At 43.9% G+C, this 72,089-nt stretch overlaps 1 long non-coding RNA gene across 1 annotated transcript; it reads right to left on the reverse strand.

Annotated features, from left to right (window-relative positions):
- Positions 1–25,059: 25,059 nt before the first annotated feature.
- Positions 25,060–30,225, reverse strand: LOC121274183. Its single transcript, XR_005942230.1, has 2 exons — positions 29,791–30,225; positions 25,060–28,067 (listed from the first exon to the last, which is right to left on the reverse strand). It is a non-coding gene; the product is annotated as an uncharacterized LOC121274183 (long non-coding RNA).
- Between the last annotated feature and the right edge of the window lie 41,864 nt (positions 30,226–72,089).

Below are 72,089 nucleotides of genomic sequence, written 5' to 3' on the forward strand. Positions count from 1 at the left end.
ATAATCTGTTTGTTCATATATTTTAAAAATAATAATTTGAACAATGTTGTAATTTTAACATCCCTGAGGTGATTCCACAGGGTATAAATTAAAGGGTTTGAGAAGGTAACACAGCGTTTAGGAAACAGAGATTATCAGCAGCACAAAGGGGCACATCAATTCAGACTGAAAGGATGGAATCAATTCATGTAGCTGAGAGAATATTCTACCCAATCCTTGCTGTTATTGGTGTTCCTGGTAAGTGACTATAACCATTGAAGTTATGTAAAAATCTGTGTGAACAGCTCTCTTTTTCAACTGTGACTGAAAAATATTACGTGTTGATCTGCTACTCATTGTTATAGACATCGAACAAATGTTATAATTTGCTTAGTTATAATGTCTTTAAATATCTCTGCAGCTTGCTTTTCTTTTATCGAGTAAAAATAACCCATTGTTTGTAGCTTATGGGTTCTCTGATCAATTAAGTCCTGGTGTTTAACGGAATGTCGTGTAATGTTAAATTAGACCTCAGAGAAGCCAGATTCTCTGAAGCAAGGTTTAGTGGAAGTCAGAGCAAAATCACTTTGAGTGCGCGTCACTAACAAGAGTGGGATACCTGACTCCAGTGAGCATATATTGTTGTGTCTATCTGTCACTGTCGACATGTACTGAGTGTAGATCCATGATCAGAGTGGAGTACCTGGCTCCAGTCACCACTTTTGTAATGACAGTATTTGTTAATGTCAAATTGTACTAAGTATGAGTCAGTAACTGACACCAGTTACCATTTATTACTGGGTATATCTGTCAGTGGAGAGCTGCATTGAATGTAGGCTAATAACTACAGTGGAATAGCTGGTCCAAGTGACAATGTATTACTGGTAGTGTTTATCGGTGGAGAATTGTGCTGAGTCTGGGTAAGTAACTGGAATGAAATAAATTGGTTCAATTTGGAATTTTTTTTTTATTGATGAGTGATCTCTCCATTACAGGGAGCTCTCTCTATGTTTTAACTTTTTAGTAGATTGGCTACAGGAAGCGTTTTGATGTTGGTTGAAGATACTTGTTAATAAGTGCATGAAGTTAAATGCGTGGATACTGCTCCTTTTTCTATTGAATTGTTCCAATAGAAATATATGTCAACCAGCTCCTGATATTTAAGCAATCAGGCAGCAGTCTTACAGTATTGCGATCCTCTTTATGTTTTTTTTCCCTATTAGGCACTGAGACACAGGAGCAGAAGTAGGTAATTCTACTATAGAGTCTGCTCCGCCATTCAATGAGACCATGGCTGATGTGGTAATCCTCAACGCCACATTTCTGCCTTTTCCTTATAACATTTGATTGCCGGACTGCTTAAAAATCTGTCTATGTCAGCCTTGAATATTTTTAACAAACCTACATCTACAGCCCTCTTCGGGAAATAATTAAATAGATTCACGAAACTCTGATGGAAAAAAAAAACTCCTCCTCATCTCCTTGTTAAATTGGCAAACCCTTACCCTGAGATGAAGCCCTCTGGTGCTAGACTCTCCTACAAGGGAAATGACCTATCAGCATCTAGCCTGTCCAGCCCCCTCAGAATCTCATATGTTCCAATAAGGAGGCTTCTCATTCTTCTAAACTCCAATGAGTATAGACACAACCTACTCAACCTCTACACAGAAGATAATCATTCCATGCCTGGGATCAACCTTGTCAAACTTCTGTGGACTTCTTCCACTGCCAGTATATCTTCCCTTAAATGAGGTAACCAAAATTGTTCACAGTACACTAAGTGAGGTTTTACTAATGTCTTGAATAGCTTTAGCTAGATGTCCCGACTTTATATACCATTCTATTTGAAATTAAGGTCAACATTTCCTTTTTCTTCCCAATATTCTGCTGAACTTGTATGTTAGCGTTTTGGTATTCTTGTATGCGCGCATCCAAATCCCTCTGTGCTGCAGCTTTCTGCAGGCTTTCTCCAATAAATAATATTCAGCTCTTCCGTTCTTCTTTCAAAAGTGCATAACCTCACAATTTCCCACTTTTTATGTGCCCTCTCACATAACATATCTACGTGCCAGCATAGATTCTTTGTGTCATCCTCGCCACATGCCTTCGCACATATTTTTGTGTCATCTGCAAATTTGGTGATAGTACATTCACTTCACTCATCTGATTCATTAATATATATTGTAAAAAAATGTGGTCCTTGCACTCCAGGAGTTACAGGTTTTCATCGTGAATATGCCACCTCTAACCCTCTCCCCATTATCCAAACGCTCTGTCTTTTATTAGTTAGCCTTATCCATGCTAATATACTACTTCCAATATCATGGACTCTTACCTTATTAAGCTCTTCCGTTCTTCTTTCAAAAGTGCATAACCTCACAATTATGTGTGGTACCTTACTGAACGCCTTTTTTGAAATCCAAATCTATTGCAATTACTGGTTCCCCTTTATCCAACCTGCTTGTTGCCTCCTCGAATAATTATACGAAATGTTTCGGGCATGATTTCCCCTCATGAAGCCATGCTGACTCTGCTTGATTATATTATGCATTTTTAAATTGATCAGCTACTGCATCCTTTATAATAGACTCTCCCATTTTCCCAATGATGGATTTTAAGCTAAATGACCGATAGTTACCTGATTTTTTGCTTGCCTCCCTTTTTGAAAAAGGGCATTACTTTGTCAAAGTTCCAATCTTCTGGAACTTTTCCAGAATCTAAAGGATCATGTAAGATACTACCAGTGCAACCATTATTTGTGTAGCTACTTTGTTTAATATGCTATAATGCAAACCATCACTTCCCAGGGATTTATCCATTTGAGCCTCATTATTTTCTCTGGTACAGTTTCCCTAGTAATAGTTCTTGTTTTATTTCTTCTATCCATTTTGTGCTCTGTTTATTTAGTATTTTTCAGAATGCCATTAGTCTCTTCTAGCATGAAGACTGATGCGACGTATTTATTCAACGCCTCTGCCATTTCCTTGTTCCCCATTATAATGTCCACAGCCTCATTCTCTAAGGGGCCAAGTTCACTTCGGCCTCACTCTTCCACTTTTATATTGTTAAATAAAACTCTCATTGTCCGTTTTTATCATACTTGCTAGTTTACCCTCTACGTTAATTTACTGCCATTTTGTTATATTTTTTCTCACCTTTATTGGTTTTTAAACTGTTCCTAACCCTCAGATTTACCTTTAATCGTGGCCACGTTGTATGTTTTATTGTTCCTTCAGTTTGTTCTATCCTTAACTTCCTGGGTTAATCATGGTTGATTGATCTCCTCCCCAGAACCCTTCTTCTCCACTGAAATAGATATTTGTTGTGAGTCATGATCTATTTTCTGTAACGTCTCTCATTGTTCATCAAACATCTTTTCTGTTAAACACCTCTCCCAGTCTACTGCAGCAAACTCTACCCTAATTCATTTGTAATTAGCTTTTTGTAAGTTTAGCATAGTTGTTTTGGATCCATTTTCACTCTCAAACTGAATGCGAAATCATAGCATATTGTCGTCTCTACTTCCTAGGGGATCATTTACTCTGAGATCATTTATTAAACCTATCTCATTACAGATTAACAGATCCAAAGCAGCCTGATTCCCTGTTGGATCAAGAGCATTTTTTTCTCAGAAACTGTGCCGGATACAGTGTATTAAATCTTGCTCATGGCTACCTCTGCTAATTTGATTTTCCCAAACTAAATGGAGATTAAGGTCATCCATGATTAATGCACTACACTTTTTACATGCCTTCATTATCTCCTGATATCTTCTCTGTCTGACCGTGTAGCTACTGTTAGGCACCATATAGACTATTCCCACCATTGTCTTCCTCTGCGGTTTTTCTTACCACCACACCATGTGCATTCTACATCATCCAATCCAAAATCATTTCTTGCTATCAGAATTATTCCACCTTGTGGTATTAAGCGAACCCACCATCCTTTTCTTCCTGCCCAACCTTTCGGAAATCACATGCCCCTGAACATTTATGTTACAGCTTTGATCTCCTTGTAACCGCATCTCTATAATGGCAAAAAGATCATGCCCATTAACCTGTATTTTGTCATTAATTAATTTATTTCATTTTCTGAATACTATGAGCATTATCGTAAAGAGGCACCAATTTTCACTTGTAAATATTTTTCTCCATTCACGCTATTCGCTGCAGGTTTTCTTTCTTTATGTTATTACACTCGGTCCCTTCCTGTCATATTCTACGTATCCTTATCTAAATTGTACTGCAATGCTGCCATATCTTTCTGCTTTGTAAGTCTACGTATCCCCTCTGCAGAATTCCCACCTGCTCTTTCATTTACAACGCTCTGTACAGCCCTTGTTATTCAATTCGCCAGGGCACCTGTCCCAGCATGGTTCAAGTGAAGCCCGTTCCTCCAGAACAGCTCCCTTCTACCCCTGTACTGGTGCCAGTGCCCCTTGAAATGAAACCCATTCTTCCCACACCAAACTTTCAGCCACCCATTTAACTATTGGATTTTATTTATCCTATGCCAGTTTGCCCGTGGATCTGCTAGTAATCCCAAGATTATTTCATTAGAGGTTCTGCTTTTTCATTTACCTCCTAACCATTCAATTTTTTTCAGCAGAATCTATTTTCTAGACCTCCCAATTTTGTTGGCACCAACTTGGACGAACAAAACCAGATTTCTACACTCCAATCTAAGTTCCTCTTCAGCCCTGAGGAGTTATACTTAACCCTGGCACCGGGCAGGCAAAACAGCCTTCGGGACTCTTGCTCACCGCTGAAGATAACAGTATCTCTCCTCACAATTATACTTTCTTCTACCATCCCAAATTGAATGGCTGCCAGTACCATGGCACTGTGATCAGTTGTCCCATCCTCATTGCAGAACCACCCTTGCCCATACAGCTTGCAAGAACCTTGTAACTGTTGTGCAGTTTCTGGGGCCAAGTCTCCTCGAATGCAACCCCCTGGGTCCCAATACCTGGTTCTGCTGCAGTCCCACCTCCTGTCCCTGATCACAGACCAAATTTGAATGACCTGATCTGAGGAGGGTGACCACCTCCTGAAGCGCCCACTTAACCTCCCCCTCCCTGATGTGGCGCTATGTCTGCAGCTCCGTCATCAGCTCCTTAACTCGTACTGAAGTTCCTCGAACTGCAAACGCTCAATACAGTTGTGTTCGCTCTGGAACCCTTTCATGACCAGCAGCAACCATGTGCCGCAGCAGCGACACATCACCCGTCCTGCCATCGCTATTAAAAATAATAAATTAATTCATTAATCTAGTATTCCTGCTCTTTACCCTTAACGAATCCCCCGATATTGACAATTTACTGTATTTTGTTAGACACTTGTATCGATCTTATACTTAAGAAGCCACTTTTAAATGTGAAAAACTAACGATAACATGTCTAAACAGATACTAAAGGCTTTACTTTTACTGTAAAACCTACAACTACCCACCAATCAGTTGCTCTCTGCGCTCTATTCCATCTCCTGCTCTTTAAATGTCTATCACCTCTCTCCCCGCACTCTTCATTGTTCAATCGTTAGTCGATGACACAAAGAATGGTTGCAGGGCAAGTGCCGAGAATGATATAAATAGCCTTGAGGGGACAGAGAGTGAATGGGCAAAAACTTGGCAGTTCGAATATTACGATGGAAAATGCAATGTTATGCACTTATTGACACGAAGAATAGATGAGCTGAATATTATTAAAATGGAGAAAGACTGCAGAAATCTGCAGCAGTGAGGGATTCTTGAATCCTCCATAAAATGGACATACAATTTCAGAACGTCGTAGGGAAGGCAACTGGAATGCTGGCCATTACTTCAAAGGGAATGGTGTATAAACATTTGGAAATCTTGCTAAAATTATACAATGCATTAGTTGGGCCATACCTGGAATACTCTGAACTGTTTTGGTCCTCTTATCTAAGGAAATATATATCAAAATTAGAGGCAGCCCAGAAAATGTTCACTCAATTGATTCTGGGTGTGGAGGGATTTTCTTATGTTAAAAGGTTGAGTTGGTTGGGTCTATCCTCATTGGAGTTTAGAAGAATGAGAAGCAAGCTTCTTGAAATGTAAAAAATTCTTAGGGTGTTTAACAGGGTAGGTGCTGAGAGGTTGTTTCCCCTTGTGGGGGAGGTTTGGACAAGAGGGCATAATCTAATAATTAGGGGTCGTCTATTTAACACAGGGATCAGGGAGAATTCCATCGCTCATATGGTAGTTAATCTGTGGATTATTAATGTGAGGTCTTTAAAGGCTGCGTCCTTAGACTTATTCAAGGCTGAGATAGAGAGATTTTTAACTAGTAAGCAAATCAAGGTTATGGGGAAAGGACGGAAAATGGACTTGAGGATTATCAGTTCAGCCACGATCTGGCGGAACAGGGTCGATGGGCTGAATGGTCTTCTTCTGTTCATTGGTCATGTGGCCTGTTGGTCTGATGCGCTCCCCTCTCTCTCTCTGCGTTAATTAATACTCTGTGGCCGGTCTCTCTGCGATCTGAACTGGCCTATGCCTATTCTCGCACTGTTTCTTTGATAATGTGCCACTGTTCCTCTCACTCTCTCACTGTTAATGGCAATGCTGCTTCTGTCACCCTCTCAATCTTCATGCCACCGCTGTTTATCTCACCCTCTGACTGTTGATAGCCATGCTGCTTCTCTCACTCTCACTGTTAATGGCCCGGCTGCTTCTCTCACTCTCACTGTTAATGGCCCGGCTGCTTCTCTCACTCTCACTGTTAATGGCCCGGCTGCTTCTCTCACTCTCACTGTTAATGGCCCGGCTGCTTTTCTCACTCTCACTGTTAATGGCCCGGCTGCTTCTCTCACTCTCACTGTTAATGGCCCGGCTGCTTCTCTCACTCTCACTGTTAATGGCCCGGCTGCTTCTCTCACTCTCACTGTTAATGGCCCGGCTGCTTCTCTCACTCTCACTGTTAATGGCCCGGCTGCTTCTCTCACTCTCACTGTTAATGGCCCGGCTGCTTCTCTCACTCTCACTGTTAATGGCCCGGCTGCTTCTCTCACTCTCACTGTTAATGGCCCGGCTGCTTCTCTCACTCTCACTGTTAATGGCCCGGCTGCTTCTCTCACTCTCACTGTTAATGGCCCGGCTGCTTCTCTCACTCTCACTGTTAATGGCCCGGCTGCTTCTCTCACTCTCACTGTTAATGGCCCGGCTGCTTCTCTCACTCTCACTGTTAATGGCCCGGCTGCTTCTCTCACTCTCACTGTTAATGGCCCGGCTGCTTCTCTCACTCTCACTGTTAATGGCCCGGCTGCTTCTCTCACTCTCACTGTTAATGGCCCGGCTGCTTCTCTCACTCTCACTGTTAATGGCCCGGCTGCTTCTCTCACTCTCACTGTTAATGGCCCGGCTGCTTCTCTCACTCTCACTGTTAATGGCCCGGCTGCTTCTCTCACTCTCACTGTTAATGGCCCGGCTGCTTCTCTCACTCTCACTGTTAATGGCCCGGCTGCTTCTCTCACTCTCACTGTTAATGGCCCGGCTGCTTTTCTCACTCTCACTGTTAATGGCCCGGCTGCTTCTCTCACTCTCACTGTTAATGGCCCGGCTGCTTCTCTCACTCTCACTGTTAATGGCCCGGCTGCTTCTCTCAATCTCTCATTGTTAATGGCCCGGCTGCTTCTCTCACTCTCACTGTTAATGGCCCGGCTGCTTCTCTCACTCTCACTGTTAATGGCCCGGCTGCTTTTCTCACTCTCACTGTTAATGGCCCGGCTGCTTTTCTCACTCTCACTGTTAATGGCCCGGCTGCTTCTCTCAATCTTTCATTGTTAATGCCCCGCTGCTTCTCTCATACTTTCTCACTGTTAATTGCCCCTCTGCTCCTGGTATTCTCTCACTGTTAATGTTTGGGCTGCACTTCTTAAACACTCTCACTGTTAATGGTTCATCTTCTCCTCTCGCAGTCTCTCACTGTTAATGGCCGCGCTGCTTCTCTCGCACACATAGAGCCGTAGGATCAGAGGGCCATAGAGTAATCCGTATCGTATCCCATCGTATCCGTGCCGGGCATCAAGTCACTATCTCCATTTTACCAGCATTTTCATGCACTTGGCACCTAGCCCTTTATGCTATGTAATTTCAAGTGCTCATCTGAAAACTTCTGAAATTTTGTGAGGGTCCCTGCCTCTACCATCCCCTCAGGCTGTGCGTTTCAGATTCTAACCACTGTTGCGTGTGTTTTCCCCTTCAAATCCCCTCCAAAGCTCCTGCCCTTCATCTTAAATCCACGCACCCTGCTGATTGACACCTCCACAGAGGGGAAAAGTTTCATCCTATCTACACTATTTAAGACCCTCATAATTTTGTACCCCTTTATAAGGTCCCCCTCAGCCTTCTCTGCTCTAAGGAACATAAACTTTGCCTATCCAGTCCCTCTTCATTGCTGAAACGCTCCAACCCAGGTAACATCCTGGTGAATCTCCTCTGCAACCTGTCCAGTGTAAACACATTCTTTCTGTGGAGTGGTGGTGATCACGGTCCACAGTTTCCAGCTGTGGCCCAGCCAGAGATTTAAACTATTCCAATACAACATCCCTGTTCTTATATTCTATGGTCAGATAATAAAACGAAGTCTCCTTATTTCTTAACCAACTTATCTACCTGTGCTGCCGCCTTCAGGGATCTATGGATTTGCCCACCAGGTTCCCTCTTATCCCCTGTACTTCCGAGGGTTGTACCATTCCTTGTGATCCTCTTGCCATGTTCACCCTCCGAAAAGGCATCAATTCACATTTCTCAGGATTCAATTGAATTTGTCACTGTTCTGACCATCTTACCAACCCATTTATATCATCCTGTCATCTAAGGCTTTCCTCATCATTATTGACGACACCATCAATTTTCGTTTCACCTGCCAACTTACTGACCATACCTCCTATATTCACGTCTAAGTTATTAATGCACACTACAAATAGCAAGAGTCCCGGCACCTATCCCTGCGGTATTCCACTCATCACAGGTCTCCAATCGCAAAAACAACTTTCGATTATCACCTTCTGCCTCCTGCCACAAAGCCAATTTTTGGAAACAATTTGTCAAATTGCCGTGGATCCAATGGGGTCATACCGTATTCACCATTCTCCCATGTGGGACCCTGTCAAAAGCCTTACTGAAGTCCACGTAGGCTACTGCGGCTGCACTAACCTCATCGACACAACTAGTCAACTCCTCGAAAAATTAAATCAAAATTGTTAAACATTATGTCTCCTGAAAAAGCCGCACTGACTATCAGTGATTAATCCCTGACTCTCCAAGTGGAGATTAATCCTGTCCCTCAACTTTGTTTCCAATAATTTCCAGGCCACTGATGTTAGACACAACGGCCTGTAATTACCTGCTTTATCCATACTATACTTAAAGAATAATGGTTCCACAGTCGATGTTCCCCAGCCCTCTGGCACACCTCCTGTGGCCAGTGAATTTGAAAATTAGTGTTAAAGCCCCTGCAATCTCCGCTTTTGCCCCACAAAACAGCCTGGGACACAATTCACCTGCCCCTGGGGGTTTACCTACATTTGTGCCCGTTAAAACCTCTAATACCTACCGTGTCTAAATGTTTATTTGTTGACGAATATCACCTTTCTGATTTCAACATCTATATCATTCTTCTCCATAATGAACACAGATGAAAAGTAAGCCCTTGAAGCCGTTTTTTTTTCCAATCTTCCATGGGTCATGGGCCTCACTGACGAGGACAGCATTTATTGCATATCCCTAATTGCCACTGCACAGAGGGCATTTAAGATTCAAACACATTTTTGGGATCCTGAAGCCACATGTAGGCCAGACCAGGTAAGGACAGCAGATAGAAGCTGATTGGATTTTAGTTCCATCGACGATGGTCATCTTCAGCCTTTTAATTCCAGACATTTGATTAAATTCACACCCACCACCCACCATATGGTGGGATTTGAATACAAATCCCCAAAGCATTGCCCTGTATTTCTGGATTACCCATCCAAGTGACAATACCACAATGCCATTGCTTCCCCTTTAGGCAGTCACCTCCCCTTTATCTCACTACATCCTCCGGCCCCATGCACAGATGGCCAAATTGGTCCCTAATGGACCGTACTCTCTCTCTGGTAACCCTCTTACCCTTAATATATTCATTAAAAACCGAGGGAATTTCCTTTACCTTGCCTGCCAGTGTTTATTACTTCCCCGACTTTGCCCTCCTAACTACTTTGTAAGTGCCCCCAAAAGGTTTTATAGTGCTCCAGGGCTTCAACTGTTTTCAGCCCCCTGTATCTGCCATAAGCCTCTCTATTTTATTCCTCATCCAATCCTCTATATCCTTTGATATCCAGGTCCCCTGTACTTGCCTGTCCTATCCCTCACTTTTACGGGAACATGTTGGCCTGAAATGTCACTTTTTCCTTTTTGAATGACTCCCACTGGCCTGATATAGACTTTCCTACAAGTAGCTGCTGCTAGTCCACCTTCGCCACTTTTCTTATCATATTGAAATCGTCCTTCTCCAAATTCAGGGCCTTTATTTATGGTCCATCGGCTCTCCATAACTACCTTAAATCTTATAGAGTAACGATCACTATTCCCGAGGTGCTCTGCCAATGTCATATCAACCACTTGCCTTTGGGTCTTTCCTTATGAGTAGGTCTGGTATTGCCCCTTCCCGTTTAGGACTTTCTACATGCTGACTCAAAATGTTCTCCTGCATGCACTGTAAGTATTCGGCCCCTCTAAGCCTCTCATGCTAAGACTATCCTGGTTAACATTTGGGAATTTGAAATCCACTGCCATTTTTCCCCTATTATTTGACACTTTCAGCAGATTTGTCTACATATATGCTCCTCTATCCTCGCTAACTGTTTGGAGGCCTAAACTGGACTCGCAGCAAAGTGATTGCATCACCCTGCACAAATCCCATTCTGCCCATATGGCATCATTTGAGTTCCCTTTGAAGATACCATCCTTCCTTAATGCAGTAAGTAACTCCATCATCAATAGTGCAATGCCACCTCATCTTTTACAGCACCACCCCTTATCCTGCCCCATGTCATGCATGAAGATTCTATAGACAGGAATATTGAGCTGCCAGTCCTGCCTTTTCTTTCGAACGTGTATCTTTGACAGCAACAACACCATTTTCCCATGTGTTACTCAAAGGCCTCTATTAATGTATGTCACTTGTAAGACTCTTTGTGTTAAAATAGATGCAATGCAGGATTGCATTCTTCCCTTGTGCCTTAACAAGTTCATGTTTACTCTGACTTCAAGATTGACTTGGTTTCTCCTTCATATCTGGTTGTGCATCACTCCCTACTGTAGCTTCACTCAGTATCCCATCTTCCTGCCAAATTAAATAAACACCACCAAACTCTTGCCCCGCCCCCATACCCCACCTCACCCCCACCCCCACTGAACTGCCCCAAACCTCACTTGTAAACTCCAGGCATGGATGTTGGTCCTGTTCCAGTTCCAGTGCAACGCGTCCGGCGTGCACAGGATTCAACCTTGGCAGAACCAGCCCCAGTTAGCCAGGAAACTAAATCCCTACCTCCTGAAACATTTTCTTTCAGCCGCACATTCATCCTCTCTATCCTCTTCTTCCTACACTCAATAGCACATGACACAGGGAGTAATCCGTACATTGCATCCTTTGAGATTTTTTTCTTTATAATTTGCTACCTAGCTGCTGAAATACTTGTTGCACGACCTCATCCCAATTTCTGCCTATGTCATTAGTACCATTGCGAATCAAGACCTCTGAGTATTTGCCCTCCCCATTCAGAATGTCCTGCAGCTGTTCTATGACATCATTGACGCTGGCAGCAGGGAGACAACACACAATCCTGGACTAACTTCGATGGTCACAGAAGCTCCTGTCTGCACCCCTCACTATTGAGTCACCTACCTCTATGGCATTAAAGGCTATGGGCATACTGCTGGAAAATGGGATTAGAATAGTTAGGCCCTTGTTTGACAGGCACAAACTCCATGGGCTGAAGGACCTTTCACTGCACTGTAGACATTTATAGCTCTATGGCTATTGGTCTTGCAGTCTTACTCCTTCCCCGCTTTGCAGCTGAGGCACCAGCAGTGCTGGGAAATTGCTTTTGGCTGAACATCCAGAGAAACCTTCACCCTCACCAATATCGAACATGGAAAAACGGTTTCAGAGTGAAATGCATTCTGCAGCTTTCCTGACTACCTGCCTGCCCCCCTTCTCACTCGTGGTTACCTGTTCCCTCTCTGACTGCACTTCCTTATGCTGCGGAGCGACCACGTCAAAAAATGTGCTATCCAAGTCACGCTTAGCCTCGTGGATGCACCACTGTGTCTCCAGCTGATGCTCAGCCTCTGAAACGCGTTGCTAAAGCTGCTGAGTCCGATGGCACATTCCGCAAATGTAGCCATCCAGACAGTAAGGAGCCTCTAGGAATTCCCACATGCTGCAGGCTGTATAACACACTGGACTGAGCTCCTTTGTACACTTTTTTGTTTGTGTTTAGTAAAAATGCGAATTCCTTCAAGTTAAGCCAATTAGAAAGCTAGTTTTTCCTTAAAAAGACAAATGGTGAGACCCTTACATTCTGTAATACCGTTTTAAAGTCGGTGAAAAAAATAGACAACCCCACTAATTACCAATCAGCTCCCTCCTTTGTCCTGACGTCACTCCTTTCAAAATGCAGCATCGCCGAGTGTCTTCTGGGCAAGAACCAGCTCCCTCACAGGGAAATTCCGCTCCGAGTTTTATGCCGCCGCTCTGCACCCTCACAAGTAATCCCTGCTCCGGTTCTTTATACAATCGCTCCGCTCCCGCTTTCTATAAAGCTGCTCTGCACCCTCCCATTTAAGGGCTGCTCTTTATCCAGCCGTTCCGCTCCATTGCAGGTAAACTCCGCTCCGCTATTTATCCAGCCGTTCCGCTCCCTTGCAGGTAAACTCCGCTCCGCTCTTTATCCAGCCGTTCCGCTCCCTTGCAGGTAAACTCCGCTCCGCTCTTTATCCAGCCGTTCCGCTCCCTTGCAGGTAAACTCCGCTCCGCTCTTTATCCAGCCGTTCCGCTCCATTGCAGGTAAACTCCGCTCCTGCTCTTTATCCAGCCGTTCCGCTCCATTGCAGTAAACTCCGCTCCGCTCTTTATCCAGCCGTTCCGCTCCCTTGCAGGTAAACTCCGCTCCGCTATTTATCCAGCCGTTCCGCTCCCTTGCAGGTAATCTCCGCTCCTGCTCTTTATCCAGCCGTTCCGCTCCCTTGCAGGTAAACTCCGCTCCGCTATTTATCCAGCCGTTCCGCTCCCTTGCAGGTAAACTCCGCTCCACCCTTTGTACAGATGCTTCACTCTGTTTTTTTTTGTTCTTTTACCGTTATTGTTTTTTTATTTCCCTCTATCCTTAAGTTACTAATTTAATAATAATGAACAAGTGATATTTACTCAGCTGCTGATTTAAATCTAAAAATAAAGACGAAAGCTGAAACACTCACCAGCCAACCACCTGCCTGCTTTCCTTTGACGTCACTCTTTGTTTGGTTTGATTGGCTGTTTGGGGGACCCTTTCTCTCTCTCTCTCTCTCTCTCTCTCTCCCCCGCTCTTTACTCTCTCTCTATCCGCGCTCTTTACACTCGTGGCCACTCTGGCTCCTGCCGCTGATAGTGTGGCCAATGTCTCTCTCCCCAGCACTTTATTCACTCTCTATCCGCGCTCTTTACACCCAACCGCTCTGGCTCCTGCTGCTGATAGCGAGGCCCCTGTGTCTCTCCCCCGCTTTTCATTCACTTTCTCTCCGTGGTCTTTTCACCCAGGACCGCTCTAGCTTCTGCCGCCGATAGCCGGGCGCCTGTCACTCTTCCCACCATCAAACATCCCCAATCCCCAGCCCCCCACCCTGCATTCACTATCTTTCCCCGCCGTTATTACCCGCCGCCACTCTCCCTCCCGCTGCTGATAGAGGGGCCCCTGTCTTCCTCCACCGATCTTATTCAGCCTCTCTTTTCACCCAGGGCCGGTCTCGCTCCTATCGCTGCTAGTGGACCCTCTTATTCTCTCACTGTTAAAGGCTCTGCTGCTTCTCGCTCTTTCTCACTGCTAATGTTCCCGCTTCTTCTCTCCCACTCTCTACATTCATCTTATTTCCATTCGTCTAGAAATGAATTTCAATGCTTTGGATTTTTTCTGGAACGAGTTAAACTGTGTTGCAGCTGGAACTGATATTTGAATTTGTTCCACTGAAACCCTAAACTCCCCGAACCATTCAGACACTAATTTTCCAAAGAATATTTGGGAAAATTATCGTCCCACATTATTGCAAATATAGTGAAATTTAGATATAGTGAATTTAATTTGCCGTTGAAATGTTCATTTTACATCTTTATGAATTATGATTAATGTGTTCAGGTATTTTTTCGTACGCTTCCGCTGGATTCACCTTACTCTCAATTTCGATTTGACTTTACATTTTGAAACTGTCTTTCAGTTTCACAATTTCCCATTGCTTATGTAAATTGCGAAGGGCAATGATCCCAGCGCTGATCCTTGTGGTATACACTTTCCCCAACATCCACCAGTCTGAGAAAATCTCTTTAAGCCTTGCTTCCTGTTTTCTATTATTGGAGCCAGCTTGCTGTCCATTCTGCTGCATGTCCCCAAAATGCACTTGTTCGGAGAATAACCATGAGTCTGTGTTGGTTTAGCATCCCGAAAGCCATTTGGAAATCAAAGAGCTTAGCATCTATCTAATCGAATTGACAATTTCTCATTTCTATTGAAATAATTCAATATAATAGGTGAAGAGTGATATTGGTTCTGGAATATATGCAAATTTATTTCATTCTGTGTTTCCAGATTACTTTTTCTCTGCCATTCTGCGTTTCATTGTTCCTTTCCCACCATTGATGTTATGTTGACCGGTCTATCGTTCTTCTGATTTGTTTTATTTTCTGTTTTAATAGCTAAAACTGAAAGATGCCTTTCCGTTCCTTGATGATGTTCTGATTATTCTTAATGAACAAAGAACGGTGCCTCTGACATATCTTTTTAAATTAACATATTAGGGTGGAATCAAGCCAAACCACATGTTTTATTCTCTCTTTAATCAGTTTATCATTAAATATATTGAAGTTCTTGGTTTCAATTTCTTCACCATTGTTTGAAAGTTTAGTTCCTCCCCACAGGTATCTTTCTACCTTCTTCGGGCTCTGAATTCCCATCCACTGGATCTGCTCCCACTGTCTCATAACATGAGTGACTTCCTTCTTTCTGAGATTGGAGCTGTGATCCAGAAGCCCAGTTCCATTTCTGTCCATGTCAGTTTGTCCCTCTCTGCTCCAAAGTCCAGTAAACATGAACTGTCCATAAACTCACTGTAGAAATGAGTTGGCCTGACAGACAGCATGAGGCCACTTTCCAGTCAGTTTGCATCCACCGCCTTCTGTATATCAGAGTCCCCCTTTTGGAAATGAATCAGCTTGTTTCATCGAAAGTAATCAGCATGTGCTCCAAACATGAATGTAATGTTATACTGAATTATTTCAGTCATTAACTAAAATAAATTGTAGATTCAGCAAATTCCAACTGATCAGATGTATGACTCATTACAGAGCAAGTGCAGTTAAGGGACAACAGCACAGTGGACCACCAGCTGGTTTAATTCGCTATGGGTTCCCACAAAAAACTCCTCTCTTTCTCATGTGCACTGGTCTGGGAATGAAAATTTTCACAGATTCCTCATCCTGATTCCTGTACACTGATCATGTTATAAACATTGGCGTGTGGGCTTGGGGGGTAAATATGCGGTTGATCCATACTGTTCTAGATATGTTGTCTTTGTTTGAATGCATGGACCATTCTTTGCCATAATCCTGTTTTGGTCCCTGGATATGTTTTAATGACTGTGTTGGTGTCATTCTGGTTTGTTGAAGACTGTTTCAGCCATTTGCCTCTTTTTGTTTCGTAAAAATTGATCAACCTTTCTTCTAATTTCCACCACCCTTCCTAATCGCAGGTTCTGTCTCTGATACTTCCCTTCGGTTTGTGAAGCCCTCTACCTCTTTTTCTGAGAATCAGTTATCCAACAATATCTGTTAAAATCACACTGACTCCCACAGCTCACTTGATGATACTTGCACCCTCACCACTTGCCTACAGGCTCTTTTCCAATATCTTCCATTTTCTCCACGTTTGGCCCATTTTCTCCACGTTCTGATGATGCTCCATGGAACCATAGAACCATAGAAAAATTACAGCACAAAAGGAGGGCATTCGGCCAATCTTGTCTATGCCATCCCGAGGACACACAGGTGCCCTTTCTAATGCCACCTTCCTGCACCCGGCACATAGCCCTGCAGCTTACAGCACTTAAGGTGCATATCCAGGTACTATCTGGAAGAGTTTACAGTTTCTGCCTCTACCACCAACTTGGGCAGCGAATTCCACCCACCCACTATCCTCTTCGTAAAAAAGTTCTTCCTCATGTCCTCTCTAAACCTTCTGGCACGTATCTTAAATCTATGTGCAATGTTTCTAGAATTCTCCACCAAGGGAAACAATTATAGCCTGTCCACTCTATCTATGCCCCTCATGATGTTGTACTCTTCAATCAAGTCACCTCTCAGCCTTCTTTCTTCTGAGGATAATAACCGCAACCTATCCCGTCTCTCTTCGTAGCTACAATTTTCAAACCCTGGCAACATTCTTGTAAACCTCCTCTGCACTCTCTACAGAGCTATTACTCCTTCCTGTAATGTGATGACCAGATCTGCACACAATACTCCAGTTGTGGCCTCACTAGTGTTTTATACAATTCCAACATTATATCCTTACTTTTTTATTCTATACCTCTGCCAATGAAGGAGAACAATCCATATGCCTTCTTTACAACCTTGTCTACTTGAACTGCTGCCTTCAGGGACCTGTGTACTTGTACGCCAAAATTCGTCAATTCATCTAAACCTCTCAGTATATTCCCATTTATTGTGTAATCCCTGTAACATTTTGCCCTCCCTAAATGTATGATCTCTCACTTCTCTATGTTAAAATCCATCTGCCACTTTAACGCCCACTCCACCATCCCATCTATATCGGTTTGGAGATTATTGCTGTCCTTTGCACTCTCCACTACTTGGCCAAGCTTTGTGTCAGCTGCAGATTTCCCAATCATGCCCCCCAAGTACAAGTCCAAATTGTTAATATGTAACACAAACAGCAAGGGTCCCAACACCGAGCCCTGTTGAACACCACTTGAGATAACTTTCCATTCACAAGGGCATCGGTCGACCATTAGCCCTTGTGTCCTGATACAAAGCCAACCTTTTATCCAGTTTGTCACATTACCATGAATCCCATGGGCTTTTACTTTCCTGACCTATCTGCCATGTGGGACATTCTCAAATTCCTTGCTAAAATCCATGTACACAACATTCACCTGCACTACCTTCATCAACCCTTCTTGTCATTACCTCAAAAAATTCAATCAAATTTGTGAAGCAAGACTTTCTTTAACAAAACCATGCTGACCATCCCTGACTAGTCCATGCCTTTCCACATGACGGTTAAAACTTTCTCACAGGATTGATCCTACCAATTTGATCACCACCGATTTCAGACTAACTGGCCTATAATTGTTTGGCATTTCCTTTTTAAACAATGGAACAACATTTGCATTTCTCCAGTCCTCTGGTCTCTCCCCTTTATCTAGTGAAGATTGGAAAATAATCCTCAGAGCATCTGCTACCTCCTCCCTTACTTTCTTCAGCCTGGGAAACAATCTATCTGGCCCTTGTAACTTATCTACTTTCGAGCATTTCAATCCTTCGAGTACTTCCTCTCTCTTTATGACTATCCCGCCCAATATCTCGCAAAGTTCCTCCTGGACTACTATATCTACATCCAGCCTTTCCTTTGCAAACACGGAGAGAAAATATTCATTCAAAATCCTTCCCACAGCCTCTGCATCTATACACGAGTTTCCATCTTCATCACTGATAGGTCCCACTTTTTCCTTAACTAACCTTTTAGCATTAATGTATTGGTAAAACATCTTTGGGTTATCTTTAACTTTACTTGGTAGTCTTTTCTCATGCCCTCTCTTTGATTTCCTTATTTCTTTTTTTTTACTTCTTCCCTGCACTTCCTATATTCGTCTAGGCTATCTACAGTGCTTAGTTCTTTGTGCCTATCGTACACTTTCGTTCTCTGTTTGATCTTCCCCTGCATTCCTCTAGATAAAAGTGGGTCTGGATTTAGCAGTGCCACTCATAATTTTGTAGGGGATATGTCTATATTGTACAATTAGGATCTCGCTTTATAGTGCTTCCCAATGGTTTTCCACTGTTTTATCCTCCAGTAGGACTCTCCAGTCCTCCTCAGCCAAGTCCCTTCCACACCAGTGCTCCTAAAATTTATCCATTATTCCTCAGCCCAGATTCCCTCCGCTGTGGTTATTGGCACCCTTACGTGTACATTCTATTTTCAGTTTTACTGCTTTCACCCCTTCTCCTTCAGAGAGGAACAATGATAAGGTTACTGTTTTCACACCTTGGACCCACCAGCCTACACATTCAACCAGGTACCCTCCAAATTTCTGCCACATCCAGCGAAGCTCACCAACTCCTGTCCCGTTCCGGCGCCTATATTGATAGATTTGTACATTGCTGAGGATATAAAATTATAATGTAGGTCTAATAAATTGAGCTGGCAACATATTTCATAATGTCTTCCCTCAGCAAATCCTCCAAACTCATGGATGGTAAATGATCATCAGGCATTTTAATTAAATGATTTATTTCGTTTCATCCCAACACAACAGAATTAAGTTTCAACTAATCTAATTCAATTACCAATTGCCACTTGTTTACTAATTTTTAAAAAAAGTTATTTTTACTTCATGAGGTGGTGGACTGTACAATTGGCAGCAATCTGTCTTTTTAATTCTGTTAGGACAAAATTGCATCTTTACAGTCTCAGCTAACTACAGTGATTATAACGTAAAAAGCAACAAATAATTTCCTAGTTGAAGCTACAGTACATCCGAATAAATGATATTGCATGAAATTTTGCTACCTCACCCTGCTTACAATCCTCAATCACACCCAGAATCTGCTCCATTTCACCTTCCTGTGTAAGTACAGGAAATCTAACCTGAGTCCCTTTACCTCACTCTGTTCCACTTTCCAAGTGCAGGTGAAATAGTGATTCACTTGAATTTCTCACAATTCAGTCACTCTATTCTTTGCTCAAAATGGAGTGTTGGAGAAAGGGAGAGGGAGGTGTTCTAATTCCAAGTTATTGATCTGTAACTGAGCAGTGCCTCATTCCCAGAAGGCAATTCGGATCCCGGGGTCATGGGGTGTGGGGGGTGGAGGGGCGTGGGGGTCGGGGGGTGGGGGCATTGAGGAAATCGGATCCTCATTTGGTGCACGGGTGGGTGGTGGCATCGGGTTCTGAACTTGATGGGACTGGTCTAATTCTGAGGGGTGGTTCTGATCCTGAAAGCGGAATGAAGATGAGGGAGGTCTGAAACTGTGCGGTGTGGTGTTTTGTGCCTGAGGGGTGTCTGATCCTTTGGGGATATTATTCCATGGATTGTTTCTGGCTCTGAAGGTGACTCTGATCCCAGGGAGAGCGACAGATCCTAAGGCCGTCTGATGCAGATGGTGGGCCGGGGTATCTGATACTGAGGGATACGATTCTGAGGAGTTGTGATAATGGAGAGCTTTATTTGTTATTCATTTATGGAATCAATTCGTCGTTGGCTAGGCCAGCATTTATTTCCCAACATTAATTTCCCCTTGAGAAGGCAATGGTGAGCTCCCTTCTTGAACCTCTGAAGACCATGTGGTGCAGGCACACCCACAGTGCTGTTTGGGAGCTAGTTGCATGAGTTAGATCCAGTGACAATGAAGGATTGGGCGATATATTTCCATTTCAGGATGTTGCGTGGCATTGATGGGAATTTAAGGTGGTTAAGTTCCCATGCGTCTGCTCCCTTTGTCCTTCTAGAAGGTAGTAATCATATGTTTTGAAAGGTGCCGTCTAAGGAGCCTTGGTGAGTTGCTGCAGTGTGTTTAACCTATGGGACACACTGCTGCCACAGTTCGTCAGTTGTGCAGGGAGCGAATGTTTGTGGATGGGGTGCCACTCAAAGGGAATGCATTGTTCTTGATAATGTCGATGTTTCTGGGTGTTGTTACAACTGCATTGATCCAGGCAATTGGAAAACTTACCGTCACATTCCTGACTTGTACCTTGTAGATGGTGGACATGCTTTGGGGAGTCAAGAGGTGAGTTACTCGCTGCAGTATTCCCAGCCAATCACCTGTTCTTTTAGCCACATTATTTCTATGACAAGTCCAGTTCAGATTTCATTCTGTCATTCTGATTTTCTCTAGCGCTCAGTTCTTAAATGTTGTGTTTACATTTGCTGCGCTCCAGTGTGTAATTTTAATCTCTAACACCACCACCCTCCCCCATCTTTCCTCAGATCCTTTTTTGGTCCTGAAATCCTGTCCTTACTGTCTAGGTCATAGACGAAGAATGTTAAATCATTAATTTCCAGGTTATTCTCCCTTCTCTCTCTGACAGTTAATTTACTGGGAATTGTGATCCTGTCCCGGGGAAAGTGCGGCCTCTCCACCTGCACCACTTGCTACCTGGTGGCCATGGCAATGGCAGATCTGCTGGTCATTATCACCGACCCCATATTGACCAAGATCAATAGTCATTATTTCCCAGTGTGTTTCCTGGACCTCACCTCTGTGTGTCGTGTTCGCATTATCATGCTGGGTGCAGCCATGGACTGTTCTGTTTGGTTCACGGTCACTTTCTCCTTTGATCGATTTGTGGCCATTCGTTGCCAGGATCTGAAAACAAAATATTGCACCGGGAAAACTGCAGCTGTGGTTCTGGCTTCAACTGGCATCCTGCTCTGTTTAAAAAACATCCCCTGGTACTTTACTGTTGACCCTGGAGCGATATTCGACAATGTACCATGGGGTTGTATGACAAAGCCAAGCTATTTTATTGACCCAGGATGGGTTGTATTTTCATGGTTTGATAAAATTTTAACTCCAATGCTCCCTTTCGGTTTAATTCTGTTCATCAATGCTCTGACAGTCAGACACATTTTAGTGACCAGTCGAGTCCGGAAGGGACTGAGGGCTCAGAGTAAGGGAGAGAATCGCAGTGACCCAGAGATGGAGAGCAGGAGGAAGTCTATGATTTTACTCTTCACCATATCCGGCACCTTCATCCTCCTGTGGTCAGTGTATGTTATAAAATTCTTTTATAATGATCTGAAAGAATCAATTTTCCTCACCGAAGCTCAATACATATTACAACAAGTCGGATATATGCTGCAAAGTTTAAGTTGCTGCACAAACACATTTATTTATGGGGTGACTCAGTCCAAATTCCGAGAACAGATCAAGAACGTGGTGAAATATCTGGTTACATCAATTATTCAATTAATTAAGAAAAGCAACTGACTGTCAGCTGCCTCAGCCAGTCAGGGAAATGCAGTCTTATGGCCCACAGTCACATGGGTCAGACGGGATGTCTTTCCAATGTGCCGACACTCTTCTCAAACATTCAGGGAGCGCCAACTGCTGACTGCAGAACAGTTCTGCAGAACTGTCATTCCACCCGCTGCCTGGCAACAGCTTCATCCAATCACGTTGCTGCAACAAGTGACTCAGATAGTTCAAACGGTCAGCGAGTTTCATCTGTGATGACAGAGGTATCAGCCCATCAGGGAGCTGAACACGCTCGCGGACATCACGCTTGCATCATCAGAGAATCAGTAAGCTCTGGCTGCTCACTGACCAATCATACATCTCAAGCCAATACCCACATTCTAGGGCGGAGTTTCGTCCCATCTTGGCGTTCAATATTTGACTGACAGCTCCTGAAACAACTGGAGAGCCCCGACAGTGTGACGGAAACTGCTGTGTCTGACTGCAGCGCTTCAGTTTCAGAGTGAAAGCTGTAATATCACATCGGAGAGATTGGACCGCCCTGGAATTTCCGTGAACGATGAAAATTCCGCTTTAAAATCCGACCTATAGCCGAGCGCGTTTCTCAGCTAGGCACAGCCTATCCCTGCTCACTTTGTGATTGGCAGCAGCGTAAGCTAATGGCCGAGTTGCTTGCAGATCATTGGCCAATCGAAATTCGGCCCTATTATTTGATTCACCAGCGTCACCATCTCCCCAACGTCAAGACGCTCGATCCTGGCGGGAGGTTGGGCAACGATCCAAAAAGCAGGGTGGCGCTAAGAATTATGACAGTACAGCTTTATTTCACTGATTCTAGTTAAAGCTGGAACCAAAGGGCAGAAATTCAGAAACTGAAATATGATGGACACCACAAAGTGGGAGGAGAAAATTAAATCACAGAATAAAGAACTGTAACAAGTTGAAGGCGGCCATTTGGCCCATCGAGTTTGCACCGACTCTCTGAATGAGCAACTCACCAAGTTCTATTCTCCCGTCTTCTCCGCATAAACCTGCACTTTCTTAATTTTCACATAACAGTCCAATTCTCTGATGAATGCTTCATTTCAACCAGCCACCACCACGCTCTCAATCACTGTGTTACAGATCCTAACAACTCGTTGCTTCAAAACAGTACAATTAATGTCATCATTGCTTCTTTTCCGAATTACTTAAATAGTGAGCCCCCTCACCCTGCGTGCTTTCATGGAAAGGAACCGTTTCCCCTTATTTAATAAGGATCACTCATGATTTTGAATGCCCCTATCAAGTCTCCTCTTGGCCGTCCCTTCTCCAAGGAAAACAATCTTAACTTAGATTCATAGGGGTTTTAAGCGGAGAAAAAGGCCATTCGGCCCATCCACTCTTCCCCAGTCAAACAAGTTCCTAACTATTCCAACCCCATTTTCCTGCATTATGCCCATAGCATTGGATGCCATGGCTTCGCAAATGCACATCCAAACACTTCCTAAATGTCATGAGGTTTTCTGCCTCTGCCAGCCTTTCAGACAGTGAGTTCCAGATTCCCACCATCCTCTGGGTGAAAAAAAAAATCTTCCTCATGTCCCCTCTAAAGCTTCTGCCCTTAACTTAAATTTATGCCCCCTGGTTTTTGATCCCTCGATCAAGGGGAATGAGCTCCTTTCTGTCTGCCCTATCTGTGCTCCTCATAATTTTATACACCTCAATCGTGTCCCCCTCAATCTCCTCTGCTCCTGGGAAAATAATCCCAGTCTATCCAAATTCTTCAGATAACTCGAACTCTCCAGCCTCAGAACATCCTGGTAAATCTCCTCTGCACTCTCTTTAATGGAATCACATCCTTCTTATAAAGCGGATTCCAGAACTGCACGCAACACTCAAGCTGTGGCCTAACCAGCGATTTATACCGTTACAGCATAACCACGCTGCTCTTATAATCTACTCCTTGGCTAATGAAGGCAAGTATCCATTATGCCTTCTTACGAAGCTTATCGACCTGTCATGCTACCTTTAGGGACCAGTGGACATGCACACCAAGGTCCCTCTGATCCTCGCTGCTTCCCAGGGTCCTACCATTCATCGTGTATTCCCGTGCCTTGTTCGTCCTGCCAAAGTGCATCATTTGAAACTTGTCTTGATTGAATTCCATTCACCACAGATCAGACCATCTGACCAGACCATCTATATCCTCCTTTAATCTAAGGCCATCCTCCTCGTTACTCATCACCTCACCAAATTTCATGTCATCCGCGAACATGCTGATCAACCCTACTACATTCAATTCTAAATTGTTTATACATGTCACAAACGGAATGGGACCCAACACTGATCCTTACCACTTCTCCAGTCTCAACCCTGAGACCATTCTTGTGAATCTTACCTGTACCCTAAACAATAAATTCATTTTCCTTGCCCGGAACTCGATGTAATATTTCAACAGGAGTCCGAACTAATGATTTATGCTACTTGAACTTAACCTCCTTGCACCTGTACTCTATTTTCAGATAAATGCAGATTTGCTTTAATTAATGAATTCTCAAACTGTTCTGCCACCTTTAATGGCTTGTCTCTCTGCTCATGCCTGCTTCAGAGATGTCTCCTTTATTTTATGTTGTCTCTACTCAAGTTATTGCTTCCAAAATTTGGCAGATGGATTTCAACATGGATAAGTGTGAGTTTATCAATTTGGGTCGGAAGAATACAAAGGCTACTTATTATATTAATTGAGAGAAACTGCAGAATGCATCAGTGCAGAGAGATATGGGTGTCCTCGTGCATGAATCATTAAAAAGTAGTATGCAGCTTCAGCATGTAGTAAGGAAGGCAAATGGAATTTTGGCATTTATTGCTGAAGTAATAGAATATAAAAATAGCGAAGTGTTGTCAAAACTTTTCAATGCATTAGTGAGACAGCACTTGCGTACTGTGCAGTTTTGGTCCCTTTACTTGAGGAAGGATGGACTTGCATTGTAGGCGGTTCAGAGGAGTTTCACTAGATTGATTCCAGATATGTGGGGCTTGTCATGTGAAGAGAGATTGAGCAGCTTAGGCCTATACTCGCTAGAGTTTAGAAGAATGAGAAGAGATCTAATTGAAGTATTGAAGATGCTAAAGTGGATGGACAATGTCGACATGGAGCGGATGTTTCCCCTTGTGGGGCATTCTAGAATGAGATACCATAGCTTTAGGCTAAGGGGTGGTGGATTTAAATCAGAGATGAGGAGGATTTACTTTTCTCAAAGGGTCGTGACTCTGTGTATTTCACTACCTCAGAGTGCAATGGATGCCGGGACGTTTAAACAAATTAAGAAGGAGATAGACAGATTTTTAATTAGTAACAGGATGGTAGGTTATGGGGAGTGGGCGGGAAATTGGAGTTGAGGGCGAAATGAGATCAGCCATGATCGTATTAAATTGCGGGGCAGGCTCGAGGGGCTGAATTGCCTACTGCTGTTCCTACTTCTTATGTTCTTATGTATAAATGAGTCATTTCGCATCTATCTGCATTGAACTTCATGTGCCACCTGCCTATCAATTCGTATATCATTCCATGCCCTTTTGAATACTATACCATCCTCCTCAGTTCAGAAATCTTCTGATGTATTTGCTTATCAGTTTCAATACAGAAGTACCTTTATTTTCTCAACATGTACTGTTTTCAGGACCAATACAACAACTAGCTTTAGATTTACATTCTGTTTATAATTTGTCATTACGAACTCACGACGTACAGTAAAATTACCCGTCTGTGTGTTGGCTATCAAATTAATTTTTACAAGTCAGATCAAACGTTACACGCTGTGGATCAGTAATCCTGTCCAATGAAATAAACACGTGCAATGTTATTCCTCTGCATTGGGCATCAAGCCCAACCTGGCAACTAAATATCAATTTATACTATCATGTATAATTTATCTTAAATATTTAGCTTATAACTGTTTGTGTGTTTGTGTGTGTGTGTGCATGCGCGTGGTCACGACAGACCCAAGCCGAGAGAGATTGCTTAAGTTGAGGTTGCGTGTGCGTGTTTGACTGTGTGAGTGATTGTGTCCATTTATGTTTCTGTCTGCCTTTGTGTGTATGAATGTGTGTGAGAATGTGCATGTGTGTCTCTGTGCGTTTGTGTGTTTGTGCATATGTCTGTGGCTTCTTGTGTGTTTCTGAGTCCACCTATGTTCACGTGCATGTGTACGTGTGTGTGTGTGTGTTTGCATGTGCCCGTTTTTGAGTGTTTGTCCCCTGTGTGTATGTCTGTCTGCATGTGTGTGTGTGTGCGCGCACGCGCGCCTATGGTAGTGCACACATCTGTTTATGTTTCTGTCCGTCTGTACAGTTGCGTAAGTCCATTTGTTAGTGAGTGTGAGAGGGAGAGGGTGTATCTGCCTGTCTGTCCATCTGTGTGTGTGTGTGTGTGCTTGTGCGCATGTGTGTACGCAGTGTGTTTCTGTGCCATGTGAATATGACATCATCCTTCAGAGGGAGATTGCTGAAGGTGAGTCTGTTTCACTACATGTGCATTTATCTGCCTGTCTGTTGGTCTTACTGTGTGTGTGTGGGTGCATATGTGTACATATGTTTATATGTGCATGTGTGTGTGTGGGAGAGAGACAGAGAGGGAAAGAGTGTGTTTGCATGTGTTTGTGTGTGTATGCATGTGTGTTCGTGTGTGTGTGAGAGAGAGAGAGAGAGAGAGAGAAAGGTTGTCCTTCCAGTACACACTGTCTTTTTCAATTAGCAAAAACATTGTTACTGCTCTGTACTGCCGTCAATCTGACCTCCGTGTTAAAATGTACAAGGCAGTGCTTTGTGACATGAGAATTATAAACCTAACCAGTTTGTAAGGGTGTTTAAATATGTCAGAGTAATGCTTGTTGTATCACAAGAGATTCAAAGTTTATACACTTTATGTCAAAGTGAAACAGTCTTGCACCAGAAACAAAAAATGCTGGAAAAACTCAGCAGGTCTGACAGTGTCTGTGGACAGAAAGAGAGAGTTAACGTTTCGACTCCGTATGACTTCTTCAGAGCCCTGAAGTATTCCCTTAGAACTCACACAGAAAGTGGCCGGTAAACTTTATCTTCGCAAATATGCAAAGGTAAAGGCACAAAGTAAACATTACAATGAAACAAAACTACGTCTTACCAAATATCAGTTTGCATTCGATAATAATTTCAAGTTGAAATACGTTCACGATTTCATATTTGGTAGGAATGTAAACTTTTGTCAACACAAACAGAAAATCTGTTGCACAATTCAACAGCTTATTAAGAGGAAGCAGTAATGCAAACTGCAGCAAATCTGTGTGCAAATCACATGAAGCGGTAACATTAAAACGTTTTCTTTCGTGATGTTTTGGAAGCAAAACCATCGATGATGTCCTCAAAGAATTAGCTACCAAATTTATCACTTTTGATGCAAATAATGCTTCGGGCAGATCACTATCCTTGCAGCAAACTTTCATCAAATGTATGGAACTCAGTCCTGCAGAACTGAGCAGAATTTCTCAAGTAAGTAATTGTGAACGTGTGTCACTCTTAGAAAGATATATTCCGTTCAAATCTTCTAAACACATTGAACTCTCATATTTCCAAACACACGTGTCCAAAAATGCAGATATTAATCTTGTGTCAAAGAGATAAGGAACTCGTGTGTGACTCGATCAGATGCACAACTGATGCAGCCGTGCAGCTGGGACCAGCAGGCTGCTGGTAATTATACACGTAGTTTGCAAGTTAAACATTCAACGTAGGACACGTTTAAGCTACAGGAAATAATTATGTGGATAGCAGCAAGGGCAACTGAATGGAATCCTTCATTATCTCGGCATTCAATATTCATCAATGGGTTTTTACGGCATTATGATATTAATTTTTGTTACACGTGCACAAATACATGCCTCGTAACTTTGCAACGCTATAGATATGAATGTTTTTCTCAAGTTAGAATGAAAATTCCATATTTGTAATGTAACTTTCCAGTTTCAACCGATTATGTGTAATTACCCAGCTCCCCGACCGCCCGCCCCATGAGCTTGAAAGCGTGAAATCCCGCCGGTCCGGAACATGCACAGACCAACTTTACAGGACTTAGCAGGATGGAGGCCTGGAACAGCTCACGGTCACTGGGAACGATTGAGAACTTTGAGGCTGGTGGTTCCCTGAGCACCACTTGGTACCAAGTATCTCAACTATTCCTCCAATGGACTCTCTAGCAGTTTTCGCATCGATCGTTTGATCTATCCAGCATCATTCACATCGCTCGGTGGTCTCCCCAGCACTGGCCACATCACTCAGGTTGTCTCTCTAGCATTAGTTACCACCCTCGAGTGGTCTCTCCAGCAGTAGTAGATCGCTCGGATGGACTCTCCAGCAGATGTCACATCGCTGAGATGAACTCTCCAGTGTTAACCAGCTGAAGGGGGCCCCCAGCATGTCGTTCTGCCAAAGCAGAGCTTTGCAATCGTGGTGTCTGTGAAGGGCAAACGACAAGATTCCAGAAAAGTCTCCTCACACAAGGCTCACAAGCGCTCTGGCTGAGATTGATTCCTCCCTGTGTGCACAAGCTTTTGGATGGCATCGACCCAGCCTGGGCTGTCCCTCTGAATAAAGGGAGTGTGCTCTTGATTAAACAACAGGGAAAGCAATGTGAATACTTGAACTGGGCGTGGAAGATACCGGCATCTCTCTCAAATAGATGCACTCACAGATACACAAACACAAACTGACACAATTTCACGCACGCACAAACACACACACGCACGCCTTCTCGCACACAAACAAATGCATGCACATACAGACACACAAACACACACACACACACATAATAACAAGCAATAATATTCACTCAATCTCGCATTAAATTGCCATGAATTCTTTCTCAAACACATGCTTTATCTCGCCTGCACACAGCCACACTATCCCTAAACTCACATGCAAGCTCACACACTCACTCTCACAGATACATTTTCACTCTCGCACTAAAATCTCGAGCTCATTCAACCTGACATTGTCCAAAAATCTCGCATTATCTCTCTCTCTCAGAAACACACATTCACACTATCATAGGCTGGCTTACACTCACAATGACACTCACACACACCTTCTCATTCATACATTTTCGAGAAATCACCGACAGACTCAATCCCATACTGTTCATATCACTCTCTCTCACATACACACATACACACAGAGAAACACACAGACACTCTGCAAAACACATTATTTCTCTCACACAGATAGATATTCATTCACTCCATTCATTACAAACGCTCACAAATAATCTCACTCACACACTCACTCCCTCTCTCAGACACCATCCCGCAATCAAATATTCCTTCAATATCACAGTCACAGTGCTCTCTGTCTCCCTCGCACACACACACCTTCACTCATACTCAGACTCACATACGCGCAGACACACAACAAAATGTACACGCTCACATATTCTGTCATACTGTCACAATATCATACACTCAATGTCTCACACACATTGAGACTCTCACTGTCTATCGCTCACAAGCACTCACACACAAAGATTCATACACTTACTCACGCACCCTCAAAAATGCTCTTAGCTCTCAAACTTGTACACACTAACATATCACACTCAGTCACAAACTCTCACAGATATGCACTCAGGTGCATGAGCACAGAGACGCACACAGGTGCATGAGCAGGCAATCCCAAAAACACATTCAGACACGGTCTCCCTCTATAACACTTTCACTCCCACACACATTAACACGTTATCACAAACGCTCTCAACATCACACATCCTCCCCCCACCCCCCCACCACACACACACAAACTCTCAAAATCACGCACTCTCTCACACAACTACAAACTCACTTTCGCAATCTCACAATGACACACTGTTACGCACACACTATCAATGCACTCACACACACACATAAACATACACACACTTCCTGAATCATAAATACACAAAGTCATAGTCACACTCAATCACAGGTCCTCCCTCCCACACACTGTCTCAATAATCTCCCTCGCACAGTCTCCGTCACACACACACTCACATGTTCTCAGGCACACGGTAATATATTCGCACTACACCATCACACACACAGATACACATTTGCTCAATCTCACTCTTTTTCCGTATATGTGCGTTTCATGTGAGTGTGTGTTTTTTATGTGTGAGTGCTTTGTGTATGTTAATATCTCGAGTGTGTGGAAGTGAGTCTGTTTTTGTGTGTCTGTGCGTGTCCGAGATGGGGAGTCTTTTTAAGCTAGAAGTTCAACCATTATCTTACAGGATGCCAGACAGGCTCCAATGACCGAATGGCCTCCTCATTCGCCCAAAAAGTTGATACATTACTCACCTTCAGGAAATCAATACATGCTAATTGATGATAGAGCAATGGCGGGCCACGTTCCCACAATCCCGCGCGGACGGGGAAAGCCCTCTATCAGGGACACGGGCCACACTGCACTCTGGGACAGTGAACTCATTGCACATCACTATTGCACGGTCAGCAGGCAGCTGCCTTTCATTTTACATTTCATTATAATTATTATTATTATTTACATCCTTCACTGGTCAAAGCTCCAATTCGTTGTTCATTCTGAAGATTCGCTTCTTCCTTTCGCTTTGTCGAATTAAAATAAATGGCCGCATTTAGACACTGACTCCACAAGGTAATAGCTGCCGACCTGTGGCCGAGTTCAACAAAGAGCAGCGGTCGGTACAGGGGGTGGGCAAGAGTTAACACTGGGAGAGCGAGAGAGACACAGTAGGGTCAGGCGAAATTTAGACCGGCCCCTAGAGGTTAGGAGGTGAAAAGGCAGCAAGCGCAGTCTCTCTTCCAAAAGCCCAGTGCAGTTGGTCGAGGCACTGGTGACGTCTTCAAATGTGAACTTTAGCGGCTAAATTCACCAACAAAACGAACCATTCACTTTGCGCTAAAAACAAAAAAACTGCGGATGCTGGAAATCCAAAACAAAAACAGAATTACCTGGAAAAACTCAGCAGGTCTGGCAGCATCGGCGGAGAAGAAAAGAGTTGACGTTTCGAGTCCTCATGACCCTTCGACAGAACTTGAGTTCGAGTCCAAGAAAGGCTGCGCAACGATTTTACTCTGCATTCCACACACTATATCGCACCTTTTCATATCAAATGTGGTGTGAGATAGTTTAAATCTTTTTCTGTTGAAATATTTCAGATTACAAAGGGAATTAATAACATTAGAAATAGGAGCAGGAGAAGGATAATAGTTCCCTCGAGCCTACTCCGCCTTTTCATAAGATCATCGCTGATCAGATTGTGATGTTAACTCCAATTATTTAATTAATTTCCCTGCCCGTCCAGCCATAACCCTTCGCTCACTTGTCCACACAAGCTCTGCCGGACTCAACTTTGAATACAATCAATGATCCACCTTCCACTGCTCACTGGGGTAGGGAACGAATGAGAGCCTGAGAGAAGGAATTTCTCCTCATCTTCGTCTTAAATGGCTGAATCATATTCTTAAATTGTGCCACGAGTTCTGGATCCCGTCCCAAAGGGAAACATCCGCTCAGCAGCAAGGAGACTCTGCATTACAATAGGCACCAGCTCTACCGGCTGAAAATTTCTTGATGAGGCAACGGCATCATTACTGAAATCAGTAACTCTGAACTGCCTGCAGTGCAGCTATTACCCTTGGTAAGAGAGGAGGCCAAAGTGATGAGATAAGATTAGACGAGAATGGATTCAGTGATGAAGGACCTCAGTTTTGTGAATATATTGGAGAAGCTGAGGTTGTTCTTGGAGATGAGAAGCTTGCGGAATTAGGTAGGTGTGTTGGGAATCATGATTCATCAAGACAGAGTAGGTAGTTATTCTTCATGTTGGCAGAAGTACCGAGAAGCAGATGACATTAGGTTAAATTTTATTGCAAAAGAAACAAGTTGATAAGAGGAAAAAAACTTTAACATAAGTGAAGAGTTGGGGTTTCGAATTCACTGTCTGCGAAAGAGGTGGAACAATGTTTAATCATGGTTTCTGAGAGGAAATGTGACTGGAAGCTGAAGGGAAAATATTTGTTGGGTTTCGGGAAACGGTGGACGAGTGGCAGTAGTGAAATTACTCCTGCAGCGTACTTTCACTGGCTGGATGTGCTGAATGGCCTCCTTCTGTACTGAAACCGTTCTCTGAATCATACCTGGAGCTGGGTATCAGTTACGTTGACAGGTCCGTTGCACCCGCTGTGTATGTCTGATTTCTGTTGGAACACACCTGAGCTGACTTTAAGGGCAAAAGATAGATAACGGAATTTGTCCCGTCCAAAGGGTGTGTTGAATGATATCAGTTGGGAAGATTCCTCATCTAGATTCAGGTTCCAATCACCATATCTGGTATCGAACTGCTGAAAGCTTTGGCCCCTGACAGTTTCGGCTTGGCCTCTTGAACTGTTGGAACAATATGGCCAGTCCTCTTTATTGTTTGATTTAGGTCTTTTGGATCCAGGGAAATTCTTAGCTGCACATTTGCCTTTCCTCTCACGGCTTTGGAAATTACCAATTCCAAGGCTCCGTGACTTGGATAATTAAATACATCTCTCTATCTCTTGGAGCTCACTTTCAAGCTTTCCTTTTAGCACTATTTGCACATTACATGGGGAATGAATAAATGGCCTTCTTTGCATCAATCTTCATGTGATACTCAATAACTTCATAGCATTCACATATCTTATCTAAATACTCTGTGTACAATTGGGCCAGATCTTTATTTCCTCTACTTGGAATGAATTGTTTTCAATCCTCAGTGGAGTCTCATTCATCGCTTGGTTTGCTACTGGAGAATGAGCAGAACCAAGGTATGATAACACTTGTATTATTGTCTAGCCTGCATATCACGCCAGTTAGTTTTCGATTCCCCGACATGGTGAGCTCTGACGCAATGGATGGTGAGTTATTCAATAATTAGCAACAGCAGCTCCGAGATGGCGCAGCGGAATTTTCAACCTTGCTCCTGGAACATCCAGAATGTTTCCAAGTCGCCCGATGTGTCACCTGTTGACAGAATTGAGAGTCAACTGCTGCTGTACAGACCCTGAATGTAACTGAAATCCCCAGGATTGGAGCCTCCTGCACCTAATCCTTCTGTTAAAAGCAATTCATTCTTCTCCTATAATGATGTATAAATAAAGCGTTGGTGTATATACCTAGATTGTTCAACTGCAAAAAGGTATTGTATGAGCTGTAAATAAATATATTTCCTGTTTTTGTTAACACTAGAAGACTCGAGACTGAGAGAACAAGAGGATCTGAGACATGCTGAACCAGGGCATCGGTCATTGGCTGAAACAGCGGATCAGACAGTGTCTGAACCAAAGGATATGAAACTGTCTCTACCAGGGGTCAGACATTAGCTGAACCAGGGGATTTAACACTGGTTGAGTCAGGAGGTCAGACTTCTGCTAATTCACTGTATCAGTCACTGGTTGAACCAGGGGATCAGGCAATCGCTGAACTAGAGGATCAGATACCGGCTGAATAAGTGCCATAGATTCATACAGAGTTGTGGACTAGTGCAGCACAGGGACATCCCTTTGCCCCATCGTCCCCTTGCCAGCTATCTGCACCATTCATGCTATGACGTGTTCATCTAAATGCTATAAAGGTCGTGAAGTTTATTTCCTCTACCAGCACGTCTGGAAGGGTGTTTCAGATTCCAAACCCCTTTTTGGGTGAATAAAAGCTCCCAGATCGCCTTACCTTAAAGCAGTGTCAAAGGTATCTTGACGTGTGTGTCAATAGATCTCTGAAGGGGGAGGGGCATGTTAGTGGGGAGGTGAAAAATGCACTTGCCTTTATTAATCGAGGCATAGGCTACACATGTAGGGAGAGCATGTATGAGTTTTATAGAACCTTGTTGAGGCTCCTCCCTTCTACACCATCGGTTCAGCCACGTGTTTCGCTGCACTTTCATCCTATTTCTAGCCTCACTGGCACGTGGCACAGGGAGTAACCCTGAGATTTCAACACTAGAGGTCCTGTTTTATTAACTTTCTGCCTAACTCCCTGAACTCCTACCACAGGATCTCGTCACTCTTCCTGCCTACGTCCTTAGTACCAATGTGCACCACGACCTCTGGCTGTTCTCCCTCCCCCTTCAGAATGTCCCGTACCCAATAAAATACAAATAAACTCTCCATGAACAGTGTACAAATACTGTGAGATTCACTGGTGTCACACTGAAAATATCGGTTCACACTACCGGTACCCAGTAAAATTACAGACACACGACATTATGGCCACTGTAAATATTGACAAAAACATCCTATAACCGCACATTGAGGCCAGTTACAAAGCAAAGATCCCCAACCACTTTCCAGAAATTGAAAAAATAAATTGAGTCAATGCTGCATCAGGAAGTCATCTCACCTATAACTAAACCCACAAGTTGGTTTTCAGATATGGTTCAAGTGCTGAGAATGAATGGCTCAAGATAAATCAGTGTTGACCTCACACAGTGAAACAAAGCAGTGTAATGCGACATCCACCCAATGGTATCCGTGGATAAGAACCTGGAAAAGGCAGAAAAAAGTAGCATTTTCTCAAAGCTGGATACAGTGACATTTGGCGTCTGTGATTGGTCAAGGGATCCAAGCTAATGGCAACATTTATCATACTCTTCAGGAAATATCGCTTCAATCACTTACCCTTGGAATCAGAGATTTTTCAGAGAACAATCACAGGCATTTGGGAGGGGTTACAATGCGTCAGCTGCCACATGGATAATATCCTGATCCACAGGTCCCCCACACTGGAGCATGGCACAAGAGTGAGAGCAAAGTTGCAAATATGTGTTGAAGCAATGCCAACTCTCAACAAAAATTGTGAGTTTCATGACCAACCATTTAACATCTGGGACACATTCACACATCAGGGCTGATCCATAAATAAAAGAACAAGGCAATTAAGAGGTTTCCACCAATCCTCACTGTTACGGAGCTTCAATGCTCCTTTTTTTAATTTGTTCATTGGATGTGGGTTTCGCTGGCTGGGCCAGCATTTACTGGCCATCTCTCGATGCACTGGAGAAGGTGGTGTTGAGCTGCCTCCTTGAAACTCTGCAGCCCATGTGGTGTAGGTACACCCATAGTGCTGTTAGAAAGGGAATTCCATTATTCTGACCCAGCGACAGTGAAGGAACGGCCGACATATTTCCAAATCAGGATGACGAGAGACTTGGAGGGGAACTTCTAGGTGGCGGTGTTCCCATGTGCCCGCTGCCTTTATGTTTCTAGATGGCAGTTGTCAAGGTGCTATCAAAGGTAAATTACTGCAGTGCATCTTGCACATGGAAGATGGAGAGAGTGAGGGAGAGACGGGCAGACAGGTAGATGGACAGACAGAGGAATAGACAGAGGTAATGAAGACAGAGAGCGAGTGAGAGAGAAGGAGAGAGAGAGAGGAGGAGGAGAGAGAGAAGAGGAAGAGCAAGGTAGAGAATAGAGAGGCAGAAATGGATGGAGAGAGGGATGCAGACCGATAAGGAGGGAGCGGGACAATGAGACAGAGCAAGAGAGAAACAGGGAGACAGAGAGAGGGAGAGAAAGAAAGGAAGACAGGCAGAGAGAATGAGAGTGAAAGAGGCCGAAAAAGACGGAGAAGGGGACTATGACAAAGTGAGAGAGAGAGAACAGAGAGGTGGAAGTAGGCAGAGAGGGTTGCAGTGGAATTTGGAGAGAATGAGAGGACGAGACAAGGTGAGAGAGATACCGAGAGAGAGAGAGATTTGAAAAAGGGAGAAGGGTGAGAAAAGAGAGAGAGGGAGAGAGAGTTAGACAAAAAAGTGTGACTGAGATACAGGGAGAGAGAGGGAGAATGAGAAAGAGAAACAGAGAGACAGAGTGAGAGAAAGACAGAGAGATGTGTAGAAAGGTACACAGGGAACTTCAGAGTGTGACAGGCGGGGATAGAGAGAGAGAAACATGTACGCACACTCGCACAAACATAGACACCCACAAAGAAGGAGAGAGAGGGCTGAAGAGAGGAAAATCATAAGGGAGAAAAAGAGAGAGTTGCTGGGAAGGAAAGAGAGTGAGGCACACAGAGAAAGGGAGGGAGACAGAGGAACAGGCAGAGAGAATTAAAGAGTGAAAGAGGGAGAAGGAGAGAGACAGAATATAGGACATAGGGTGAGAGAGAATGATAAGGAGAGAAGGAGAGAAAGAGAGTGAGAGAGAACAAGAGAGAGAATAGAGAGAAAGGGGATAGCATACTGAGAAAGGGAGACAGAGGGAGGAGGTGAGAGTTAGAGTTCGAGACACAGCGAATGTGAGCGAGAGAGAGACAGAAAAAGAGAGAAGAAAAGAAAAGAGAGAGACACGCTAAGAGAGACTGAGCAAAAACTAAAATACCTAGAAAAACTCAGCAGGTCTGACAGCGTCTGCGGATAGGGATACAGTTGACGGTTCCAGTTTGTATGACCCTTCATCAGAACTGAGACATGTAGAAATTAGATGAAATATAAGCTGGTAGAAGGGTGTGGGACAATAGAGCTCGATAGGGGGCCAGTGATAGGTGGAGGCCATGAAGAGACTGCAAAAGATGTCATAGACATAAGGACAAAGGGGTGTTGATGGTGGTGATATTATCTAAAAGATATGCTCATGTGGACATTAAGGGAAGCAAGTTAGTGGCAGGTGTCCCTGTGTGGGTTGGGTGGGGGAAGGGATCGAAATGGGCGAAAAGTAGAGATGAAACAAGACATCGAAACAAATTTAAAAATAGGAGGGAAAAGAAAAGCATATAGTTGCAAAAAATTATAAATTATTGGAAAAGGGGTAGGGATGGAGGAGAGACTTCATGATCTGAAATTATTGAACTGGATATTAAGTCCGGAAGACGGTAAAGTGCCTAGTCGGAAGATGAGGTGCTGTTCCTCCAGTTTGCGTTGAGCTTCACTGGAACAATGCAGCAGGCTAAGGATGGTCACGTGGGGATGAGAGCAGGGTGGTGTGTAGAAATGGCAAGCGACAGGGACGTCTGGGTAATGATTGTGGACAACAAAAGGTGCTCTGCAAAGTGGTCACCCAGTCTGTGTTTGGTCTCTCCAATGTAGAGGAGACCACATTGGGAGCAGCGAATGCAGTGGACTAGATTGAGGGAAGTGCAAGTGAAGCGCTGCTTCACCTGAAAGGAGTGCTTAGGCCCTTGGACGTTGAGGAGAGGGGGAGTAAAGGGGCAGGTGTTGCTCCTTGTCCGGTTGCACGGGAAGGTGCGGGGGGAGGGGATTGAGGTGTAGGGGGTGATAGAGGAGTGGACGAGCGTGTCCCCAAGGGAAAAATCCTTGTGGAAAGCCGCCGGAGGGGTTGAAGGGAAGATCTATTTGGCAGCGGCATCATGGTGAATTTGGCGGAAATGGTGCAGAATGATCCTTTGAACGCGGAGGCTGGTGGGGTGATAAGTGAGGATAAGGGGGACCCTATCATTGTTCTGGGAGGCAGAGGAAGGTGTGAGGGCGGATGTACAGTTGATGGGCCAGACACAGTTGAGGGCCCTGTCAACCAGCGTGGGTGGAACACCTTGGTTAAGGAAGAAGGTAGACATTTCAGAGGAATTGTTTTGGAAAGTGGCATCATCAGAACAGATGTGACGGAGGCGAAGGAACTGAGAGAATGGGATGGAGCTGTAGTCGAGGTAGCTGTGGGAGTTGTAAGGCTTGTAATGAATATTGGTGGACAGTCTATCACCAGAAATTGAGACAGAGATGTCAAGGAAGGGAAGGGAAGTGTCAGTGAAGCACCATGTGAAAATGATGGAGGGGTGGAGATTGGAAGCAAAATTAATATTTTTTTCCAGATCCAGTTGGAAGCATGAAGTGGCATCGAAGCAGTCATCGATGTACTGGAGAAAGGGTATTGGGAGAGGGCCTGAGTAGGACTGGAACAAGGAATGTTCCACATACCCCATAAAGAGACAGACAGAACTGGTGCCCATGCGGGTGCCCATTGCCACACCTTTTATATGCTGGAAGAGAGGCGAGTTTAAGGAGAAATTGTTCAGTGAGGGAACAAGTTCAGCCAGATGGAGGAGTGTAGTAGTGGATGTGGATTGTTCGGGCCTCTGTTCGAGGAAGAAGCGGAGAGCCCTCAGGCCATCCCAGTGGGGGATGGAGGTGTAGAAGAATTGGAAATCCATGGTGAAGACAAGGCGTTTGGGTGCCAGGGAACTCTAAAATGTTGATATGATGTAGGGCGTGAGAGGGATCACGGATTTAGGTGGGAAGAGACTGCACAAGGCAAGAGAGAATGGAGTCAAGATAACAATTAGTTCCGTGCGGCAGGAACAGGTTGACTAGATCGGTCTACTGGGACAGTCCTTTTTGTGGATTTTGAGTAGCAGGTAGAAGCGGGCCATCCGAGGTTGGGTGACTCTGAGGTTGGAAACTGTGAATGGAAGATCCCCAGAGGAGATGAGGTCAGTGACAGTCCTGGAAACAATGGCTTGTTCACTGGTGAGTTCATGGTCCAGGGGGAGGCTGGAGGAAGTGTCATCGAGAGAGAGAGAGAGAGAGTGAGGCAGACAGTGTGAGAGAGAGGCTGAGAGAAAATGAAACAGAGACAAAACATGAGATAGATGCACAGAGAGAGTTAAAGAGTGAGAGAGATAGAGAGAAAGTGAGAGAGAAAGTGAGAAAGAGAAAGATAACAAAGGAGACAGCGAAAGACAGGAGTAGGCAGAGGATCAGAGGAACAGAGAGAGAGAGAGAGACCGAGAGCCACTGAGATAGGCAAAGCTAAGTTTAGTAAGCGTGAAAGAGACAGAAAGCAAGAGTGGAAGAGGGAACGAGAAAAGAGGCACAAAGAGAGAGAGAGACTGAGAAGCAGAGCGAGAGACTGAGGCAGAGAGAGTGAGAGATGGATACGCAGAGGGACAGATAAAGTGTCAAAGAGGGAGAGAGAGTGATAGAGAGATTAAAGAGGAAGAGAAAAAGACAGTGAGAGCCATGGGGCACCAATGAAATAGATATAGATAGAGACACAGAGAGAGAGGCACTGAGAGACCGAGTGAGAGAGAGACGCACTGACAGACAGAAAGAGTGTGCGAGAGGGGGAGAGAGACACAGTGAGATAGAGTGGCAGAGAGAGAGGGAGAGAGAGAGAAAGAGAGAGAGAGGGGGAGAAGGCAGAGCTACAATAAGAAAGAGATAGGTTGATAATAGATAGATAGGTGGACAGGCAGATGTATAGATAGACAGATGGATAGACAGATAGTTAGACAGATATATATATATATAGATAGATAGATAGATAGTTATAAAAATAGTTAGATAGGCAGATAGATAGTTAGATAGGCAGATAGATTGAAAGATAGATAGACAAACAGACAGACAGGTAGATGGAGAGGTACGTAGAAGGACAGCAAGAGAGGCAGAAAAACACACAGAGATACACACACAGAGATTGAAAGAGACACGTGAGAGAAAGAGAAAGGGACCCACCGGCACACACACACACACACACACACACACACACACACACGCGCACACACATACACGGGCACACACACACACTCACAGAGAGAGAGAGAGACAGAGAGAGAGAGTGATGTAGATAAGTAGACAAAGGGAACGTTAGGATGTGAATGGCAGTGGACACAGAGAGAGAAAAATGTACACACATAAACCTAGACACACACACAGAAAGAGAGAGGGTGGGAGCTGGGAGAGAGAGGGTGACCAAAAGGGAGAAAAATAGAGATTTACAGGGAGAGAAAGGAAGGGTGAGGCAGACAGAGTGAGAGACAGGCAGAGAGAATTAGAGATTGAAAGAGGGAGAAGGAGAGACACCGAGTGTGAGACATAGGGCAAGAGCAAAAGAGAGATACAGAGATCTAGAGAGAGGGAGAGAGAGGGTGAGAGAAAGAGAAAAGAGAGAGAGGTGGAAATGCCAGAGTGAGGGAGACACAGGATAAGGAGGGAGTGAGATTTAGAGACACAGCTAGAGAGACAAAGAGATAGAGAGAGAGAGAGAGATACGGAAAAAGAAAGAGGGGGAGAAAAGGGATACAGATCGGCAAACAGAGAGGCACCATTAGGCAAAAAAGAATGAGAGTGAGGAAGAGAGAGAATGAGGCAAGGAGAGAATGAGGCAAACAGGCACAGAGAGAGAGAGAGATGTGATTTGAGAAGAAAGTGAGAGATAAATAAAGTGATAGAGAGAGGGAGAGGCAGACCGAAAGGCAGAGGCAGAGAAGAAGCAGCAGAGACAGACAAAGAGAGAAACCATGAAATATACAAAGGGAAGTTTAGCAAGCAAGAAAGAAGGAGAAAGCGAGAGTGAAAGAGGGAAAGAGAACGGAGAGACAAAGCGAAAGAAACTGAGAAGGAGAGCGAGAGAGTGAGGCAGCGAGAGACAGAGATAAACATGCAGATGGAGAGATAAAGAAAAGGAAAGGGAGAGAGAGACTTGAGAGAGCAAAGAGGAACGGAAAGAGACATCGAAAGCCATTGAGCGACAAGGAGTGTGTGAGAGATAGAGACACAGAGAGGGTCACAGGGAAAGAGAGAGCGAGAGAGAGGGAGAGAGAGAGATAAAGAGAAAGAGAGAGAGAGCAATAAACAGACACATGGACTCTGAGAGGGCGAAACAGAGAGAGAAATAGAGAGAGAGAGAGAGTTACAAAAATGCAAAAAGCAAGTCCTAAATAGATGGATAAAATAACAGGCAGACCAACAGACATATAGATGGATAGATGAGTAGATGGGTAGATAGATAGATAGATAGAAAGACAGAAAGGAGATAGAGGGAGAGTGACTGAAAGAGAGCAAGAGAGGTGGAAAGACATGCAGAGATACACACATAGCTTGAAAGAAAGAGAGAAACACGGGAATGTTAGAGACCCACCGATACACACACACAGACTCACAGACATACCCACACGCAGAAGAGTGAGAGAGAGATCTAGAGAAATAGAGAAAGGTAATTTTAGAGTGTGAGAGGCAGAGGACAGAAAGATGGAATTATGTAGACACAAATATGTCACAAATATGTAGGTAAACACTGATAAAAAGGGAGAGGTCTGAGAGAGAGAGAGGGTGGGATCAATAGGGTGAAAAATAGAGAGTTGCTGGGAGAAAAAGGGAGGATGAGGCAGAGCCAGAGAGCTAGAAAGAGAGAGAGAGAGAGACAGGCTGAGAGAATGAAAGAGTGAAACAGGGAGAAGGAGGAAGGCAGAGTGCATGACATAAGGTGAGAGAGATAGTGAAAGAGAGAGAGAGAGAGAGAGTGTAGAGAGAAAGAGAGAGAGAGAGAGGTAGAATGATGGAGAGAAAGAGACAAAATGAAATTTAGATTGCGAGAACCTGAGGACACAGAGAAACACATACACAAACACATGTAGACACCCACGCAGAAACAGAGTGGGGTCTGAGAGAAAGAGGACGATGGAAAGGGAGAAGAAGGGAGTGTTGGTCAGAGAGAAAGACAGGGTCAGGCAGAGAGAGAGGGAAAGAGAGAGAGAGAGAGACCATGAAACAGACAAAGGGAATTTTAGCAAGCAAGAGTGAGAAAGCAAGCGTGACACATGGATAGATAGCAGAGAGACAAATAGAAAGAGACTGAGAATGAGAGTGAGAGTGAGGCAGATAAAGACAGATAGATTAGCAGAGGGAGAGATAGAGAGAAAAAGAGAGATAGAGGGACATTGAGAGAGTAAATATCAAGAGAAAGAGATGGCAAGAGCCCTAGATGTAGAAGGAAAGAGCGAGTGATAGGGACAGAGAGAGAGGCACAGAGGGAGGGAGAGAGAGAGAGATACAAAATGATAGAGTTAAATAGATAGATGTATAGATAGAAAGGCAGATAGACCGATCGAATGACAGATAGACAGAATGATAGATAGATAGACAGACAGACAGACAGAAAGAAGATAGAGGGAATGTGAATGAATGAGAGCAAGAGAGGTGCAAAGACATGCAGAGATACACGCACAGTTTGAAAGAGAGAGAAACACGGGAGAGAAGGTTAAAGACCAACCGACACACACACACACACACACACACAAACACAAGTACTCACAGACATACACACATGCAGAAGAGAGAGAGAGAGATCAAGAGAAATAGAGAAAGGTGAGTCTGAGAGGCAGAGGACAGAAAGAGTGAATTGCGTAGACAGAAACACATAGGCACACACTGATAAAGAGGGAGAGGCCTGAGAGGGAGAAGGCGGGATCGAAAGGGAGAACAATAGAGAGTTGCTGGGAGAGAAATTGAGGATGAGGCAGAGCCAGAGAGAGAGAGAGAGGGAGAGAGAGAGAGAGAGAGAGGCTGAGAGAATGAAATATTGAAAGAGGGAGAAAGAGAGAGGCAGAGTGCATGACATAGGGCGAGAGAGATAGGGAAAGAGAGAGAGAGTGTGACAGAGAGACAGAGAAAGAGAGGAGGAAGCACACTGATGAGGAAGACAGAGGGAGGAGGAGAGAGTGAGAGAGAGAGCAAGAGAGACCGAGATATGGAAAGAGAGAGAGAGAGAGAGAGGCATATGGAGAGGGAGAGAGTTAGGCACACAGTGTGAGAAAGAGGCTAAGAGAGGATGAGACAGAGACAGCGTGAGAGATAGACGCAGAGGGAGTTGGTGTGTGTGTGAGAGAGAGAGATTAAGAGAATGTAAGAGAGAGAAAGTGTGAGAAAGAAAGAAAGGGAAAGGGAGAGTGAGAGACAATCAGACTGGCAGAGGCAGAGAAGAAGAGAGAGAAGAGAGAGACAGATAATGAAATGGACAAAGGGAAATTTGGCAAGCGAGAAAGAGAAAGAAAGCGAGGGTGGGAGAGGGAAAGAGAATAGAGTGACAAAGAGAGAGATAGACTGAGATGAAGCGCGAGACGGGGGGGGGGGGCAAATAGAGACAGAGATTGACATGCAGAGGGTGAGATAGAGGGAAAGAGTGGGATAGAGAGACAGAGAGAATAAAGTGTGAGAGATGAATGTACAGCGGGAGAGGCACAGAGAAAGAGAGAGTGAAAAACAGAGTAAGTTTGCGAGAAAGAGATGGAGTGTGGCAGAGATAGATAGAGTGACAGAGGGAGAAAATAAAAAATACAGAGATAGATAGATAGATAGAGAGAGAGAGATAGATACACAGACAGAGAGGCAGATAGGTAGAGAGGGACTGAGAAGGAAAGCGAGAGAGGTGGTTATACAGACAGAAATATGCAAACACACATATTTAAAGAGACAGAGAAACACGAGAGAAAGAGGTAGATACCCACCAACACACACACACACACGTTTATATAGACATGCATGGACACACACACACTCTCAAATAGAGAGAGCAAGAGAGAATAGAGAGAAGAAGAGAATGAGGGAGGGAGTCCGAGTGAGATGTGGAGATAAGCAAAGAGTCTCAGGCAGAGAAGAGGCATGGAGAGTGAGAGAGGTAAACAGATGGATAGAAACAGGGAGGGACGGAGATAATGGGGCAGAAAGAGAGAGTGGGGAGTGAGAGGGACAGAAAGAGACAAAGGGATAGCGAGAGCCAGAGAGAGAGAGAGAGAAATAGAGAGGAAAATTGTAAAATGGGAGAGACAGTGAGCGAAAAAAAAAAGCAGGGAGAGAGAAGAAGAGTGCAAGAGCTACAGAGGAGGAAAAAGTGGGACACAGAAAGCGGAAAAGACAGAGAGATGCACACGGAGAAAAAGAGAGACAGAGAGAGGGGGAGGGAGAGAGAGATAGAGATGGTGAGATAGCTATGTATTTGATTGAGGTGTGGAATCAAATTTGGGGGAATTTTAAATATTGCTGATATTTTATTCGTTGAATTTATTAATAAATCGACGCCCTTAGACCACTTTAATCGCAGAACTGAATGTCCACAGTTAAAGAGGACAGCTAAATCCCAGGATACAATAGAACAGCGTGGAGAGAGGCACTCTAACATTTGGAATGTATTCAATAAATTGTAACAGCCAAGTGACGGGTTTCACTGAAACAATACGAGGTCTAGAGGTGGGATTGATGATCTTTGAGTGGACAACATATTATCCGATGAATACAGCTCATATTTCATATGTGTAAATAAATGTGATAATTAGAGCCCTGTCTTTGGAACCTGGCAGCTCCATGTAAAAATAAACATATTGTTTCACTAAACTCAATTTCATAATCTGTTTGTTCATATATTTAAAAAAATAATTTGAACAATGTTGCAATTTCAACATCCCTGAGGTGATCCCGCAGGGTATAAGTTAAAGGCTTTAGGAATGTATCACCTCAGCGTTTAAGACACAGAGATTACCAGCAGCACAAAGGGTCACATCACTTCACACTGAAACGATGGAATCAATTGACGTGGCTGAGAAAATATTCTACCCAATCCTTGCTGTTGTAGGTGTTCCTGGTGAGTGACCATATCCATTGAGCTTGTGTAAAACTGTGCGCGAGCGGCTCTCTCAATTTAAACTGTGACTGAAAATATTAAACAAAAACAGAATTACCTGGAAAAACTCAGCAGGTCTGGCAGCATCGGCGGAGAAGAAAAGAGTTGACGTTTCGAGTCCTCATGACCCTTCGACAGAACCTGCTGAGTTTTTCCAGGTAATTCTGTTTTTGTTTTGGATTTCCAGCATCCGCAGTTTTTTTGTTTTTATCACTGAAAATGTTACATGCTGATCTGGTGCTCACAGTTCTTGACACACCAAAGCAATGACATAATTTGCTGAATTAAAATGTCTTGAAATATCTCTGCGGCTTTAATTACTTTTATCAAATGAAAATAAACGTTTGTTTGCAACTCTGATAAATTTAGTCCTAATATTTAGTGGAATATCGTGTAATGTAAAATTAGGCCTTTGTGAAGGCAAACTCTCTGAAGGACGGTTTACTGAGAGTCAAAGAAAAATCATCCTGAGTGTGGGTCAGTAACCTCATTGGAATACCTCGCCCCTGTGGTCATGTATTACTGGGGCTATCTTTCAGTGTAGAATTGTACTGAGTGTGGATCAGTAACCAAAGTGGAATACCTCCCCACAGTCAACGTTTATTATTCGGTATATCTGGGAGTGTAGAATTGCATTGAGCGTAGGTCAGTAACCAGAGTGGAATACCTCATCCAAATGATAATGTATATTTGGGAGCATTTGTTGGTGTAGAATTTTACTGAGTGTGGGGCAGTAAGTGCAATTAAATAAGTCGGTACGATTTGGAGATCATGTTTTTATTTTATTCCATGGAGCTGTCACTGTGTTTCACTATATGATTAGTTTGGCAACAGGAAAAGTTTTGATGTCGGTTGAATATATTTGCTAATGAGTATATGAAGTTAAATGTCTGGATATAGCTGTATTTTCGATTCAACTGCTTCAACAGAAATTGATGTTAACCCGTTCCTGATATTTAAGCAATCCCGCAGCACTCTTGCAGTGTTCCAATGTTCTTTTTGATTGTTTTATAAGGTCATAAGACATCGGAGCAGAAGTACGTTATTCCGCCCATAGAGACTGATCCGCCATTCAGTGAGGTCATTGCTGATCTGATAATCCTCAAGTCCATGATTCTGTCTTTTCCCCATAACCCTTGATTATCTTCCTGAATAAATATCTGTCGAGCTCAGCCTTGAATATACTTAACGAACCAGCGTCTACAGCCCTCTACGGGAACTAATTCCACAGATACACTAATCTCTGAGACAAGAAATTCCTCCTCATCTCTGTATTAAATTGGTGAACGTTTTCTCTGAGATTTTGCCCTTTCGTACTGGACCTTCCTACACGGGGAAACAACTACTCAGCATCTAACGTGTCAAGCCCCCTAGGAATCTTATATGTTTCAAGCTGGTATCCTCTCATTTTATTAAACTCCACTGAGTACAGTCCCAAGCTAATCAATCTCTCCATGAGCAAAAGTCCTTCCACATTACGGACTAGCCTATTGGCCCTTCTGTGGACTGCCGCAACTTCCAGCATATTTTACCTTAAACAAGGGGGCCAACGTTGTTGACAGCATTCTAAGTGAGTGCCTTGTATATTTCAAGCATTACAACCCGATTTTTATAATCCATTCCCTTTGAAACTAAAGCTAACATCCCACTTGCCTTCCCTATTACCTGCTGAACTTGTGTGTTAGCGTTTTCATATCCATGTGTGCGGGCTCCCAAATCCCTCTGTGCTGCAGCTTTCTGCAGTCTTTCTCCATTTCAATAATATTGAACGCCTGTATTGTTCCTGCAAATGGGCATAAACCCATATTTTCCTACAATATATGCAATCTGCCAAATTTTGCCCACGCACATAATAGTTCTATATTCCCTTGTTAACACTTTGAATCATCCTCACCAATTGCCTTCGCACCTAGTTTTGCCATATCTGGAAATTTGGCGATAGTACATTCACTTCCCTCATCTAAGCTATTAATAAGTATTGTATATAATTGTGGCCCCAGCACTGGCCCCTGCGGCACTCCACTAGTTAGAGGTTACCATTCTTAAAATGTTCCCTTTATCTCAACTCTCTGTCTTCTATTAGTTAGCAAATCCTCTCTCCATGCTAAAATACTATTCCCAACACCATGAGTTCTTATCTATTAAGCACCCGTATGTGCGGTACCTTATTGAACGCCTTTTTGAAAATCCAAGTATATTACATCTCCTGGTTCCCCTTTATAGATTCTCCTTTTTACTTCCTCAAATTATTCAAATAAATTTGCCATGCACGATTTCCCCTTCATTAAGCCATACTACCTCCGCTTGACAATATTGCGTATTTTGAATACTATGCTATCACATTCCTTATGATAGACTTCAATGTTTTCCCAAAAGCGGATGTCTGTCTAACTGGCCTACACTTAGCTGAGTTTTTGTATCTCTCCCCTTTTCACTAAGGCTGTTAGTTTGGCAGTTTTCCAATGTTCGTTCTTTTCCAGAATTAAAGAATTCTTGGAAGATTACTACCACTACATCCACTCTTTGTATAGCTAGTTCCTTTAATATCTGAGGATGCAAACCATCAAGGACATATCAGCTTTTAGCCCCGTTATTTTCCTTACCCCTTTTTCTCTCGTGACAGTTTTTGCTATATTCCTTCCCCCCCATTGGGTCCCTTGATTATGTAGTATTTTTTGGAATGTTATTCGTGTCTTCGACTGTGCAGACTGATGCAAAGCGCTAATGCAACTTGTCTGCCATTTCCTGGTTCCCCATTATTATTTCTGCAGGCTCATTCTCTAAGGGTCATTAGTTCACTTAAGCCCCTCTCTTAAATTTTGTATATTTAAAGAAGCTACTACGAAACCTTTTTATATTATCTGCAAGTTTACTCTCAATGTTTATTTTCCCAATCTTTAATATATTTTGGTCATATTTTCTTGGGTTTTAAAAGAATCCTAATCCTCTGGCTTATCACTACCCTTTGCCACATTGATGCATTTTTTTGTCTTTCAGTTTGATTCTATCCTCAGCTTCTTTGGTTAACCATTTTTGATTTATCTCCATTGTAGAATTCTAATTCCTCACAGGAATATATCTTTGATATGAGTCATGAACTACGTTCTTAAACGTCTGCCAATGTTCATTAACCATCTTTTTTGTTGAACTCCTTTCCCTGTCTACTCCAGCCAACTCTGCCCTCATTCCTTTGTAATTATCCGTTTGTAAGTTTAGCACACTTGTTTCGGACCCATTTTCACTCACAAACTGAATGCTAAATCAGACCATGTTATCGTATATTTTTCTGAGGGGATTCTTTACACTGAGATAATTTGTTAAACCAGACTCATTACATATTTACAGTCCCAAAGTAGCCTGATCCCTGATTGGACCCACAGCAAATTCTTCTAGGAAACTTTCCCGGGTACATTCCATGTGATCCTGGCTACCTCTGCGAATTACTTTCCCCAAACTTCATGAAGTTTCAAGTCACCCGTGATTAATGTACTGCCTTTTTTAAATGCCATATTTGTCTCTTGGCTTATTCTCTTTCCTACAGAATACCTACTGTTAGGCGTTCGACAGACAACTCCCACCACTGTCTTCACCCTAGTATTATTTCTTACCTCCAACCATATGCATTCTATATTTTCCAATCCAAAATAATGTCTTGCTATCGTACCGTATACTATCTCATCTATAAAAACTATACCACCAATCTTTTCTCCCTGCCCATCCTTCCGAAAATCACATACCCCTGAATAATTAGTTCACAGCTTTGGTCTCTTCGTAACCACGTCTCCATAATGGCTATAAGGTAATCCCCAATAACCTCTATTTGTGCCGTTAATTTATTTGTTTAGTTGTGAATACTACCAGCAATTAAGCAAAGAGGCATCAATTTAGATTTTTGCCATTTTCCGCATTTGACTCAATTTGCTGTGGTGCTCTTAAATATTTGCACACTCTGTCTCTTTCTGTTACATTCTGGGTATGATTACCTAAATAGCTGCCCTGCAAAATTCCCATATCGTTTGGCTTCTAAAGGCGACATTTCCCCTCTCCAGACCCCGCGGCCACCAATTTATCTTAAAACCCTCTCTACAGCGCTAGTTATTCAATTCACCAGAACGCTGGCCTTCGCATTTTTAAAGTGAAGCCCGTCACGCCGGAATAGTTCCCTTCTTTATCAGTACTGGTGCCACTGCCCCTTGAACTAAAACCCATTTTGCCCACACCAAAATGTGAGCGCATATTTAACTCAGTGGCGTTTTTTATCCTATAGCAGTTTGACAGTGGATCAGGGAGTAATCACAAGATTTTTATCTTAGAGGTTCGGGATTTTAATTTAGCTCCTAACTGCTCAAATTATTTCAACAGAATTTTGTTTCTAGTTCTGTCAATGTCGCTGGCACTAATCTCGCCGACGACAAGTAGATTTCTCCCCTCCAATCCAAGTTCCTCTCCAGCCCTGAGGAGATGCCGTGCACCAGGCAGGCAACAGAGCCTTCGGAACCCTCGCTCACAGCTGCAGAGAAAAGCACCCACCCGCCAATTATACTGTCTCCTACCACTAGTGCATTCTTAATTCCTCCCCCAGTTTGAATGGCAGCCTGTACCACGTTGCTGTGGTCAGTTCACTCATTCTCCCTGCAGCTCTCCTTCTCGTCCTCACAACTTGCCAAGAACCTAGCCACTGTTGCACGTTTGCAGGGGCCGAGGGTCCTCGAACGTGACCCCCATGTTCCCCATACCTGCGTCGCCTGTGGTCAGCCCCTCCTGTCCCTGATCCCAGACCAAATTTTAATTACTTGGTCTGAGGGGATGTGACCACCTCCTGGAGCAAATTTTCCAGGTAACTTTCCCCTCCCTGATGTAGCGCAATGTCTGCAGCTCGGACACCAGCTCCTTAACTTAACTGGATCCGAATATCCTCGAGCTGCAAACACTTGCTTCAGATGTGCTGGCGCTGGGTCACCTTGGTGTCCAATAGGCCCACATGCTGCAGCAGCTACACATCAACCATCCTGCCATCGCTATCATATTCTAATTAAATAATTAACCAACTACATTAGCATACCTGCTCTTGACACTTGAAGAATCTCCGGCTTGAAGCACTTGATAGTTGTAATATTTTTGTACACACCAGTATCGATCTTATAATTAAGAAGCTTTTTTTGAGGGGGGAAAAAAACTACAGAGCTCAACACAAACTAAGACATTACTCTTACTTTAACGGCTACAAACACCCACCAATCAGCTCTTCTCACGCTCCTATCACTTTTGTGCTCTTTCAACGTCTATCGCCCCTCTCTCCAGACTCTTTAATGGTCTCTATTTAATGGGTGGCACAAACGTTTGTGGGAAGGCAATTGCCTACAGAGGGGAAGAGATAGGTTAAGTGAGTGGGCAACCACTTGGAAGGTGGAATAGAATGTGGGGAAATGTGAGGTTATGTACTTTGGCACGAAGAATAGAGGAGCTGAATATTATTTAAATGGGGAAAGACTGCAGAAAGCTGCAGCACAGAGGGATTTGGGAGTCTGCCTGCATGAATCCCCCCCAAAACGCTATCACCCCCTCAGGCAGTGTGTTGCAGATTCCAACCACATTCAGGGCGATTTTTTCCACCCTCAAATCCTGTTATCAGCCTCGCTGCTTCTCTCGCAGCTTCTCTCACTGCTAATGACCCCGCTGCTCCTCTATCACTCTCTCACTATTAATGGCCCCGCTGCCACTCCCTCAATCTCTCATTGTTAATGGCCCCCCTGCTCCTCTTTCACTCTCTCACTGTTAATTTCAGCAGGGAGGAAAACAGGAATGATGGATTTATTCAAAGGGAATGGAGTATAAACATTGACAAGTCTTGGTAATACTATGCACGGCATTAGCTACGTCATGCATTGGATACTGTAAACAATTTTGGCCCCTTAACAAATGAAATATACACTGACATTAGTGGCAGCCCAGCGAAGTTTCATTAGATTGAGCCCGGGTTTGGAGGGATTTTCTTCTGTGGAGAGGTTGAGTAGATTAGACCTGTACTCACTGAAGTCTGGAAGAATGAGATGCAGCTTTATTGAAACAAATAAGATTCTTGGGGAGTTTGGCAGGGTAGATGCTGAGAAGTTGATTCCCCTTGTGGAGGGTCGGGGACCAGAGGGCATATTCTCAGAGTTAGGGGTCGCCTATTTAACACAGAGAGCAGGGGGAATTTCTTCGCTCAGATCATAGTGAATCTGTGGATTATTTACTGCAGATGGCGTTGAAGGCTCTGCCGTAATATATATTCCATGCTGTGATAGGCAGATTTATAATCAGCAACGTAACCAAGGGCTATGGGAAAAGGAGAACAGTGGAGTTGAGGATTATCAGGTCAGCAGTGACCTAATTCAGTGGCGAATATAGTCGTTGCCCGAATGATCTACTTCAGCAATTACATTTTCTGTTCTTTTGGTTTCATACTCTCTACTCCAAACCCTAATTATTAATGTTCTATGGCCTCTCCCTCTGTGCTCTCTAATGGTCGCTCACTCTACTCGCACTGTCTCACTGTTAATGGACCCGCTGTTCCTTTCACTCTAACGTTGAGAGAGTGTGAGACGAGCAGTGGGTTCATAAACAACGAGAATGTCCCCGCTGCTCTTCTTTCACTCTCACTCTTAGTGGCCCCGCTGTTTCTCTCATTCTCCCATTGTCAATGGCTGCGCTGCTCCTCTCGCACTCATAGAATCACAGGGTCACAGAGTAATCGAGTTATATAGCATAGAAACAGGCCCTTCAGCCCATCATTACCATGCCAGACGTCAAGTGCCTATCTATTCAAATCCCAATTTCCAGCTCTTGGCTCCTAACACTGTATGCTATGCTGTTTCAAATGTTCATCTATACACTTCTTAAATGTTGTGAGGATTTCTCCCTCTATCACCCCTCAGGCAGTGTGTTGCAGATTCCAACCACATTCAGGGCGATTTTTTCCACCCTCAAATCCTGTTATCAGCCTCGCTGCTTCTCTCGCAGCTTCTCTCGCTGCTAATGACCCCGCTGCTCCTCTCTCACTCTCTCAATTTTCATGGCCCTGCTGCTTCCCCCTCAATCTCTCACTATTAATGGCCCCCTGCTCCTCTTTCACTCTCTCGCTGTTAATGGCCTCGATTCTCCTCTCTCACTTTCTCACTCTTAATGGCCCCACTGCTACTCTCGCTCTCTCACTGTTAATGGCCCTACTGCTTCTTGCAATCTCTCACTGCCAATGGTCCCGCTGCTCCGCTCACACTGATAGAGTCGTGGGGTTACAGAGTAGCAGATTTATACAGCACAGAAACAGGCCCATCGGCCCATCCTGACTGTGCCAGGTGTCACCTATCTATTTTAACCACATTTCCCTGAAATTGCTTATCTAAATATTTCTTAAGACCTGTGAGGATTCCTGCCTTTGCCTCCATCGCCCCCTCAGGCAGTGTGTTGCAGCTTCCAAACCCTTCTTGGTTATTTTATTATCACCCAAATCCCCTCTGAACCTCCTGCCCATTACCTTAATGTCCCCTTGTTATTGACAACTCCGCTAAGGGGAAAATGTTTCTTCCAATCTACCTTATCTATGCCCGTTGTAATTGTCTATACCTCTATCAGGTAGCCCTTTAGCCTTCCCTGCTCGTAGAAAAAGAACACTAGGCTACCCAGTATCTTTACATAGCTTAAACGCTCCAGAACAGGCACTATCCTGGTGAGTGTCCTCTGCACCCTCTCCAATGCGATCACAACCTTTGTATGATGTGGCTGCCATCACTGCAAACAGTAATCCAGCTGTGGACTAAATAGGGTTTTAAACAGCTCCAACGTGACTTCGCTGTTCTTATATTATTTGCCTGGGCTAATAAATGTAAGTCTCCCATGTGCTTTCTTCACCATCTTATCTACCTGTGCTGCTGCCTTCGGGGTCTTATGGACTTGTACACCAAGTTCCCTTTGATCCTTTCCACTTCCCGGGCTTCTACCGTTCATTGTGTATTCACTTGGCGTCCTCGTCCTCCTACAATTCATCACCTCAAACTTCTCAGTGTGAAATTCAATTTGCCACTGCTCTTCCCATCTTACCAGCCCACGTATCTAGTCCTGTAAAGTCAGGCTTTCCTCCACACTATTTACGACACCATCAATTTTCTTGTCATCTTCAAACTTACTGATCATACCTCCGAAATTCACGTCTTCATCATTGATGTGCACTACAAACTGCAAGTGTCCCAGCACCGATCCCGGTGGTACACCCCTCATCACTGGCTTCAATCACAACTTTTGACCATCACCTTCTGCCTCCTTCCGTGAAGCCTATTTTGAATGCAAACTGATGAATTGCCCTCGATCCCATTGGCTCTGAACTTTTTGAACATTCTCCCAAGCGGGACTTTTGTCTAAAGCGTTATTGAAGTGCATGTTATCAACATCAGCTGCTCTGCCCTCATCCACACAACAAGGCATCTCCTCGAAAATTTCAATCAAATTAATTAGACACGATCTCTCCCTGAAAATGTCACGCTGACTATCCCTGAAAAATCCTTGCCTCTTCAAGTGAAGTTCAATCATGTCCCTCGGATATTTTACCAATAGTTTCTCCATCACTGACGTCAGACTCACAGGTCTGTGATTGCCTGCTTTATCCCTAAGACAATTCTTTTATAATCGTTCCATATTCACTGTCCTCCAGTCCTCGGGCACCCATCATGTGGCCAGATAATTTGATCATAAGTGTGAGAGACCTTGCAGCCTCCTCCCTTACCTCATATAACAGCCTGGGATACATCTCACCTGGACCTGCAAATTGATCAACTTTTAATCTAAAACCTCTAATAACTCCAACCTTTCAATGCTAATTTGTTCAAGTATATCACAGTCTACTTCCCTGATGTCTACACATACATCATCCTTCTCTACAATGATCTCAGATGTACAGTAAGCATTTATAACCTCATCTACAACACAATTTGCCACTTTGGTCCCTAATGGGGCCTACTCTTTCCCTGGTTATCCACTTGCCCTTCATTTATTTAAAAAAGGCTTCAGGATTTTCTTTTATATTTTCTGCCAGTGTTTAGTCTAGCCCCCGTTCGCTCTCCTAGTTACTTTTTAAGCACCGCCCCCTCCTCCCACCCACTGCCACCCCACGCCAACCCCCAACCCCCCCACACACCACCCCACCCCCCACCCCCACACACACACACACAAACATGCTCTATGCTCCTCAAGGGCTTCCGCTGTTTCATGCCCTCTGTATCTGCCATAGCCTATTTTCTATTTCCATATCCAACCCTCTATATCGCTTGACATCGCGGGTCCCCTGGGTTTCTTTGTCCTACCCTTCACCTCCACGGGAACATGTTGTCCCTGGACTCTCTTTATTCCCTTTTTGATGGCTCCAACTGGTCTGTTGTAGACTTTCCTACAATTTGCTGCTGCCAGTCCATTTTGGCCAGATCCTGTCTTATCACTTTGAAGTCGACATTACCTCAATTCAAGTCCTTTATTTACAGCCCTTTTCCTTTTCAATAACTACCTGAAACCTTCGAGGACTGTGGTCGAAGAATCCCCACGCAGCTCATGGGACTCAGTGAGTTTGCCATACGTTTTGTTTGCTTTTAATTAAAAAAACTATTTCCCTAAATTAAAGACACATAAAAAATCAATACAGTTTATTTTCTGTCAAAAAAAGAGTAGCACAAAGACTCTTATATTCTGCAATGTCATTTTAAAGTGGCAAAGAAAGGAAACAACTTACTCACTAGCAACCAATCAGCTCCCTCCCTTGCCCTGACATTACTTCTTTCGAAACCCAGTGCCACCAAGTGCCTGGGTGAGAACCGGCTCCCTCACAGGTCAACTCTTCTCCGTTCTTCATACAGCTGTTCCTCTCCCTCACAGGTCAACTCTGTTCCACTCTTCTACAGCCATTTCGCTCCCTCACAGGTCAACTCTTCTCCGCTCTTCATACAGCTGCTCCTCTCCCTCACAGGTCAACTCTGTTCTGCTCTTCATACAGCTGCTCCTCTCCCTCACAGGTCAACTCTGTTCCACTCTTCAGACAGGTATTTCGCTCCCTCACAGGTCAACTCTTCTCCGCTCTTCATACAGCCGCTTCGCTCCCTCACAGGTCAACTCCACTCCACTCTTCATACATCTGCTTCACTCCCTCACAGGTCAATTTCATTCCTCTCTTCATACAGCCGCTCTGCTCCCTCACAGTTCAACTCCGTTACACTCTTCATACAGCCGCTTCGCTCCCTCACAAGTGAACTCCGCTACGCTCTTCATACAGCCGCTTCGCTCCCTCACAGGTGAACTCCGCTACGCTCTTCATACAGCCACTCCGCTCCCTCACAGTTCAACTCCGATACGCTCTTCATACTGCTGCTCTGCGCCCTCACAGGCAAACTCCGCTTTGCTTTTTATACAGCTGCTCATTTTGCTCAGAGGCAAACTCCGCTCAGCTCTGTATATAACAGCACCGTACCCTCTCAGGGACACTCAGCTCTGCTCTTTAGAGACCGGCTTCGGGCTCGCTCTTAATACAGCCACTCCATTCGCTCACATGTAAGCTCCTGCTATTCTTATGCCCACTCCGGTCTCACTCTGTTTATTGTTCCACCTTTATTACTTATTTTATTTCCCCCTTTCCTTAAATTATTAATTTGATAATAATCAACAAGTGACAGTTACTCAGATGTTAATTTCAATCTAAGAACAAAGCTAAAAGCTAAAATTCTCACCAGCCAATCACCTGCCTGTCCTCCTGTGTCCAAACTGTTTTGGTGCTGAAATCCTGTCCTTACTGTCTGTGTCAGACACCGAGAATGTTTCATCATTAATATCCAGGCTCTTCTCCCTTCTCTCTCTGACAGTTAATTTACTGGGAATTGTGATCCTGTCCCGGGGAAAGTGCGGCCTCTCCACCTGCACCACTCGCTACCTGGTGACCATGGCAGCGGCGGATCTACTGGTCATTATCACTGACCCCATACTGGCCCAGATCAATTATTTTTATTTCCCAGTGAGTTTCCTGCACCTCACTCCCGTGTGTAGTGTTCGCATTGCCCTGCAGGCTGCAGCCACGGACTGTTCTGTCTGGTTCACCGTCACTTTTTCCTTTGATAGATTTGTGGCCATTCGTTGCCAGAACATGAAAACAAAATATTGCACCGGGAAAACCGCGGCTGTGGTTCTAGTGACAACCGGTATCCTGCTCGGATTAAAAAACATTGCCTGGTACTTTACTTTTCAACCTGTATGGATATTCGACAATGTACCGTGGTACTGTACCACAAAGCCAAACTTTTTTACTGAACCCGGATGGGTTGGATTTTCCTGGTTTGAGAAACTTTTAACCCCATTGCTCCCATTCGGTTTAATTCTGCTGATCAACGCTCTGACTGTCAGACACATTTTAGTGACCAGTCGAGTCCGGAAGGGACTGAGGGCTCAGAGTAAGGGAGAGAATCGCAGAGACCCAGAGATGGAGAGCAGGAGGAAGTCTATGATTTTACTCTTCACCATATCCGGCACCTTCATCCTCCTGTGGTCCGTGGAAGTTACACAATTCGTCTACTTTGCTGCCAGGGGTACAATTTACCTCACCGATCCTGAACATATATTCCAACAAGTCGCAACTATGTTGCGAAATTTAAATTGCTGCACAAACACATTTGTTTATGGAGTGACTCAGTCCAAGTTCAGGGAGCAAATGAAGAACGCGGTAAAACATCCGGTCACATCAATTATTCAAATAATGAAGAAAAAGGCCTGGCTGTCAGACACCATCGCCAATCAGAGAGCTCCATCCGCTGACGGACAGGCGCTTCGGCCAATGAGACCGCACCGCATTCCGGCTGACAGTAGCCTCAACCAGTCAGGGAGCTCCGCCGCTAACTGACAACTGCTTCCACCAATCAGGACAAAAGGACCCACAACTGACAAACTGCCATTGGGATAGCTTCAGGTTTTCACCTACAGACACCTCAGCCATTCATGGACCGCCGCTCAGTGACTGACAGCTGCCTGAGCCAATGGGCATAACCCGCCAGCTGACTGACTGCCACTTCATCCAATCAGAGAGCTGCAGGCCTTTGGAGCACAGGCACGTGAGCCAATCAGGGTGTTCTTCCTGTGTGCCGACAGTCGTATCAAACAATCAGGGAGCATCAACTGTTGACTGAGAGAAAGCTCAGTCAAACAGTGCCTTCCACCCGCTGGTTGGCAACAGCTTCATCCAATCAAGTTGCTGCAACCAGTGACTCAAAGATAGTTCAGCCAATTAGCGAGATTCAACTGAGACGACGTAGGTATAATTTAATCAGGGATCACGGACAGCCGCATCAGACAATCAGTAAACTCCGACAACTGACTGGCAAGACTTCAACCAATCAGAATTCTCAACCCATTCGCACAATCTCGAAAGGAGCTTTGTCCAATTATAGCGCTCAGCATTTGACTGACAGGTCCTGAAACAAATGGAGAGTCCTGAAAGTGTGACTGACATCTGCCATGTCCGATTGGAGTGTTTCTGCTTCAGAGTGACTGCAATAATATCCAATCGGAGAGATACAACAGCCCTGGAATCTCCTGGAGCAATGAAAATTGCGCTTTAAAATCCGACCAATAGCAGAGCGCCTTCCTCAGCTCAGCAAAGCCTATCCCTGCCCACTTTTTGACTGACAGCAGCGTAAGCCAACAGGTGAGAAGCTTGCAGATCATTGACCAATCGAAATCGGGCCCTATTATTCCATTCGCGCAGCGTCACCATCTTCGTACCGAGAATTACGGCAGTGCAACTATATTTCACTGATTCTAATTAAAGCTAAAACCGAACGGCAGAAATTCAGAAAGTGAAATAGAAGGGACAAATGGAAGAGGAAGGAGGAAGTTAAATCACAGAATCAGAGAACTATTACCAAGTAGAAGGTAGCCATTTGGCCCATCGTGTCTGCACCGACTCGCCGAATGAGCAACCCCCCTATTATTCTCCCGCCTTCTCCCCGTAACCCTGCACTTCGTTCTTTTTCAGATAACATTCTAATTCCCTAATGAATGCTTCGTTTCACACTGCCTCCCCCAGCTCTCAGTCACGGCTTTCACAGATCCTAACAACTCGGTGTGTGAAAACAGTATAACTAATGTCATCATTGTTCCTTTCCCTAATTACTTTAATACTAAACCCCTCACCCTGAGTGCTTTCAAGAAAAGGAAACGTTTCCCCTTATTTAATATAGATCCCCCATGATTGTGATTGCCTCTATCAATTGTTCTCTCAGCCGTGTCTTCTGCAAGGAAAACAATCCTAACTAACAGTCATAAAGTCAGAGATGTCTACTGCACAGAAAAAGGCCCTTTTGGCCCATCGAGTCTGCGCCGATCAAACAAGTACCTAATTATTCTAATCCCATTTTCCAGGCCTTGGCCCATTGCCACGTGTGCCATGGCATTGCAAAGGCACACCCAAGCGCTTCTTAAATGTTATGTGTGTTTCTGCCTCTACCAACCATTCAGGCAATGACTTCCAGATTCCCGCCACCCTCTGGGTGAAAGAATTCTTCCTCGCACCCCCTCTGAGCTTCCTGCCCCTTTCCTTAAATCTGTGTCCCCTGGTTTTGATTCCTCCACCAAGAGGATATGCCCGTTCCTGTCCACCCCATCTTTGCCCCTCATAATTCTATACACACCAATCATGTTCCCCCTCATTCTAATCTGATCCAGGGAAAATAAACCCAGTCTATGTAATCTCACTTCATAACTAAAACTCTACAGCTCAGGCAACATCCTGGTAAATCTCCTCTGCACTCTCTCCAGTGGAATCAGATCCTTCCTCTAATGCGGATTCCTGATCCACACGCAGTAATCTAGCTGTGGCCTAACCAGCGTTTTATGCAGTTCACGCTTGGCCTCCCTGCAATTATATTCTATGCCTGGTCTAATAACAGCAGGTATCCCATATTTCTTCTTAACAACCTTATCTGCCAGTCCCAATACCTTAAGGGACCGGTGGATATGCACACCAACCTCCTTCTGATGCTCGGTCCTTCCCAAGGTCCTACATTTCATCGTGTATTTCCGTGCCTTCTTTGTCCTGCCAATGTGCATCTTCTCACACTTAATGGATTAACTTCCATTTGCCACTGAACAGCCAATTTGACCAGCCCAATCTGAGGCTATCCTCCTCACTTTTCACAACCCTACACATTTTCGTGTCATTTGCGATCTTACTGATCAACCTTCCTACATTCAATTTTAAATCGTTTATATATAATACAAACAACAAGGGACCCAACATCAATCCCTGTAACTTCTCCAAACTCAACACTGGAACCATTCTTGTGAAACCTATCTGCATTCTGTGCAATAACTTCACATTCCTTGCCCAGAACTCTACGAAATTTGTTAACTGGAGTCTGAACTAGCAATTTATACAATTTGAATTAACCTCCTTGCACCTGTAATCTATTTTCCGACAAATGCAACCTTGCTTTAGTTAGTGATTTCTCAAACTGTCCTTCCACCTTCAATGTCTTGTCCCATTGCTCATGCCCCCTTCAGAGATTTGCCCTTTATTTTATGCTGTCTCTACTCACATTCTTGCTACCAAGATGAATCAGTTCAGATCTCTTTTCATTGAACTTCATTTACCACCTGCCGACCCATTCCACTAACTTGTGCATCCCGTTTCAAAATACGATACTATCCTCCTCACAGTTCAGAAAACTTCTGATTTAGTTACTAATCAGCTCCAATACCCATACACCTTTATATTCTCCCCATGTAATGTTTTCAAGACCAAAACAGCAATTAGCTTTACCTTTATATCCTGTATATTAGTTATCATTCCAATTCACAATTTACAGTAAATTTAACCGTCTGTGTGCTGGCTGCCAAGTTAACTTTTACAAGTCAGATCTAACATGACGCCCTGAGGATCAGTTACCATGTCCAATAAAAAAGAAAACACATACATGTTTATCCCCCTGCATTGGTTATTAAGCCCAACTTAGCAACTAAATGTCAATTTATACTATAGAGTGTAATTTATCTTAATTATTTAGTGTAAATCTGCTTGTGTGAGTGTGTGTGCGCGCGGTCACGACAGACCCCAGCGGAGGGAGATTGCTAAAGGTGAAGGTGAGTGTGAGTGTGCGTATTTGACTGCATGAGTAAATGTGTCTATGTATGTTTCTGTTTGTCTGTGTGTGTATGAATGAGTGTGAGAATGTGTGTGTGTGTGTGTGTGTGCGTGTGAGAGTTAGTATTTGTGCGTTTCTCTGTGGCTGAGTGTGTGTGTGTTTGTGTGATTTCCTGCCCGTCTATGTGTATGTGCGTGCGTACGTGTGCGTATGTGCGTATGAGAGTGTCTGTCCTGTGTGTGTGGCTATCTACATGTGTTTTTTTGTTTTCTGTGTGTGTGTGTTTGTGTATGTGTGTGCGTGTCTATGGAATGCACGCATCTATATATATTTATGCCATCTTTACGTTTGTGTGAATCCGTTTACGTGTGTGTGTGAGAGAGAGATTATGCATGTGTCTGTCTGTCCACCTGTGTGTGTATGCGCGTGCATGTGCTTCTGTGCCATGTGAAAGTGACAGCATCCTACAAAAGGAGATTGCTGAAGGTGAGTCTGTTTCTGCATATGTGCCTGTGCCTGCGTTGTCTATTCGTCTACCTGTGTGTTTATGTGTGTGTTTGCGTGTGCATGTGTTTAAATATGTTTGTGTGTGTGTGCGTGGGAGATAGAGTGAGAGACTATTTTATTTTATTTTATTTATTATTTTATTATTTTATTTAGGATTGTCTCGTAATTGTTCTGCACTGCCGTCTATCTGATCTTTGTGTTAAAAAGTACAAGGCAGTGCTTGATATGAAATAAGAATTAAAAATCTAACCAGTTTGTAAGTATGTTTAAAAATGTCAGAGTAACGCATACTGTATCAATAGAGATTGAACGTTAATACACTTTATGTCAAAGTGGAACAGTCATGTACCAAAAATAATAAAAAAAAATGATGGAAAAACTCAGCAGGTTTGACAGCATCTGTGGATAGAAGAACTGAATTAACATTTCGAGAGGTATGACTCTTCTTCAGAGTTCCCAAGTGGAGTCATACGGAGTCGATACATTAACTCTGTTTTTCTCTCCAAAGATGCTGTCAGTCCTGGTGAGTTTTCCAAGCAATACTTTTTTTTTTCAGATTACCAGCATCCTCATTATATTGCCTTTATGGAAGTATCATGTACTGAACCTTAACATGTTTTATGAATAAAGTATATCATTTTTTTTGGAAAATTAGAGTTTTACACAGTTTCTATTCTCCATTTTCCACGTGATCACAAACATTCATTCTATCCGTTTCCTCCTATCTTCACACTGTCTTAAACCTCTTAAGGGTCTAACTTTTTCCAGCTCTGATCGAAACTCAATGACCTGAAATATAAGGTCAGTAACACTTGAAAAGAAATGCAAGGAAATAATCAGATCTTCAGTAGACAAAGACGTGTCTTATGAGTGTCAGTTACGGAACTGGATTAAGACATTCTGAGACACTGAGGTATGCCAAGCTTAAAACGGCCCTTTCTATAAAAATATTACTTTTTAATTCTCACAGAAAGTGGACTGCAAATTTTATCTTCGCAAATATGCAAAGGAAAAGCCACAAAGAACAGATTACAATGGAACTAAAATACGTCTTACAAAATAACTGTTTGCATTAGATAATAATTTCAATTTAAAATATCTTCACCATGACTTAATCGGCAAAATGAAAGCTTTTGTCATCACATAAAGAAAAGCTGTTACACGATTCAGCAGCTTATTCACAAGAAACAGTAACACAAAAACTCCAGCATATCTGTCTGCACATCATCTGAAGCGAAAACATTAATACATTTTCTTTCGTGATGTTTGGAAAGCAAAATAATTGACAATGTTCTCAAATAATAAGCTACCAAATGTATCACTTTGAATGTACATCATGCCGAGCGCAGGTCACTATCCTTGCAGCAAAGTTTAATCAAATTCATGTAACTCAGCCCTGTAGAACTAAGCCGAATTCCTCAAGTAAGCTTTTGTGAGCGTGTGTCAACTTTACAAATATATATTCCGTTCAAAGCTTCGACACATTTTGATATCTTGTATTTCCAAACATACGTATCCAAAAATGTAGATATTGATCTTTTGTCAAAGGGATAAGGAATCCGTGTGAATCTCGATCAGAAGCACTGCTGATGCTGCCATACAGTTGGGGCCAGACGGCTGCTGGATTTATGCACGTAGTTTGCAAACTGAACATGCAACGTGTGACACATTTAAGTCACAGAGAATAATTGTGTGGATAGCAGCAAGGGCAACTGAATGGACTCCTTCATTTTGTCTGAATTCAATATTTATCAATTACTTTTTACGGCATTATGAAATCAATTATTGTTACACCTGCACAAATACATGAACTCAATATGACTAGTAACTTTGTAACGATACAGATATGTATGTTTTTCGCATAATATAATTATAAGTCCATATGTGTATTGAAACTTTCCAGTTTCAACCAATCATATCTAAATTCCGCCCTCCCAGCAGCAACCCCCCCAACACCCCCCACACCACCCCCCCCACCCCACCTCCACCCGACCGCCCGCCCCACGCGCGTTAAAGCGTAAAATCGCACCGTTCCGGAACATATACGGGCAAACTTTTCAGGAGTTAACAGGTGAAGACCTGGAATAGCTCATGGACACTGGGACCGATTGAGAACTTTGGGGATGGTGGGTTCCTGAGCACCACGTGGTATCGATTATCTCAACCATCACTCTAATGGACTCTCCAGCAGCAGTCACATAACTCGGGTGGACACTCCAACAGTAGCAACATCGCTCTGATGGACTCGCCAGCAGCAGTCACATCGCTGAGGTGAACTTTCCAGCGATATACCGCTGAAGGTAATGCCCAGCATGCCGTTGTGCTGAAGCAAAGCTTTGCAATCGAGGCTTGTGTGAGACGCAAACGCCAGGGAAGGCTTCTCAGAATGAAGCTCACAAGCACTCTGGCAATGATTGAATACTCCCTGTGTGCACAAGTTTCTGGGCGGCATAGGCCCACTCTGGGCTGCCCCCTGAATATAGGGAAAGTGCTCATGATTAAACGCAATGAAACGCTGAGAATTCTCAAGCCCGGCGTGGAAAATCCAGGCCTCTCTCTCAAACCCACACACACAGATACACAAACATAAACTCACGTAAATTATACAAGAAAACACACACAAACACATACACATAAAAACACCTACACAAAATCACGCAACCATTCATGTTTACTCGATCTCACATAATTAAATTGTCATACACATTTTCTCAAACAGTTGCACTATCCCGCCTGCGCACAGTCACACTATCATACACTCAAATTCGCCCTCACGCAACTCACACTCACAGACATCCATTATCAGACACATTTTCAATAAAGCACTCAAATCCCAACCGAAATCACCGTGACACTGCCAAAAGGTCACGCATTATCTCTGTCTCTCTTACAAACACACATTCACACTATCACAGACGGACGCACAACTCACACTTATACATAGACAATCATACACGCAGCTTCTCACTCACAGTTTCAGGAAATCACATAATCAATCCCACACTGTCCATGTCACTTAATCTCTCTCACTCTCACACAAAAACACACACGCATACACACAAACACATACACACATAGACGCACACATATATGCAGATTCTCACAGCCGCTCTGTAAACCACATTCTCTCACACACAGACATTCACTCACTCTCACACGCATTTACACTAGCACTCACACATAATCTTACTCAAAAACTCACTCCCTCACACACACACACTCCCACAATCAAATTATTGTTCAATATCACACGGTAACAATGCCACTCATTTCCTGCCTCCCTCAAAAACACCCACTTTCATTCACACAGACTCATTGAAATGCACACAGACACACACCAACATGCGCGCGCACACAGATTCTTTCAAACACTCACAATATCACACACTCAATTTAGCACACACATTGGCACTCTCACTCTCTATCTCTCACAAACACAAGCACACACATTCACATACTTACTCAAACACCCTCACAAAACGCTCTCAGATCTCACACTTGTACATACTCACATATCACACACTCACAAACTCTCATAGAGAAGCACTTATGTGCATCAACAGGCAATCCAAAATATTCAGACACGGTCTCCCTCAATAACACGCTCACTCCCACACACATTCACTTAAAAGCTCTCAATGTCACACGCCATCCACTCCCCCCCACCCCCACACATATCCACATGAAGTCACTCAGTCACACACTCCCTCACACAATTATGAGCTCATGGTCGCAATCTCACAATGACATACTCTTACACACATAATTAACGCAGTTATGCACACACACACACACACACTTCCTGAATCACAAATGCAGAAAGTCATAGTCACACTGACTAACGCGCTCTCCCTCACACTCAGTGCCTCAATGCTCACCCTCACACACGCTGCCTCAGTGCTCTCCCTTACACTCAGTGCCTCATTGCTCACCATTGCACGCTCTCCTTCACACACACACACTCTCAATTTCTCAGGCACACAGTAATATATTTACACCGCACCATTACACGCACACAGGTACGCACTTGCTCAATCTCACCCCTTTTGTGTGTGTGTGTGTGTGAGGGAGAGTGTTTTAAGGTTGATGCTAAACCATGATCTTATTGAATGCTGGACAGGCTCCATTGACCAATGGCCTTCTCTTTGTCCTTATTACTTAATTTGTTACTCACCGTCAGGAAATCTATATGTCCTATTTGATGAAAGGGCAAATGCAGGTCATGTACACACAATCCTGCACGGAGGGAACGCCCTCTATCAGGTACATGGGTCGCACTGCACTCTGGAAGAGTGTACCGACCGCACGTGTGCAGCAATATACCCCGCTTAGCAGGCAGCTGAACTTCTTTTTAAAATTTCATTATTATTATTATTATTATATAACTCATCTATGGGTCACTGTTCCAGTTCGTTCACCATTCTGAAATGTGGCTTCTTCCTTTCCCTTTGTCGAATTAAAATAAAGGGCTAGAAGAAGGCAGTGACCCCAGAGGTCATGGCTGCCAACCTGTGGCCGAGGTTCGACACAGAGCGGTGGGTGGGGCTGGGGGTGAGGGTGGGGCCGGGGGTGGGTGGGGCTGGGGGTGGCGGTGGGGCTGGGGGTGGGGTAAGAATTAACAATGGGAGGACCAGAGAAGCAGAGTAGGGCCAGGCGCAAGTTACAGCGGCCCCTTGCACGTAGGGGGTTAAATGGAAGCAAGCACAATCTCTCTGTCCAAAGACCAGTTCAGTTTTTAGAAGCACTGGGAAAGTCTATAAATGTGAACTGCAGCCTCTAATTTAACGAAAAAAACGAACCACTCACTCTGCACAACAGTTTCACTCTCCATTCCCCACACTATATCACAACAGTTGGCATCAACTGTGGTGTGAGATACCTTGAAACGGTTTCTGTTGAAATTTCTCAGAAAGGAAAAGGAATTAAGAACGTTAGGAATATGAGCAGGAGAAGGGCCCTCGAGCCTATTCTGCCATTTAATAAGATCATCACTGATCATTTTGTGACCTTACCTCCAATTATTTACTCCAAGTCCCTGTCCCCCGCCCCACCCCCCCCCCCCACACCACCACTACACCCAGCACCCCACCCCCACCCCCCGCCCCCAATAACCCTCCGCTCCCTTGTCGATGACAAGTCTGCCGAATTCACCTTTGAATTTAATCAATGACCGAACTTCCACTGCCCACTGGGGAAGAGAATTAACGAGTCTTTGAGAGAAGGAATTCCTCCTTACCTCCGTCTCGAATGGCTGACTCGTATTCTTAAATTGCATCACTTGAACTGGATTCTGGCAGAAAAGGAAACATCCTCTCAGCAGCCACCCGTTCAAGGTCCCTAGGAATATTACCTATTACAAGAGGACTCTGAACTCCAACAGATACCAGCTCAACCGGCTGAAAATTTCCACATGAGAAAAGCCTTCAGCACTGGAATCAGCATCTCTGAGCTGCCTGCAGTGCAAGTATTCCACTCGTAAAGTAAGGAGACAGAATTTAGGAGAAAATAATTGACGAGAATGGATTCAGTGATGAGGGACCTGAGTTACGTGGATACTGTGGATAAGCTGGGGTTGTTCTTGGAGAAGAGAAGATTATGAGACTAGGTAGATGTGTTCATAATCATGGTTGATCAAGACAGAGTAGATAGTTATTCTTCATGTTGGCAGAAGGGCCGAGAAACAGACGACGTTGGCTTAAATTGTTTGGCAAAAGAATCAATGGTGACATGAGGAAACAACCCTTTAACACTGTGAGGAGATGTGGTCTGGAATGCTCTGTCTGAGAACGAGTTGGAGCAAAGTTCAATCATGGTTTCTGACAGGAAATTGGACGGGAAGCTGAAGGGAAATATTTGCCGAGTTTCGGGAAAGGATAGACGAGTGAGAGTAGTGAGGGTGCTTTGCAGTGTACTTTCACTGGCTGGATGTGCTGAAAGGCCTCCTTCTGGAGTGAAATCGTTCTATGATTCAACCATAAAGCTGGGTATCAGGTGCGCTGACAGCTGCGTTTAAGTCTGATTTCTGCTGGAACACACACCAGCTCACTTTATGGGCAAACGCTAAATGACGGAATTTGTACCGCCCAAACGGTGCTTTGAATGACCTCAAATGCAGGGATTCCTCATCAAGCTTCATGTCCCCGTCGCCTTACCTGGTATCAAACTGCTGAAAGTTTTGGCCCCTGCCAGTTCTGGAATGCTATCTTGCACCGTTAGGAAAATATAGTGAGTCCTCTTTATTGTTTGATTTATTTCTTTATGATCCAGGCAAATTCTTAGCCGGCCATTTGCCTTCTCTCTCACGGCACTGGAATTTACGATTTTCTAGGCTCCATGGTCAGGGTAATTATTTTCTTCTCTCTATCTCTTGGAGCTCACTTTCAAGCTTTCCTTTTAGTTACATTGGTACCTACCATGGGGTGTGAATCAATGATCTTCTCTGGATCACTCATCATGTGATACTCAAAATCTTCAAAGTATTTAAATATCTTATCTACACGCTCGGTGTAGAATTGGACCAGGTATTTCCTTCTTCTGCTTGGATGTCACTTTTTCAATGAATGCATTATTTTGAATCCTCAGTGGCGCCTCGTTGATCTATTGGTTTGCTAGGATCAGGTGCAGATTTTCACAACGGCTCAACCCCCGGATAGCAGGACCATCTGTTTCAGTGACTGAGAATTCAGTTTACGTCATTTCCTTAGGGTCCCTTTGACTTTGCTCGTCCCCAGCTTTCAAATGTCAGTTCCACCTTAGACCGTCAGCTTAAGTTTCCTGAGTTTTAATGCATCCTTCTTCGAGTAAGCGATCCCTTTCAAACTTTCAGAAAATATCTTCTGGTTTTCGTCTGAAATGTTTGATATTTCAGTGTGCTCTGGTATTAAGCTTTGGGCTAATGTTTCTGACCGTATTCCTCATTTCTCTCAGACCTGAATAGTTGTATAAATTACTTTTCTGAAGGACAAGTCAAGTCCAAACATTTCATACAACTGTTTAGTTCCGATGTCTTGTTTCCTCAATGTCATGGCCGTTTCCTAGGGAATGGAATTTTTGATTTCTTCTCTTCCCCATTCCTCTGCCTCTGATAATTTGTTCACTGTCTCCTTTCTTTGTCCTGTGCATCTTTTCTCAGTGATTGTGATTTCTACAAGCTCTGCACTTTGAAATGTATGTGGCACAATTCCTTACCTCAGTGAACAAATGGGATCAGCTATGCTTTTGCACATTTATTTCTCTCTCTCTCTCTGGTTTGCATTCATTAGTCACTGATTCACCGCATCCACTCGGTTTGCTTTTAACCTGAATTAACTGAAGTCTAGCCATGTGGGCTGACATCAGCTTCAGCTTGCTCTTCCTGCCTTCATGAACACGGGGGCTGTCTCCATAGCCTTTGATATTCTGAGCTGCACTTTTCTAATTAAAGCTGTAGATTGGAGCAGGATTTCTGAAAAAATAAAATTCTTACCTGGGTTTTCACTGTCAGCCTCACTCATTTCCCATCTATTAAAAGAATCCAATTATTTAACCCCATATCCATAACAAGGCGAAACCTGATTTTTTTTCCCATTGCTAATATCTTTCAGACAACTACAGAATGTTAACTTTCCCTGATGCTTGAGTTCCTGGATCGCCGCCACAGCATTATCGGCCTCCCAACTGATCATCATTTGGAACTGTCCATTAATTGCTGCAGGGGTGGCTATAATTTTTAACAAATCACAGTTGTTCTGGGCGTCAATTCAGAGTAAATTTCAAATTATGGTTCAGCATTTGTATCTTTCCCACCGTTTGAGTTCTATCTGCAGCACCTGCTGCCACCATGTTATGCTGCTGTTGCTAGTGCCCAAAATAAATCACTTATGCACACGTTCTGGAGATTGCATTGCGTATATTTTTTGACAGTGTCTCATGTGAGTCGGAATGGTATACTGTGTGCATGATACACAGGTTATAATTCAAAGTAAGTGTTGTAGCATCATACAAATACGGAATATACTTGGAGAAATAATAAAGGTTACAAAAATCAATTCATTTTGGAATGATACAATATTGTTTATTTTCATAAGTATGAATTTTACATTCGGAAGGACAATGTTAAAGGCAGCTTCGTCCTCTGCTTTGGATAACTGACGTTCATTGTCCCACCAGCCCTTGTTTTATCCCCAGTAAAGTACCACATTCCGCCACAAATAAATGACCAACTTGGACAGTGCATAAAAAAATGATCCCAGCAACTGACTCTGATACTGAGCCGAATAAAGTGTGTAACTCATGGCAAGAGTAACGCGGTAATTGGACTTTACACATGAATTGCATCAGGAGGGGGAGCTAATAGAGCGCATGCACCAAATTATCGAGACTGAAGCAACAGAGCTGCTGCAGACTCCTCTTCCCATGTGAGCAATGAATTGCCTGTCAGCATCTTGTCCATCTAATCCCACACTTAACTGAAGCTGACATACGTGTTTTTTTGCAGCTTCCTGAGGAGCTTTATTTTTCAGACTCCTTTCAATGGAATGTAGCTGGGACAAGTCTAGGAGACCTGTTAACCCAGAAGGAAGGAAACTGTTTACAATCTGCAGACAGGACAGCTCTATGCAGTCGTCTCAAAAAAGCTTTGCTACAGAATCTGCATCTTGAGGATTACCAGACTGAGTATTATAAAGCTGTGGGCAAGTGGATAATATCAGGGAGGGGTCTCGAAAGTGAACGAACAGCAGACTCGACCATTGGGTCACTGAGATTCTAATATTAGGCGCTAGAATTATAACAGGCATGATTGTCTCCGGTTCTGTAGCTAGTCAGCCACACTGTGCCCTTTCTATTCTTCCCATACAGCAGGGGAAAATGGAGAGCTCAAATTTGTTAATAAATGTACAGGCATCTTCTGAGTGATTTAGCCTAGAAGCACAAAATGAGCAGGGATAAATTATGAAAGGAACCTGCCGAGGATTGATGAAGACCAACAGCTCTGAGCCCACAGAAATCAATTCCAAGCAGTTGACTCAGTACCAGTTGCTCCTTAAAATCTGCAAGGCCCTGGTTAACCAACCACCCAGCTGCTTTTATCACGAAAGGCATAATTTAGTGATGTGGCCCTGAGCAGGAATTTGTTGCGGATCCTGTTGAGGTCATCCTGCCCGTTCTGAAGTTACTGCTAACTAGTCCCGTGTTGTTATGCACCGAAATCATTTGCCAACACTATCTTGCATCGCCTCATTCTGTACTGCACTCTGTTACCTCAGGTCCAAGCCTGGCATTGTCTTCAAACCTGCTGACAAGGGTGGTGCTGTTGTTGTCTGGCGCATTGACATCTACCTCGCAGAGTCTGAGCGTCAACTCGCAGACACTTCCTCCTATGTCCCCCTGGACCATGACCCCACGACTGAGCATCAAGCCATTGTTTCCAGGACTGTTACTAATGTCATCTGCTCTGGGGAGATCTTCCTTCCACAGCTTCCAAACTCATAGCCTTCCAACCTCGGATGGCCCACTTCTACCCCCCTACCCAAAATCCACAAACAGGGCTGCCCTGGCAGACCGATCGTGTCAGCCTGTTCCTGCCCCACGGAACTCATTTCTTGCTATCTTCATTCCATTCTCTCTCCCCTTGCCCAGTCCTTTCCCACCTGCATCCCTGATTCCTCTGAAACCCTACATCATATCATCAATTTCCAGTTCCCTGGCCCCAACCAACTCCACTCCAACATGGACGTCCAATCCCTCTACACCTCCATCCCTCACTGGGAAGGTCTGAGGGCTCTCTGCATCTTCTTCCAACAGAGGCTAAACAATCTCTTTCCACAACTACTGTCCTCCGTCTGGCTGAACTTGTTCTCTCCCTGAACAATTTATCCTGACACCCCTCTCACTTCCTCCAAATAAAAGGTGTGGCTATGGGTACCCACATGGGCCTCAGTTATGCCTGTCTCTTTATGGTACTGAGTCAACTGCTTGGAATTGATTTCTGTGGGCTCAGAGCTGTTGGTCTTCATCAGTCCTCAGCAGGTTCCTTTCATAATTTATCCCTGCTCATTTTGTGCTTCTAGGCTAAATCACTCAGAAGATGCCTGTACATTTACTAACACGGTTGAGCTCTCCATTTTCCCCTGCTGTATGGGAAGAATAGAAAGGGCACAGTGTGGCTGACTAGCTACAGAACCGGAGACATTCCTTGTTCCAGTCCTACTCCGGCCCCCTCCCACAACTGTTTCTCTGCTACATCGATGATTGCTTTTGTGCTGATTCATGCTCTCATCAAAACCTGAAAAAAATTAATAATTTTGCTTCCAATTTCAAACCCTCCATCATTTATAATTAGTCCATCTCTGACACTTCCTTGACCTCTCTGTCTCAATTTCAGGTGACAGACTGTCCACAAATATTCATTACAAGCCTACCGACTCCCACAGTTACCTCGAATACAGCTCCTCACACCCCGCTTCCTGTAAGGACTCTATCCCATTCTCTCAGTTCCTTTGCCTCCGTCACATCTGTTCTGATGATGCCATTTTCAAAAACAGTTCCTCTGATATGTCTTCCTTCTTCCTTAACCGAGGTTTTCCAAACACAGTGGTTGACAGGGTCCTCAACCGTGTCCATCGCATCTCCTGCACATCCACCCTCATACCTTCACTCACTCCCAGAACCATAATAGGGTCTCCCTTGCCCTCACTTATCACCCTACCAGCCTCCGCATTCAAAGGATCATCCTCCACTATTTCCGCGACCTCCAGCAGGATGCCACCACCAAACACACCTTCCCTTCACCCGCCCCAGCAGCATTCCGCAGGGATCATTCCCTCCATGACACCCTGGTCCACTCTTCCATCACCCCATACACCTCAACCCCCTCCCTTGGCACCTTCACATGCAACCGCAGAATGTGCAACACCTGCCCCTTTACTTCCCCTCTCCTCACTGTCCAAGTGTCCAAATATTCCTTTCAAGTGTAGCAGCATTTCACTTGCACTTCCCTCAAATTAGTCTACAGGTTTTGCAGTTCGCTATGTGGTTTCCTGTACATTGGAGAGACCAAACACAGACTGGGTGACCGCTTTGCAGAACACCTTCACTCTGTCCACAAGCATGACCCAGACCTTCCTGTTGCATGCCATTTCAACACTCCACCCTGCTCTCATGCCCACATGTCCGTCCTTGGCTTGCTGTAATGTTCCAGTGAAACTCAACGCAAATTAGAGGAACAGCACCTCATCTTCTGACTAGGCACTTTACAGCTTTCTAAACTGAACACTGAGTTCAACAATTTTAGATCATTAACTCTCTCCTCCATCCCCAACCCTTTCCGATCCCCATTTTTACCAATAATTTATATAGATTTTTATGTTCCCACCTATTTCCATTATTTTTAAATGTATTTCCATCCATTGTTTTATCTCTACCTTTGAGCCTATTTGGATCCCTTACCCCCACCCCACCCCCACTAGGGCTACCTGTACCTTGCTCGTCCTGCTTTCTACCCTTAATGTCACCTATTAGCACATTCCTTTGATAATACCACCACCTTCAACACCTCTTTGTCCTTTTGTCTATGACATATTTTGGCTTATTCCACCTATCACTGGCTCTCTATCCAGCTCTACTGGTCTCTCCCCCCTTAAACCAGCTTATATTTCACCTCTTTCTATTTTCCTTAGTTCTGTTGAAGGATCATATGGACTCAAAACGTTAACTTTGTTCTTCTCCACAGATGCTGTCAGACCTGCTGAGTTTTTTCATGTATTTTTCTTTTTCTTTTGGATTTCCAGCATCCACAGGTTTTTTTTTGCTTTTATTTACATGTAATTAGTTGTGCTTGGTATAACTTAGCAGCTTTCAGGTGTAAACGTCGATAACTGGTGGTCTGATTCCTGAATTTAGAGCAGCATTTCAAACATAACTCATACAATTATAGGATATGGCAGTTGTTTAAAGTTACCCTCCGCAATTATATAAATAACGCAGCTCTAACAACTTCATTGGCCATTTTAATGTGACGTTCGATCTTGATTGTAAACGTTAACTTGAGAGCCAGCACACAGAGGGGTGAATTTACTTTGAATCGTGCATTGGACATGATAACTAATACGCAAGATAAAGTCGAAGTTAATTGTTGTAGTGTGCTTGAAATATTACAGAGGGAGATACATAAAGGTAATAAAGTATCGGTCATGTTAAGCAACTAAATCAGCAGAAAAATGAACTGTAAGGAGGATAGGAATAGTATTTCAAAAAGGGTATTGAGAAGTTGGTGGAATGAGTAGGCAGGGGACAGAAGAATTTCAATACTGAGAGATGTGAAATGATTCATTTTGACAGCAAGAACATTAGTAGAGACAGCATAAAATAAACGATACATCTCTGAAGGGGGCAAGAGCAGAGGGGCAAGTCATTGAAGCTGGAAGGACATATTAAGAAATCAGTAAATAGAGCATACATCATCAGAGGCTATACTTATTGTGAAAATAGAGTGCAAGAGCAATGAGGTTTCGTTGAACTTGTGTAAATCACAAGTTCGGCCCCCAATGGAAATAGTACGCCGAGTGCTAGACGCTGTGCTTTCGCCAGGAATGTGAAGTGTCTGTATGTAATATAGATAAG

Source organism: Carcharodon carcharias, assembly GCF_017639515.1.
Source record: "Carcharodon carcharias isolate sCarCar2 chromosome 35 unlocalized genomic scaffold, sCarCar2.pri SUPER_35_unloc_1, whole genome shotgun sequence".
NCBI classification, from domain to species: Eukaryota; Metazoa; Chordata; class Chondrichthyes; order Lamniformes; family Lamnidae; genus Carcharodon; species Carcharodon carcharias.